Source organism: Diadema antillarum, unplaced genomic scaffold, assembly GCF_040938485.1.
Source record: "Diadema antillarum isolate AM-2024a unplaced genomic scaffold, OU_Dant_1.0 seq00000798_RagTag, whole genome shotgun sequence".
Taxonomy (NCBI): Eukaryota; Metazoa; Echinodermata; class Echinoidea; order Diadematoida; family Diadematidae; genus Diadema; species Diadema antillarum.
The window spans coordinates 3,376,328-3,442,831 of record NW_027271682.1 but is presented as its reverse complement, the minus strand read 5'-3'; the positions used below and the strand labels follow the sequence as shown (position 1 = coordinate 3,442,831).

The 66,504-nt window shown below is 39.4% G+C and overlaps 3 protein-coding genes and 2 pseudogenes across 4 annotated transcripts; all 5 read right to left on the bottom strand.

The window, feature by feature from the left end:
* Positions 1–9,865: 9,865 nt before the first annotated feature.
* On the bottom strand, positions 9,866–12,364 carry LOC139739434 (uncharacterized; annotated as a pseudogene).
* Positions 12,365–16,224: 3,860 nt separating this feature from the next.
* Positions 16,225–17,848, bottom strand: LOC139739432 (uncharacterized; annotated as a pseudogene).
* Positions 17,849–22,837: 4,989 nt separating this feature from the next.
* Positions 22,838–25,237, bottom strand: LOC139739431 (uncharacterized). Of its 2 annotated transcripts, none has more exons than XM_071650045.1 (3): positions 24,888–25,237; positions 24,258–24,483; positions 22,838–23,556 (listed from the first exon to the last, which is right to left on the bottom strand). In XM_071650045.1, exons 2-3 carry the CDS (start codon positions 24,439–24,441, stop codon positions 22,913–22,915), a joined length of 828 nt encoding a protein of 275 aa, XP_071506146.1. In that variant the 5' UTR covers positions 24,442–24,483; positions 24,888–25,237; the 3' UTR covers positions 22,838–22,912. The 2 variants fall into 2 exon arrangements, with proteins under 2 accessions (XP_071506146.1, XP_071506145.1); XM_071650044.1 differs by having other exon boundaries at positions 24,258–24,453.
* A 21,230-nt stretch (positions 25,238–46,467) lies between these two features.
* LOC139739430 (uncharacterized) lies at positions 46,468–56,820 on the bottom strand. The gene is made up of 3 exons (XM_071650043.1): positions 56,610–56,820; positions 54,687–54,905; positions 46,468–46,917 (listed from the first exon to the last, which is right to left on the bottom strand). Exons 1-3 carry the CDS (start codon positions 56,788–56,790, stop codon positions 46,499–46,501), a joined length of 819 nt encoding a protein of 272 aa, XP_071506144.1. The 5' UTR covers positions 56,791–56,820; the 3' UTR covers positions 46,468–46,498.
* LOC139739359 (uncharacterized) lies at positions 48,908–53,386 on the bottom strand. Its single transcript, XM_071649979.1, has one exon. It carries the CDS (start codon positions 53,384–53,386, stop codon positions 48,908–48,910), a length of 4,479 nt encoding a protein of 1,492 aa, XP_071506080.1.
* Positions 56,821–66,504: the final 9,684 nt, after the last annotated feature.

Sequence of the window (66,504 nt, the reverse complement as noted above, 5' to 3'; positions counted from 1 at the left end):
TTAAATTGGCAAAGTCCAACTTTCGCTTTAACTCTTAAAAAAGTACACGAAAATACTCTGATGATTTACCTTGGTTCAAGGGTCGATTTTGTCTCTTATATAGAATGGATTTGTTACAATTACAAATGTATGCAGAAACAACTGATAACATTGAGTCTAACTGGAAAATATGGAAGGGGAATTTAATAGATGCAGCTGAGAAAAATGTACCCAAACGTTAAGTAATGGTTGGTCCTTGTGCACCATGGATTGACAGAGAAATGAAATATAACGCAAAATCCGAAAAGATTCTGGAAAATAAGTTCAAAAAAGACTGAAGCAAAGACAAGTTTATCTTTGGAAGTTAATGGAACTCGTGTAATTGATGACGATTTGATACACGTAGAATGCACAATATGAGGTTGTAATCAATGATTGTTACGTCACCTTATATTCTCGACTGAATTCTTCATTGATAGGGTTCCAGTCATGGAAAATATCGTTTGTATAATAGTGTTCACGATGTACGCTTAATCAGTAAAGAATATTTTTGTAAATAAATTCCAAGGGTCAGATGGCTTGCCAGCCAAAAGAAAAAAAAAGATGAAAGAAGGGAAAGAAGGGGATGAAGAATTAGCAACTCTTTGTGTTTATATTTTTTTGTTCTATAAAATTCTGTTCGTCGGGTGCTATAGCTGCCAGTTGAATGGCGCATAATGCGAACATTAATTTGTCGTTTGTTTAAAAAGGGCTCGAAAAACGGCCCACGTAATTACCGTTTAACTTCAATATAGCCTCAATTATTGTGTGTAAACTGTTTTAAAAGATTGTATGTAGTCGACTTGCTAATCACTTCACAGTGAATGAAATTTTGTGCGATAGCACGGTTGTCGAAAAAAAAAAGTGGTCATGTGAGACGCAATTGATAGAAGCTATTCATGATTGGACTAGTGAAATGGATTCTGGCTCTCAAATGGATTTGGTCTTTTTAGTCTTTTTCGAAACGAAATTGAAACTTTGCGGTATAGTGAACTCCAATTTAAAATGAACTATGCATTTTCTTGAAGAGGGTTGTGCTAAATGGGGAATACGCCGATTGGGTCAACGTGAAATCTGGTGTCCCCCAGGGAACTACTCATGTTTGTACCAATTTTGTTTGTTTTAATGTTTCATATATGTAATTCATATTACTACTTAATCACAACATCGATTCATTATACGTCTTTATGCAAATAACTGTATTTTGTACAGACGTATTACAAAACAGACCTTGATTCTTTGAGTACTGGCCCAGAACATGGCGCCTTTATTATAATGTTAATATATGTATAATAAAGAGAATGTCACCCCCCCCAAAAAAAAAAAAAAAATCCACTCTTTAAGGAAAATCGAACAATCCGTTAAAAGGTCATGAATATCTAAAGGCATTGGGTATACCATTTGCAGATGAAACAAAAACTCAGCTTTAGTGCTTCAAAATAGTTATAAAATGTGAGTTAGGGATGGAAATAACCAATGTAAAAGATTTAATTTTACTATAATCCATGTTAAGCAGGGCTCCACACTAACGGTGGCCCGGTGGCCCGGGGCCACCAAAAATGATAGTCGGGCCACCAAATTTCAAAAAAGGGCAAATTTGGTGGCCCGCCTCGGGCCACCAAAATTTTTTGAAAAGTATTTCAATAAATTCGTAACATTTTGCGCCGGAAATTAGCAGCTAAATTTGTTCAAAGGATGGATGAAAAGGACTAAATGAATGCCTGAGGGTGAGTGTTGCAAGTTTGTTGAAGTTTATTTATGAGTAGATATGTCCAACTTCTAATTCTTACTGTCATAAATCTTAAATATTTGACTCATTAAAAAAAAAAGGACTTTTAATGTTTTTATTGTTTTTTTTGGGACACCAAATTTTTCTCTCGGGCCACCAAAAATTTGAAATTTAGGATTTTGGTGGCCCCATCGGGCCACCAAACAAAAAAGTTAGTGTCGAGCCATGTGTTAAGTATTGTTAGATATAAAAAATGTGAACAATAGTTATTGTTTCTCGACTAAACCGCCTACAGTTATGGTTTAGAAAGAAAAATAGTGATATCTCCTTATATTTTAGGCTTCCTTGCAAAATGTTTATATAAAAATAGGATGTTTTGTGATACAACTGACCTATACACATCGCTTATGCATCAAATGTGATAGCTCAAACATTTTTTTAATCACTGCTACCAATGGTACACAATACCTTTAAAGTCACCATCACTGCATAAGAAGACCACAATATTTCGAGACGCAGAACAACGATATTATATATATATATATATATATATATATATATATATATATATATATTATATATATATATATATATATATATATATATATATATATACATATATATATATGGGCCCTATATATTACATTGCATTGCAGAGATTGTTACAAAATAAAGTTTTTTTCACGGAAAATAAATAGATACATTCCTTAGACTTGTTCGACTGACTCGATGTATGTTAAAGGTAATAATTTGTTCTGAATCAATTGCTTTCCTTTATGCTGGAAAAATGAAAATGCGTTGAATTCTATTGATATTAGTATTTGTGGCGAAAATTACCAATATCAGCATTTTTCAGATTCCACGAAACAGAGCACGACGGGCATATCATTTTCGCTTTTCACAAGCGCAGAAACCACGAGCGAAAGTTTCAAACATGACAGGGCACGTTTTAAGTCAATGTGAAGGTCAAGAAAACCAAGGAAAAAAACCAGAAGATAAAAAAAAAATGAACTTACCTCTGTGTGCTTGTCTGCTCAGTAGCCACTTAAATTAGCAACTGTTCATAGCGTGGTGACCAGTGGTGACCAGAGGCGACCAGGAGTATCGAGACAATAACACCTCTTTGTAGGAACTCGTGTTATAAATGATGGGCCTTCCAAGCAACAGGTGTATGCTATACCGCTTTAATAATCAACCACACATATACTTATGCCCACCTCTTGAATGCAAATATAGTGCAAAATGTTACAATGAAATGCCCTCTCATCTGGAGCTCATTTTTGTGTAAAGGTCACAGATCAACGACAGTGGAGCACCCAGATAACAAAGCAAAGGAAACTACACGTGTGTGAACAGCTAGAGCAAGGCCTGTCTCGTAGTTCGAAGTCCATTGATTATTTTCGCGACCGGTCTACCTCGTGTACTTTTATTTCCTTCATTTCCTTTCATTTCATTTCGTCACGGTATACTGGGTTCAGCCCGAGGGTGTTTTTCGACCAGTCTGTGAATCAAAAACACATGCATAATACACCAACACTCTAATGACATGACTGAAATTCACACACACATGCACACATGGTATAATATATGCACAAAACCTACATGTATTTTATGCTAAATTATCGACTAAGGTAATTTTGATATCTTGAGCTGTGTACAAACTATACGATGGAGTGTTGCGATGTGATGACCTAGCGAACATTTCAATGTCCGCGAAAGCATATGAAATGAAAAAAATCACACGACTTTCTGTTTTGTTTTGTGTGGGGTTTTTTGTGAGAAGTTGATGAAGCGTCAACGATGATTTTAGAAGAAAATGGTGGCAGATGCTAGATTTTTTCCTAAAAACGTGATTGTGCTTATATTTTTGTGTGCAGCTTCCATCATTCTATTATTATCATATCATATCAACACCGTTTCGTCTGTTTGTGCCGAATGCTATATAATACCCAGACGTATTTGACGACGATACCGACTGCGCTGCACGGCCTGTGAAGAGCGCGCAGATGCAGAACGCACGCACGCGACCCTGGCTGAGATCAGGGAGGTGTTACGGAGAAGGAGAGAAAACTACTGTTCTCCTTTGAAGTCATGCGCGGCACCGCCGAGAAGTTATGCGTTCAACTACAGGTGTTACCCATGTGCTTTGACAAAAGAGAGCATCAATAATCGGGACGAGCGCTCTCACATCTACATATACTTGCCCTTACTGGAATTCGCTCTCTCTTTCAATGTGATGGCATCAAGGAATTTGTGTACCTTCAATTGGAGCAGCGAATCAGAATTCAGTGTAAAACTGACAGTTTTAACAGCAAAAATAGTTTAAAAGCACGCTGGAATATGCTAGGAGTACTTTATTTGAAAGATCAAATATACCAGATTTGTAATGATAGAAAACTAACATGCGGAAATGTGCGCATTATAGAAAAATATTAGGTTTTTAAGAGGGCCTAATTTTCATTTCATTTCGATTTGCGCATTACGAAGAAAGTAGAAATACATGTTTATTATATTGAACTCTTTCCTAAACTATTCTAAATCAATTCGAGTATTTCATTTAAAATTTTAGGTTGAAATAAAGCTTGTAATTCAACGAAAGGTGAAATGCGCCCTTCGTCTCCGAACTTCGTCTTACAACTAGAGCGGTGCCGAGCATGACTTCAAAGCGTAGTGGAATGCTAGACATCCAATTGTAACGCCTTGAACCCAAACATGTGTTTGCATGAATTTCGAAGAGTTGCCACTCCATCTCTGTAACACCTCCCTGCTGAGATCAACGGTAGATGGTAAATTTAATGTTTGACTCACCACGCATGCTCACAACCGTCTTTGTGCTGTACTGAAGACGCCACGACGAATACGTGCTACATCTTTTCAAACACTCCTCCGAAATTCTTTATCAATACCAAAAAAAAAACAACAACAACAACAGAAAAACAGAAAAAGAAATATTAGCGTAAACAACTGGTAAAAGAGGAAAGTGATGATAGCAGTGTTGATTCAGTAGGCCTACTCAGTATTCATAATAATATTCATTCTAACATCAGCCATGACGTCGCATCATAGTTTACTCTTCCAATGAATGTGTGACATGATAACTAGCAAAATGTATCCCAGAGTACATGATGTGTACTTTTATGTCATATTTATGATAAATTGGATTTTACTAATAAGATATGATAAGACGATGTGAACGGTAGGCTATTTTTTACCAAAAGCGGAGCTACAATAAGAAAGTTAGAAAAAAAAGAAAATTAAACGTTTCAAAGATTTTAGGCAATAATGATATTGAGAGCAACCACATAAGAAGGAGAATTTCGTGACATTTCCAGAAGGGATTTAATGGGATACGAGGCAGCACAAAATGATGTCTTATTCTGGAAACATTATCATGTATGTATTTGGTTCATCATTAAGCGGAATCAACAGTTTTCACACAGGATGAGGAATGGAAGATGAAACAAGGGACTGAGGGAAAAGAGAACCTGAGATTGTCGCGAAGCAAAAAACAACAACAACAACAACAAACAAACAAACAGTCAAACAAACGAACAAACAAACAAATACTAATCTGACGGTCCCAAACACCGAACTAACCCCGAAAATAAGCGCAGGGCAGTTAAAACTCAGCAGTATATAATAGACAGCTATAAATCTTTATGGGTTAAATTTCCTTCGGGCATGTATTCAGCTGTTTTGAAGTGACGTTGTTTGGAGTTCACATACCACTTTTATCATGCATATCAAATGACATGCAGACTTCCGTTACTTATGACTACTTTGTGCAGAGTGATTACCAGTATTCCTGCAACGGCGGCATGAAATAAGAAGTATAACAATGATTCCTGTCCCCTGGTCATCAGTATGAAATTATACTTTATAGGTCACTTCCATCCGCCATCTGTGCAGTATTGTAGGAATTGTTCTTCTTTAATCTCCGACACTTGCAACAATATGGGCAACTCATTACGGAAATATTCTTGTGACTTCCCTCTGGCGTGAGGTTCGAATGCTTAAAATGAATTCTCCGCATCTAGCAATCTCTCATCATCTTCAATTTCAAGAGGCATCTAAACACTCACTAGTCTTGTTTCACTTATGATCCAATAGTAAAGTGCATTTATACTTTTTATGGAAAATGCACTATATAAATGTATTATTGTTATTATTATCATTATTCTTTCAAAATATACATATCTAAGAATATTCCTATTTTATACACATTGTTTCATCTCAATAAGATATGAAAAGTATCCATTCCCAGAACTTGTTTTTTTATGGCACCGCATACAACAAATGAAACGCGTATTTACGCAGAATGCAAATAGTGGTTTATCATCCTTTACCAACAGACATAACGATCACTACTATTAAAACAAAGAAAATCCCTTATTATACCATTAGCTGGCAAAAAAAAAGGAAAGTAAGATTTTACAACTGGAGGGCAGTCAAAAGGGGCAGCCTTTCTATACAGTATTGTGATCTTAATTGTCTTTATTCTTTCTTCTGTTTCTATTCATTCATTTTTTTTTGCTTTATCTTCCAACTTAACAATGCCTTGCTTGTTTGGTTCATGAATTTCTTAATCACTTACCTTGGTCATTCCATTCAGAGATGACCTTTTCTGCTTCGAAATAATGCATTTTGCATAATAGTGTGGATTGCACATTTCTCACAATTAAGGTAAAGTCCACACACGTTGGTGACGCGATGTACGAACTAACAGGTTTTTTTTTTTCCCTTTTTACCCTGCTGTAATAAGATGTCATGCATGTTGAGTTGTCTGTTATTGTCGTGGATAGTGGGGAAGGGGTTGTGAGGATGTAGTGACAGACCCCAGGACTCAAATAAATGAGTGGACACAGGATTACAATGCTCACTGGATTTATTGGTGTTACCAGGAAATCAAGAAACCAACAAGTCAGATAGCAGCCCGCTCTTTTGAATTACGGACCTTCATTCTCGGACAACATGAGGACACCAGCATTGGAAAGCTGAACATCTCACCAATTTTCCTTGTCCAAGAAAGAAAACTCCGCCGAATGAAATGGTTACTGATAGAACACGGTCAACACAGCCAGAGCTACCAAGTCTCACGCATTCTGCGTGAGACTCGAGCATTTAGGGGCCATCTCACGCATGACACCCATTTTTCTCACGCATCGGGCGAAGTCTGCAACTTGGGCCTATAATAATGAGCATAGCTCAAAAGATTAAAGTGATAGTTGCAATTGAAGGTATATTTCCCTTTTGTCTTTCAAAATAAGTAAAAGATAGTCACTTAAGTATGCACCTGATCGCACCATTAAGAGCTAAGAATTGAAAAAGCTCCCTACCGTGGGAGGTCACAGGGGGGAAAAACCCCTCCCACACCCTCGCTCGCGCGCACATTCGCATGCCGAGATGCCGAGTCATGAAAATCTCACTCATAAATTTTTTTTGAACTTGGCATCCCTGCACAGCCCATTGCTGTGAAAGATGCTTGCACGACACAGTGCCAGAGTGCCATGTCGTTTCATGTACATTACTACCATGCATGGTGTGTACAAATCTCCTGCGGTATGCATACAGCCAGCAGGGTTAAGGGTACATTAAGAGGTTCATTGCCACTTGGTCTACTATCAGATGGTCTACTTTCCAGTTTGTCTAATACCACTACGGCTAAACTCATTTGGTCTACTATCAGTTTCGTCTAATGTCCGTTCGGTACGTCCAATTCTCACTTCGTCTAATGCCCAGTTTGGCTAATTATCGTTTCGTCTAATGACCAGATGGTCTAACTGCAATTTTGTCTCCTTGGATTTTTCCCATTTTGTCTAATAAACTGTGGGTATTAGACGAAATGGGCATAGCCCATATGGAAGTAGACCAACTGGTAATGAGGATAAGTGGCAATTGGACTAAATGGTCATTTGACGAACTGGTTGTAGACGAAATGGGATTAGACCATATAGGGTGAGACTAAATGGATATTAGACGAAGTGGGAGTATACCAAGTGATAGATCACCCATTTAGATGCTACATTTGTAGCTCAGATCACTAACACTGACGTAATATTCATCCGCCTACTTTATATTTCTGTTTACAGCAACATTTCCCAAAGTGATAAAAATCATTCCTATCACTCCTATTTGCATTACATACTAGTATCTAAAGACATCCGTTTAACCTACCATTTTTTTAACAACTAAATTGCATATTTATCAATAATATAAAGGACTTCATCAATTCCAGGTATCAATATCTGATTCTCACATCAGTGACATAATCGTCTCGAATACGAACAAATCCCATTTTTTATTACTCTAATATTACAAGACACATTAAACAAATATTTATAGAATGCTTTGTAACAAAACCTGTTTCACAGAACTCCTTAGCGGTAATAAACTCACAAACAGACTAATAGTTTCAAATTCTTTACTCTGATTACAAGGAACATTTAACAAAAAAAGAAGGCTTTGAAACAATACTGTGATAAGGGTGAATACGTTGGCGCCATCTTTGTTGATTTGCAAAATAGCTTTTGATATGGTTGATCACATGATCCTTCTATCTAAACTGGAAAACATGGGGGTTAATGGCATAGAACTTGAGTGGTTCGAGAGTTATCTCTCGAACCGAAGAATAAGAACGTCAATCAATAATACTCTTTCGGATGAAAGATTATTAACTAGCGGAGTGCCACAAGGATCCTTGTTAGGACCATTGTTGTTTAGTATATTTATCAATGATATCAATTCGGTTTTTTCTGACTGCAGGGCCCATTTATATGCCGATGACACGGTTATTTATTACTCACATAAAAACCCGAAATTTGTAGAAAATGTTTTGCAAAAAGAGTTTGTATGTATGGAATCATGGATGGCTGATAACAATTTAAAAATCAATTTTGATAAAACTGTTTGTATGTTACTTGGTACAAATAATATGTTAAAAAAGCAAGAGTATTTGCATGTCAAACTTAGGGGTAAACAATTACTTCAGGTGAAAAGTTTTAAATACCTGGGAATTTTTGTAGATAACAAGTTATTATGGGATGTTCACATTGAACAACTATGCAACAAGTTAAGTAAAATGATTAGTTATATGGGTCGTCTGAGACAGTTTGTTAATAAGACTGAATTGAAACTGATATATAATTCTATTGTGTTACCTCATTTTGATTATGGTGATGTAGTGTGGCAATCCGCCAACGGTAACTCTCTTTCCCAACTTCAGAAGATGCAAAATAGAGCCGGGAGATTAATTTTGAAAGTAAACCCTTATTCCCATATTACTACCAGTGATGTTCATTATAGCTTAGGGTGGAAAACAGTAATCAATAGACAAAAAAATTCATCTGCTTTCATTTATGTATAAGATTATGAATAACATGGCCCCCGAATATATGAAAGATATTTTTAAGTACAAGACATCACCATACTCTCTCCGTAATCAAAACGATTTACAGTTACCTCGGCCAAAAACTAATTATTGTAAGAGATCTTTTTCATACAGAGGTGCATCAGCGTATAACAACTTACCCAATGATTTGCGTCAAATTTCCTCTTTACCCGTTTTTAAGTTCAATTTAGTTAAAACCGAAATCGTTTCTATTTGAACTTTTTTTGTGCTTCAAACCTTTGAACAATGTGTGATAATATGGTATATATGTAGTAACAATGTAGTAATGTATGTACCGTTCTATTTGTGTTTGTGTATATTTTATTCTATCATCATCAGTCCCTGATTGTATGAAATCTTTGTGTACAGGGCCCCATGGAAGACCAGAAGTGACTGTCATTAGTATATTGTCACTACTGAAAATTGGCTACCCTCCGTATGTATTTTTTTCTTCTTTACTGACCTTTATGTATGAAATGTGTTGATTTTTAGTACGGAAATAAAACAACAACAACAACAACAACAATAGCTGTTTCACACAACTCTTTAAATGTTTTCATTATTTTCTCAATTTCCATTTCCTTTTTCCAATTCGTAATCAACTTCAACTTCCGTCATATCGTGTCGCATTTTATACATATATGTTATAAACATGGATTAAAAACAGTAAAGTTTTCTTTTTCAGAACAATCATCAGCATTTAAGTGTTACAAATCAGTAGCTATACGATATCATGGTTTAATGCGGAGATCATAAAATCTCTGATAGACGGGCATAGCGTACTCGGCATATCCTGCAACAATTTGCGACGGCTTAGATGATTTCGTGGGATCGGGGGCTTTCCCGAAACTCTTGCTTTGCATGGCGTTGGATAAGACCATTGTATTCTTCAGCTCCTCAATGGAGATAGGCCCCACGTCTGTACAATGCCAGTTTAGCTGGCTCGGGTCTACGCTGTCCCACTCGAGCATTTTGGGCGTGAACTCGATCCCCATTGGCCGAATTTTGTTTGGACGTGATTGTAGAAGTCTTCAAGGTCGTGATAGATGGTCTTGAGGTTGTGTATGAAATCTGCCGGCGCACCGGGAATTGATGTTAACATCCGTTCGGAGGAACGAAACATCTTCTCCGGATGGCGAACTAGGAAGGAATGTTTATACTTGGCGTCGACGACGTCGAAATTACCACGAATACCTTCCACCATCCCCTTGACGAAGAGTACCTTAGAGTTTGGGTAATCAGCATTCAGAATCTTGTCGATGTAGCTGTACGTATACTTGTCATTCAGCATGCCTGTATAACGTGGGTCTACCGGAAAATGTACAAATACAGAAAATTCAAATTCAGATTTGTCTGATATACCGCCACCCGATAGAAACGAAATGTGTTTGAAAAAGATATTTATTTACGGTGATACAAAACGGAGTGCAGTCCTCGTAGGCAGGACATTATTTTGCTCATGCTGGACACTTAGTAGCCTTCTGTCAAGGCCCTCTCGCTGTAATGGGCGAGCGAAGCGAGCCCAGCCGCGCGCGACAGCGCAACCCCACTCAGCTGGACTCTCTTCACCATACAGCGAGAGGGCCTTGACAAAAGGCTAGACACTTAGTGACCCTATGCCCGTCGTTAGCTAAAGACTATCCTTTTAATCCCATACAATGCCAGAAACATGAAGAGGCTTGTATGTGCACATAAAAACAAGCACACAGACAAAACAAAAATGGTCTAGATTTCGATGGCCCTTTCTAAATAGTGCAAATATATCTTATCTTAATTTTGCCCTTTTTGTTTAAGAGGTACAAAATTATCAATGAAATTCAATTAGGCCTTACCTCTTTTTTATTAGTATTGGTGTTGTTTTTTTAAAGCGCTGCATTTTCCTTCGATGTTCGTTTGGAAAATTAGAAATTGGAATGAAAGAAATAAGTTAAACTGGTTGTTTACTTGTACTTTTAAAGCCGTAGATCTTATTCTGGTGAACGATGGAAGGTGGACTTATCACAGAGGGCTTCACAGGTGGCTCATAGATTGATTATAATGAGAGTTTTAACAGATGATCCATCTTTCTTATAGAGGCCTGCTAATAAACCTATGATACCTATTTCAACGGCGCTTGAGGAGGCGTTGTATAAACCATCGTTTGTGGTGTACGAATTTTGATTTTTAATCTTAATATCATTTCATAATATAATTTTGATTTTGATATCATTCTTTTGCAATGAGGAATGACGTGTTTACAGCTAGATGTAGCTACTTTCAGGGTCTGCGTTTATTGCTTCCTACGCTTATAACTGACAGATTGGTCACACAGAACTAACATTATCTATTTCTATCATGATTTTTCAATCACGTGCGAATAGAAAAAAAAACCCTAATATCAGTGAATTACAAGTGTCCTGTAACTCCTATGTGCTTCCATGTAATGTGTGCGACAAGTACAATAATGGGCTTAAGTGCTGGTAATTACCGGGAATGATAAATATCTCCCCATCAGTATATCTTTTGGTTCGGACCAAAGGAGTAGCTGGCCAGGTAAGTGTAGGAACAGGGAGGTGGTGTGAAGAGACCCTACTATGCACTCAAAATAGCATGTTGACATCAAGTGAACACTTTTAACAAGTTCTAACAAGAATTACTTGACATCGACGGATAACATTCATCCACTGGCCAAGATCAATCCGTTTGGGACTAGTATAATGTTCACATTATCTGAATTCAATTAAAAATGTATATTCTTGCAATCAGCAACAGCTTCAATGAACTATATAAAAAATAGGTTGGGTTTTTTTCAAAGAACAAAAACGTAAAGCTTCTCATGGGAAAGTATTGTGAATGAGAAAGCATGACTTTCTGGGACCCTGTAAAGCATTGCATTCTGCGGTTCCTTGGCATCGTGCTAAACAATTATACTTCCCCGTACTTTGTTTTCTTTCATGACGGAGTTTAGTCAGGCCAATTTCTCTTATTCAACACTAATAAGTCCAAATCAAAGATGATGAGCTTTATTCAATTTCAAAGGTTCTAATATAGGGTATATTGTGATGCATACCAGGCACACTCTCTACCCAATTTACTTTCCTCTCCGGTCCGCAGTAGTAGCAAGCCAGGTAGGGCTCCCAGAAGACTTCCGTGTCTCCTCGAGCCGACATCGATCTCGCGAACGCGGTCGCGACCGAGCGTGGCGTGCTCCAGATCATGATGCGAGCTTTGTCGTCAGTTGACGATGCCATGGCGGACGAATATTATAATGGAATTCAGATCCTATAAAAAAAAAGGAGCAGATTGAAGATGTTTTTGCTTTGTCACTCCCATAGTACAGACTTTTATATGCCAAGTTCAACTGTATGATGTTAAAAACCGACGTGTGTGCCACATATTAGAATTACAATACATTAATAGGGCTCGACACATATCTTTCTGGTGTGCCGTATGGGTCGCTTAAATTTGTAAATCTTAATTTTGGTGGTCTGAAATTAAAGAAACATTGTAATCCATTTTGAAACTAAGTTGCTCGATCGGGCAACCAAAAGATAAATTTTGATGGTCCAACAACAATTTTTCGTGGCCCCATCGGACCATCGCCATTGTCGAACCCTGCATTTAATTTCATAATTGTACATCTTTATATAAGACTTCGCTTCTCTTTCATTACTCTGATGACATAAAGGGATACGAATGTTGGACTTGAGACATTCTCATCTTTCGCAAATCGTTCGCGTGCCCCATAAAAACAGTGCTTCAATTCAATGGAAAGTCCAAAGCCCCCGTTCCACTATCACGATCTGAACCCCGATCTATCCTGATGTAGCAGATCGGGAGAGAGCAAAAGAGTACTGGGATCGGAAACATCGTAGCAGCAGCGTTTGGAGGACGGGGTTGGAGCGGGCAATTTTTCAAATCGGGAAGAAATTTTGAACCTGTCAAAAATTTTCCGGACAAGATACGCGGGCTTGATGCATGTGGGGATTTTCCTGCACGCAGGACAATATTTGCAGACGGACAAGGATTTGGGCGAGTTTGCATGCGTCTTACCTGCTGACCCGTGCTACTTACGTTCTACTTAATACGTCCATTCCGTTTGACCTGCGTGTAGGCGCATGGGTGGCAAGTGAGGGCTGACAACTCTGTGACGGAATTCCTCTCAAGGAATTTGATATGGCAGATGTCCCACAGAATGTCATGCAGATGACACGCGCTTCCGGCGCAAAAGAATAAATCCACGGGCAACTTATTGGTACTTCAAGCGGGTCAACTGCCTGTGACTTGCGGCAGCTGCGGGCCTCCTACTCGTGTTTTGCGTGGACCTCTGCGGGCGATCCCCGCGACTCACCCGGAAAAAGGTTTGGTCATGCTCAAAACTTGGCTGCGGGTAAATCGGACTTTCGTGCGCACCTCCGGGCAACTACGGGCGAGATACGCGCTAGGTATAATATACTGTCAGGTGCGAGCCAACTGCTGGGAGGTCCGGGTAGCAATTTGTTTCCCCCAGCAAATTAACCCGCAATGCTTTCCCAGACACAGTGTGACAAGGCCTTGAACATGCTCAAAACTTGTTCCGGGTGAGTCGCGGGGGTTTGGCCGCAGAGGTACACGTAGAGCACCAGTAGGAGGCCCTTAGCGGCAGCACCTCGCTGGCAACTCATACGATGGTACTTCGCAGATGTAACGCAGGTACTTCGCAGTCCCAGTATGTCGCTCGTAACTGCAAACGGATCTGTCTAGCAGGTGAGATGCAACGGAACTCGCCAACATCCATGTCCACCCGCAGAAAATAAAAAATCTCGTGCTGGAAAGTCCCTACTCGTAGCAAACCCGCGTAGCTTACCCGGAAAGGTGTGGCAGGACCTTAAAGAATGCGATGAATTAGAAAAGTATCTTGATTCTTTGAGAGATGGTCCAGAATATGGCGCCTTTGTTATCATGTTAGTAAATGTACAACAGGGAAAATGTCAAAGAAAATTACAAGCACCAGCTTTGTGACAAAACAGAGCTTGGCGGTCACATGGGTCGCTTTTCACAAGCGCAGAAACCAACCAGGAAATTTTCAAAAATAATGGCGAGGCACGTCAGTGTCAAAGGTCAAGAAATGCACAAACTCACCTGTGAGTTCGTCTGCTCAGTAGCCACTGTTGATAGGGTGGTGGCCAGGAATATAATAGAGACAATCATACCTATTTGTAAGAACTTGTTTTGAATAGGTCTTCCAACCACCAGGTGTACTGTACCGATTTAATAATTAACCACACATATCTTATGAATCTCTTGATTGCTTGATGTATCTGCAAACAATATAAGATACAATTCCAGGTCATCTATAGATGGCTTATTTTTGTGCAAAGTTCACGATTTACGACAGTATAACAAAACCTACCGATAACAAAGCAGAGGAAATCACAAGTGTATGAAGAACAACAGCGAGGCCTGTCTTGCAGTTCGAAGTCCATAATGTATTCGGCAAATGTTATTCCAGCTCACGTACTCACAACCATTTCATATTATTTCATCATATGCACAACACACGAATTACACAATTGGAATACACACACACGTATGGTATAATACATGCACAAAACTGAAAACCTACATGTATTTTATGCCAAATTTTCGACTAACGTAATTTTGATATCTTGAGCTGTGTATAGAATATACGTTGGCACTGGTTGGAGTGTTGAGATGTGATGACTTACTGTAATTGCCTCTGCTACGTGAGTATGTGTTGGATGCAACCTATATCATTTTCCGCGAAAGCATGCGAAATTTAAAAAAAAAATCACACGACTTTCTAGTTTGTTTGTTGTTGTTGTTTTTTTGTCAGAAGTTGATGATGCTTTAACGATGATTTTAGGGGGAAAGGGCTACAGATGCTATATTTCTTTCTCAAAAAAAAAAAATGTAATTTTGATTATATCTTTGTGTGCAAGCAGCTTCCACCATTTTGTTCGCCTGATTAATTCGTTTTGAATCATGCCAACTTGCTTTATGGTACACAATATGTATGTACACGTAGAAAAATACAAGTATTAATAAATACCCCTGTAATTATGTCATTAAAAGTGTCGGATGTCTCACGATTTTCTTTGGTACAGATTATTGTATGAAATCCTCGTCACTTTGCAGTTATGGTTGTTGGTACCATGAACAATACAATGCGCAAGACTACTGATATTGGAGGCTATTGGCATACAAAGACAACTCTAAGAAAAACAGGTTCAGCGTTGCACCTTTATCAGTACTGTGCAACTTTGCACCTTTCAGACCAGTAAGAACCTTTGAAGGTGTAAAGTTGCGATGTGGGACTTGTCAAGATGTTCACTGGTCTGAATGGTGCAAAGTTGCACTCATAAAGGTGCAGAGTTTAACCTATTTTTGTAAGAGAGCAGCAGCACAAACTATTTTCTTGTAATCTGGATACATCATTATGTGTATCTCCAGTTCATCATAGGCTGAAACAATAGTTGTCGAATATGATGAAGAAGCAAGATAAAAACAGAGAGAGAGATCAAGATTGTTGACAGTTCAAAGTATCCTATTAAATCCGAAAAGAAGGGTAGGAAAATTAAAACTCAGCGGTATATATCAATAGTCAGGTATTTCTTCGTATTAAGTTAAAATTAATTAAAGTGTTGTGTTAAGTTGTTTTGAAGTTATTTTGTTTGGGGTTTATAGACGACTTTCCTCATGCATTCGAGTGTCACTCACACTTCCGTTACAAACGTTCCCCTGACAAGCAGTCACAACTCCAGAACTCACGTGCAACACGTAGAACTCATTCTATCACATGTTTACTTTACTACTGTACCATGTCCTGTAATTGATGATTGATACGATCGTATTTTCACGTTTAATGATGCTATATTAAATGAAATATACTATAATTATGACGTTTGCAACAGTATGTTGCTTGAAAATAAAACAAAAAGGAAATGAAGAAAACATTTACTCTGTCATAATAGGTATGTAATGCCAAAAAAAAAAATGATTAGCGTATTTTCGACTACTCCAGAAAACGCCCTATACATGTATTATATAACCTCTCTGATTTTAGTCTAACTGCAATTATGAACATGTTAATTCATAAGCTTATACAGTTCTACGGTCGTATACGGCGTTCATAGAATCGTTGATAAACTGGCATGGCGTGCTCGGCGAACTCCATGACAATGGGGGATGGTTTATAATGCTCTATGGTTACCAGGTCCGGCGCCTTTCCGAATCCTAGTCCCTGCATGGCGTTCATTAGCACTACAGTATTTTTTGTCTCCGGGTGAGAAATTTCCCTACGTCTGTACAATGCCAGTTGAGTTGGCTCGGATCTACGCTGTCCCACTGGAGCATTTTGGGTGTAAACTCAATCCCCATCACTTCACAGTACTTCGGTAAGATGGTCTCTGGGTAGGAGACGAGATCATCCGCGTCGATAATGGGAGGTGAGGTCTGGCCGAATTTTATCTGCACGTGATTGTAGAAGGCTTCCAGGTCGTGGTAGATATCCTTGAAGTCGTTTATAAATTCCTGCGTTTTGCCGGGTACCTCTCGAGAAAGACGCTCCAAAGAACGAAACATCTTATCTGGTCTTCGTACCAAGAACGAGTGCCTGTACGTCGAGTCAACGACGTCGAATTTTCCACGAATGCCTTCTACCATTCCTTTGACGAAGAGGACCGTCGAGTTCGGATAGTCGGCATTGAGCAGTTTGTCGATGTAGCTGTAAGTGTACTTCGCGTTCATCATTTCTGGAGAAAGTTAGAGACAGTATAAAAGTGTAGAAGAAAAGACAAGTCTTTACAATTCAGCTTTTTACGGTTTTACCTATGTTACCGTAATCATGGTTAAAATTTAGCCAAGATTTAAAATTCTCGCATTTTCCATTCTGAATAAAAGAAAAAACAGAGAGAGATGCCAAAAGTAGAAAGCAATGATTTTTTTTTTTGGTTACGTCACAGCATACTCACAATAATTATTGATTCGCTTTGATGATTACAAACAGTGGTCTCTACACAGAACACGTCGAAGAATTAGCTGAAGATATCAGAAAATAACCATCAATATCACATCTGCACATTTATTGATTGTTAACTTTGTCTCTATGTAAGATTGTATAGTCGTATAACCAGGCCTTTGTGACAATGTAGGAAGCTCTGGCAGAGCGCCACGACATTGTCATTACTCCAGTACATCATGGTTTTAAAGGGACATTCCAGACGATTTTCATAATTTCACATCATGTAGTACATAAATCGACAACTCCATATGTGGAATTTATTATGGTTCTTGAGCAGAGAAACAACACTTTGAAAAATCTTAATCAAATTAGGCCTACACTGAACAAGGATGATGACAAAGGAGGTTCACATATTTCAGAAATGTAGCAGTGTAATTCCATTACAATACCGCTTGCGTACGAGTTCACCTGTGTATAATCTATGCATGCCTTCTTCTTTTGTTCTGGTTCCTTGAGCCCCAACTCATGCATTCTTATTGACATGGCAGCTCTTTGACCGATACCAGAACCTTGATTATGGCGACCACGTACCAGGCATCTTGTCTCCCCAGTGCTTCTTCCTCTCCGGACCGAACGAGTAGCAGGCTAGATAGGGCTCCCAGAAGACCTCGGTGTCGCCGCGAGCCGACATCGATCTCGCGAATGCAGTCGAGATCGAGCGCGGAGTGCTCCAGATCATGATGCGTGCCTGTTTCTCGGTCGCGGTCGTCATGGCGACGTCCGATTGTAAAACCAGGTTCTCTCCTCCTCGGTCAGAATGATATACTGAGGGGTAAAAAGTAAAAGAAAAAACAAACCAAATAAACAACGACCCGCCATAATAACAGAGCAACCTGCCATTTACTTTTTTTCCCCTTATATACCTTTTCTCCTTCTCCATTTACATAACTAGGCCTCTTGGTCCTCGCAGCTAATAAAGATTTAAAGCATTTCGTCATCTTCATTAGTTCTGATGAGAGGCTGAAGGTTGTAATATGAATTTCACATTTCACCCTCAGACCAACGTCGATCATGTTGTTGTATTAATACGGACACCTTTGTCTGTGAAAAGATATGTACAATGACATCAGTGTGACAGTCTATAGCGATCGAGGGCCAGGCTGTCATAAGACGGCAGAAAAGACCGATTTGTTCAACTCGCCTTATGATCTACTGCCCTAATCAAGAACTGTTGTGTATCACAATCATACTCGTGTATAGTGTGCCATGCTTGACGTATGAGCACTCTTTACCAGATTTCATACGAGACTCGGGATAACAAAACGAGAGTTCCAGTTGAGGTCAAGTCTAAACAGCTCACGTTTGTTATGTATAAAGATGCCCCACTACTACACACACTTTGTATTATGATGGTAATCTTGAAAAACTTACCTGTAAGTAAATTCACCAATATGTGTCAATATTCGTGGTGCGGTGGACTTGCTCAACAGTGTTTGAGGACATTACCGACGTTCTCTTACAGAGGCATTCATTCACGACAAACAGTTGCAAACGCGTATGAAAATCTTCCGCCTTCCTTTCCACGTGTCTCTTTCACTCTCTATCTCTTTCTTGCTGCTTTTGGACATTACAAAGCGTTTGCTCTGGAAAGCCATTGCGATGCAAACCATAAACATACAAAAGGGGTTCAAAGTCTTGAGGTCAAGGATCTAAATTATTATTCTGTAACAATCGACTAGATACACATGGAGCCTTGACGTTGACGGACGCACTAATTTGATACAGATAATATGACTAGCATAGAACTCATATGCAACTTTATAGGCTCCAATGCCTTTCAGGCAGTGATATTTGATTCTTAAAGGGATATTTGATTCTCAAAACATTTTTTTTTTCTCATTTCCCAGACTGGAGCAGAAACTCCCCCTCCCTCTCTCTCTCTCTGCCCTTTCGTCCATTACATTACGTATATAATTGCACTCTTTAAACTTAATGATACTATGTGTAACTTGATATTATAGTAGAAGCTCATCTGTATTGGAAATTTGCTCTCATTACGAGATATTTGAAAGAGTTAACAGCTGGAAATTCCTGAGGTAAATATCTTGTATTGAGATCAAAAGTTTGGCACCAATTTCAATTTGTGTTGATGTGTTCACGTCTGTACTTGCGTGGGTGTATGGTTTATCGGTTTCTTGTCGGTGCCTAATGAACACGGTGATTGCAGCACGTAGATACAAGAAACTTGCAAGAAGCTAAACAAACAAACCAGACACGAAATATGAAACCAAGAGTGTATCGTTAAGAAAGCTGGTTAATCATGATTGTGAGGGCTCAAGATAAGAAACTTTAATATAATCAAGGTAAGCCATTGTCTTCAAGTTAATTGCCTACAATGATGGATCGGGTATAATGTCTACAGGACCATCAGAATCTAGAAGGGAAAAGGTTACAGGTCTGTTAAAGGGTGTGTACAGTTCTGGTCGAGGTGAGGATTGAGCTTTTTAAGTTTTGCGAGATATTCAGAAACCACTCTATGAGATGTCAAAGAGCATGCAAATCTAAGGGGTATCAAAAGTTTATTTGATGAAAATCGGTTTTGAAATGGCCGAGATATCAAAAAAAAAAAGAAGGTGAAACAAAGAGATCCTAATGGGCATGCCGTAAACTGGCCGGTCGCCTTTTATGATTATCACTTTTTTGGATATGTCAGCCATTTGAAAACCAATTTTCATCAAATAAATGTTGAATCCTTCTTGAAATTACATGCTCTTTCATATTTCATAAGAGGTTTCTCATTATCTCACTTAGGATTGTTCAAATCGTGAATCCCCACCTAAACCAGTACTGTACAGTCCCTTTAACCTTCCTGAGCCAGTGAGTCAAAGATGACAAAGTGACATGCATAGGGTTAAAAACGTAATTAGTGACCTATCAACATGAAGTGACATAAAAAATAAAACATATACCAGAGAGAATAAGGGAAGAAATGAGAAGAGAACAAGTGAAAGGGCTGTCACAACGTCGCTCAGCGAAATGTAAGATCATAAATGTAAACTTTTATTGGAATATTAATTGAAGGTGATAAAAACGTGGACTGAATTCATTATCACCTAATGAAATAGTCATCATAATCCTTGCACAGCTGTGTGCAACCACCAGCTGTCTGAAGCACCTCTTCAATTCCCTCTTCAGTTTTCCTTGTTCAGCGGTAGGCATTCTCTTTTTTCCTTCAAGTCTTTCGATCCATTCTCTCAAGTCATGACATATAATTGTGTTTCTCCTGTTTTGTTCCGTCTTGTCTTACATTGTATTTGTGCTAAATATTTGCAAATAAGTATTTCATAACATTTTTCTTTGAGTGGTTCACAACATATACAAGCTTGCTTTTTAGTGGACCTCTTTTTTTTAGTGGAATTCTTTTTTTTTCTCAACTGAAGCATAACTGTATTTTTGCCAGTATGCATGCATATATCTTTATCTGTATCATTTATCCTTGCAAAGTCGAATGTATACGTTTATAATATAATTCCTGATTTATTCTGTGTTATGTTTCGTTGGGAAAAGAAGAGTGAAAATAAATGAAATGAATTGAAATGAATTGAATTGAATTGCCGATATAATCCAACAGTATATCATGCGGCCATCAACAATGACTTTGCAATATATGTATATATATATATATATATATATATATATATATATATATATACAGGTATCTGTCTCCTCAGCAAAAAGGAGTATACGTCAAGTATCTCAGCATGTGAACTTGTCGTTAGGACACGACTGAGCCTCTTAACGTTAAATTTCTTTGACAGCAGGAAAAGGGTTGCTCTGTCAAAATCCGCCATTAATGACAGGTTTCTGTTGAGTCTATAACAAATCGAGGGGAATCGCCCTTTCACTTTCCGTTTCGCACTCGTTTAATTGATTAACTACACAAGGAACGTCAAACTTGTGATGTGCCATATTTTGAGGCCGATTCCGTGATAAGAATAATAATGTATGATAACTTTCACCTGTCCTGGAGATTAAGTGGCTTGATCCCATCAGACCTCTCTTGTTCTTCTTTCTTGTTCTTCTTTCTTGTTCTTCTGTCCATCCTAGCTCCCTTCTCTTTGACCTCTATCGTGTTGTAAAGTCTTTATGGTCCTTCTTTCTTTCTTCCTTCCTACCTCTTTTCTGAGTTATCAACTGTCTGTGTTTGTTTTGTTTGTTTTTTATTGTCGCTACATTATTTTTGTTGACATTGCTCAAGAAATAGTGTCTGTGCCGCATCATTTATTTCATTTTTGTATGTCCTCTAAAGACACTTTAAAATACTTCAAAATAAGTATTATGTATGATAGGTTTTACGGTTGTTTGTTTGTTTTTGGATAACTTGTAACATATCACACTTATCTTAAAATGCTCCATGAATATATACATTTAGGTATATAACATAAGATTGGGGAATTTTGTCTTTCGAGTGATCTCCGCTTTACAAACTCCACTTTTCAGTAGATCACTCTTTTCCATCCATATCATGATTTACTTTTTGTTACAACTGCAAAGTATGCAATGTTCATATTCCTTCGTTCATATATATATATTATACACGTATATATACATATATATACACACACTATATATATATATACATATATATATATGTATATATATATATATATATATATATATATATATTATATATGCCTATTGTATAAACATTATATGATATGCATTGCGTATATAGATTGGTTACAATATAGCCTATGATTTATTGATGTATACCTTGTATTAAATCTGTTTATGTTTCTGTTCGATGGGAGTAAAAGCTTTATTGAATTGAACTGAATTTAAGTGAATTGAATTGAATAAGTAAGTACATGTGTACTTCCTTGATAAACGATTATGACATGCCCGTGGAATTAAAAGAAAGGACAATAGAAAAGAAAAGAACAAAACATTTAGGAACGGAAAATCTCTCATACCCCCCCCCCCCCCCCCCACACACACACACACTCATACCATCATCAGGGAGGTGGGAAGAGACTCTAACCACCTCCATGACATCATAATTATGTATATATACATGAATACATAATGTACACAAACACACATGTATACACGCCACACTGAATCTTTAAGTTAGGAATAAGGTCTAGAAGCTCATCTGTCAAGAAATATAAAGTACATACCTGCAGTGTTTGTTTTAATTGTACAACGCATAATACATTACCTGAGCGCAAGAATACCCTTATATCTGACTTGTCTCTTACATATCATTCCTTATTCAACATTTTCGGTAAGTTCTCAATTCTTCATAATGATTGCAATAATAATGAGAAATATTATTACCATCTTCATTGCTATCATTTTTACTATTTTAGTGTCCCAACCATTATGATCACTTTTTAACCATTGATGTTATCATATTCATTGTTATCCACACCATTATTGGTGATGTCAGCAAGTAAAGCAATGTATTTTCCCGCCTATCGTGTCCAGCGTTTCAAGGTGACTGAATGATTTGTATCCATGACATTTATAAAGCTTTGCAACAGCTCATATGTGCATACTGAATTTCCACAGAAGATTCCGAATTGAAAGAAGTCGTGAATTGAATCGCTATACATAGAATTCACTTTGATGGAAATGACTCTTTCAGGAACAAACAAACAAACAAATACCCCCCCCCCCCCCATTCATGTTCTCATTTCTTGCTGGAAGTTATCCTTCGATGTATATCTAAATATAATAAAGCAAGTGTGTTCCTGCATTTACACGGAATGATTATGTGCATAATATCGACAATTTATGATATTTATGAGTTGAAAATTAATGTTGAAGCAATTTAAGGCTTTATGCGGAGTTCATAAAATCTCTCGTAAACTGGCATCGCGTGTTCTGTATATTCCTCAACTAAAGAAGAAAGCGTTGAGTCTGTGTAATGAGCTAACTTCGGTGCCTCACCAAACCCTCGACCATGCATGGCGTTTGACAACACGATAGTGTTTCGGGTTGCCTCGTGGAATATGTCCCCTACGTCGGCAAAGTGCCACCTGAGTTCACGGGCGTCTACGCTGTCCCACTCGAGCATCTTGGGTGTGAACTCGATCCCCATTGCCTCGCAGTACTTCGGCAGGATGGTCTCTGGGTGGGCGACGAGATCATCCGCGTCGATAATTGGAGGTGAGGGTTGGCTGAGTTTCGTCTGGACGTGGTTGTAGAAGTCTTCGAGGTCGTGGTAGATGTTCTTGAAAGCGGTGATCAAGTCATGCGGTTTTCCAGGGACCACCTTAGACATGTGATCGAGAGATTTGTAGGTCTTCTCGGGTCGGCGCACGAGAAAAGAGTGTTTGTATTTTGGGTTGACGATGTCGAAGTCGCCGCGAATTCCTTCGATCATCCCTTTGACGAAGAGCACTTTGGAGTCGGGGTAGTCAGCGTCGAGTAATTTGTCGACGTAGCTGTATGTGTAGTTATCGTTCAACATCTCTGTGACAGATTGGACAGAATAAGACAAAAGGCAAACATGTTTTCTTTCCCTCTCTCTCCTTTTTTGTGTGAATGTGTCGTATCTTAACTGCTGTATCACAGGAGCACAAAAATATTAATGACAAGAAACAAATTCATGACAGAGATTATCAAAAGTGTACTAAATGCATGTTAACATCAAATGAACACACGTTTTGACATGTATTAGTTGACATATAGACGGATAACATTATATACTAGTCAAGAGATTTCAAACCAACAAAACCAATATAATGTACAATATTGCTGAATACAAATAAAGATGTATCGTACCTAGGCGTCAACAGCTTTAATGAACTATATGTTCAAAGTAATATGTATACATATCTATACATATATGAATTATATACATGTATATATATATATATATATATAGGCATATATATATATATATACACACACGTATATATAATTATATATATATATAAATATAGGCATACACACACACACACACACATATATATATATATATATATATATATATATATATGTATTATATATATATATATGTATTATATAAAACTTGATGCTTTTAGGAAACTATACTACCCCGTTCTTTGTTTTCTTAAATGACGGAGTTTCTCTTCTCTCAAATCAAAGTTGTTGAACGTTATTCAGTTTTTAAAAGTTCTGATATAGAGCCTATATTCAGTGATACATACCAGGCGCACTTTCAGCCCAATTCACTTTCCTCTCTGGTCCGTAGTAGTAGCAGGCCAGGTAGGGCTCCCAGAACACCTCCGTGTCCCCTCGAGCCGACATCGATCTCGCGAACGCGGTCGAGACCGAGCGCGGTGGGCTCCAGATCATGATGCGAGCTACCTGGTCGGTCGATGACGTTGCCATGGCTAGATGAGACTGGACAGGTAGGACGATCTTGGATCAATTCTGGATAAGTAATCGAAACTGGTTCCTGATATTCGCTTATTACCCGGGACCTATTCCCTTAAAACGAGTTTGCTCAACAAAGTACATGTAAGCAATTGTGACTAGGTTTATCAGTTATTTTTGCTGATGTGTAATCACTGAGATTTGTGGCATCAGAACTGAAAGGAAACTTAAAAAAATACTACTGGCATGAACCTCATTCCACAAAATAAGCAGACAAATAATCAAAGAAGCAACGCAACGATGTGAAAAGGAAGAAAACAGACATTTTGGTATCACCCTGTCAGTGGAAGCTGAATGTCAAAATATCCATCGCAATTGAATGCAATCAGAACCACCCTCTGTAACAAAAAAGTAAGCTACAGTACTCTTCATTATGAAACGCACATTCACATCACACTTACTTCAGCTGCGTCCGCAAGATCATGAAACACCGGTTACGTGATGTAAATATTGTCTTATGGGGTTCAATGCAGCGTGTAATTCAACATTGGTCATTCCTCTCCCATGACACCGACAAAAGGAAGTGATCTACAACGTGTGTGCTTCAGCGTCCATGTTGTCCTCCAGCCGGTGAACATGCTATCAACGCGGAAACATAACAATTAAATGGGTCCGGTGCTGCGTTCTGCCGTACTGAAGTAGGCTGCTTATCATCCAAAATGTCCACTTCTGGTTTTGTGTTTAACTTTGCATTTTATTGCATTTGCGTTGTCACTTTGAAGTTGACTGTATAGAATTCTTCACAGCAGTTCCTTTTTTTTTCTAAGAATATTGTTTCCCACCTTCAAAAACTTGGCGTTTTCGCTTTCTACGTATCAAAGCGCTCAACCAGAAGGGATTGAACGGGTTTAGTTAATTGAAGCAAGTATAATAAATCACTGTTTGTTCACCGGCCTGACATTCGGAGTTCTTCCTTTTGGGGAAAATGAACTCTGATCTACCTTGTAGCGCAACTGCGTGAACAATGCCATGTTTGATCTTTGTACCATGCAATATCCAACACCGTCTGCAACATTCTCCCAATGTATAGTAGTAGCAAACAATTTTTCAGCGCGCGGGAACTTAACAGACCTATGGGATGAGGTGTTAGTTCACGGTGCATAGCTCTCATTATCATTCAAAAGTTTGTTTTTTGCCCCCTCGTGTGGTCACCCGAGTATGCAAAGCAGGTCACCCGAGTATGCAAAGCAATGAAGCTTTCACGACAAATTCTTACTTTCTCGTCAGACAATTTTAATCTCAATAAGTTATGTAAGAAAGCGTGGGACTTTCGCAGCCAAACTGGATAGGACCTACTCTTGTTGCTGCACCTATAGATACATGCAATTTGATGGAGGAGATTAAATGCAATTATAATGTTTCCAGTGATGTTAAATATCAGTCATATAAGTTGCAACAATGTGGTAAATTTGGTAGAGGTGGTGATGTCATAATTTCATAAGTCTTCCAATATAAGCGAATCTTCGAATCTTTACTATTTTTAACTGAAATGAACAAAAATACTCTACGAGACTTTGGGCGTCATGATAGGTATAATTTAGGTATAATGAGCACTTGTAAAATCAAAGCAACTACGACTTTTACAGAAATCCACGTTGTGGCTCCGGCCACATGCATCATTGAAGTAACAAAATACCGTTTTTGTCTTTGTTTGTTTTTTTAGTTGTGTGTGTGTTTTGTTGTCGTTGTTCCTTTTTTTTGGGGGGGGGGGGTTTCTTTGTTTGTTTTTGTTTTGTTTTGTTTTTTGGTATGTACAAATCAAGGGAAGAATAGTGTTGTGATTCCATCAACCCTTCTTCCTATCTGTGTGTAAGGCCTTGACCAAAAAAAAAGTGAATCTTTGCAAGTCCCATTGTTTGGAATTCCCATTTGAATTTCCAATTATTTGGAAGACGAGATATATTCGTGCACAAACTTCAAACTGTATACGGTTATTGAAAAAAATATATATCTCGTTCTCTCTTGCTTGAATACTGACCGTCTAATGTTTTCACTATCTCCTCCATAACCGTGTGATATGATGTGAGTTCTGCATTATTGCGCATGTGTTAATGTAATTTGTTGCTCATGTTGCTTGTGCCTTTATTATGCTGTTTAGAGGACTTTTCCCCCTCGAGGTCTCTGAGCCTTTTTGTCACTTTCTCTGTTTATTTCACATTTCACAACGTTTTGATTTCAGATTGCAAGAAAGAGATGATTTAGTGTAATGTAGGCACTGTATATGTTGCATATTTTTGTTTGAAATGGAAATGAACAAAATAAAGAATGGAACGCATTGAATTGGAATAACGAACCTTATTTCATTTTCGGATGAACGAATCTTTGGGAAAAAAAGAACATCACTCCGTGTTTAACATAGTAAGCTTTCTGATCAGTTATTAGTTTATAAAGAAATGCCATTAAAGATTTATGACTTCCTTGTCGTGTTGAATACATAGAAAAAAGAATCATGAATGGACTCTCGATACTGTTCCGCAAGTTAAAATTATCCCTGCCCGATTTGCACATTAATCCAGACCACAATCGAAATTCCCGGTAGAACATCTCTCTGAAAATTTACAGAAAGCATTCAGGGTGGCCATCGAAACTTTATTTATGTGAAATAAAGCAAAGTATCAGGAAATTTCCAGACCTATTGTATTGTCTCAGATATTTACACCGCGCCCTTGGATAAGCATTAATGGAGATAATGTGGATATTGTGGATAAGACCTTTTGTGATATCAATATAATTATAAACCAGAGAACTTTACCATGCCTTTATTACCTGTGCTACATAAAACCTTAAACCTAAGATCATATCCCCCCCCCCCCCCCCCACTTGATAAAATTTATGTCACGGCGGACTGTTATTACGCTAAGCGCTCTCATCCCCTTTCTATTCGTTCGTAGTGTGTGTGTGTGTGTGTGTGTGTGTGTGTGTGTGTGTGTGTGTGTGTGTGTGTGTGGCAGGTCTGTGGGCGCTATGCACATCAATTAATGTGCACCACTGTCATTTACTTAATGAAATATACGATTACACCAATATCCTTGAGTGATCCCTGAGGTCACTCCAAAATTAATGAAGATGAACATTTTCACTCGTTTTTTTTTTCGTCTGTTTAGAGAGTCATGCATAGTGTGTGTGTGTGTGTGTAGGAGTGTGTGCACTTATTCTTCAAATGCTTTCTGTACAGTCCCAGAATTTCATATACAGTGATTGAAATGGTAACTTTATTTCTTACGAAATCAATGCCCAGACCTTTCTCTCATACCCACGCTCGTAAACGTAAAGTTTATATCATTTCATCTCAACACATCACTGCTCGCAATTTAGACCAAGATTCAAGCCCACAAACACTATTAAGTTGTTCAAACGTGGCCATTTTCTCTTTGCGAAAATATTTCGCTTTTATTGCCAAAGCCCTCTGCTAAAATATCCTTATTCAGGACGAAGGAAGGATAGGAGCCTCATGGATATCATTGCCCCCACCCCTTACTTCTCTTTCTTCACTCTTCCCTCCCTATAAGTGCGCCAAAAGATGCTCAACAGACCAAGAAAGTGTTCTGGGCCTTCGCGTATAAAAGGTGCAAAATTTCAGAGTTCGTTCGCTGTGAGCTCTCGCAGTTGATAGACTAATTTTTATCATCCTAAAATCCAGACATCCTGCACATACCCACAAAAGCGTGCGCAGATTTATAATAATCTATGTAATATTTCACATGTAGCAATAATGTACTGTGTATATGTACATTCGTCAGCCATCGGGCATCCATGTAAACAAACGCCAATGTACGCATTCCAGTGCAAGGGGCTTCTATATGATATGTGTCATCAAATCAAGCAAGAGATAATACAAAAATACAAATAGAGGATGATGTACTGAACAGTTAAACAGAGTGATCCACTGCAAGGATCAGTCAACGATCTTTCAACCTGTCCTAGGGAAGATGGAAAAGAATATCATAAAACTTTGTTAATAATGTCTTATCTCTTCAGACGAAATTGCAAGAAGGTGATGATCGCCATATGACGTGTACACTGACATTTTAGTCAAACTTCTAATTAACAGATCACTTTTGTGAAATATGCATGGACAGCTTAAGATATTGACTTGCGAAGGACAAGAATGTATGATATAAACATTATGGATGTACATAATATTCATGAACTTCAATTACCTATACCACATGAAAATATTTATCCACTTTATTACCAATGTCTGCATATTTCCACCAAACATACGTATATGTTTGCATTTTATAAATCAGACTATATATCACACACAAAAATATATATCACAATATTTTGTGTCTCAGTGTATGTCCCTTACATATCTGGCAACCAAATTTTGGACGCTTTTCTCTCACGACGCATTCAAAGACACAATAATATATCTCTTCGAGACACCTTCAATCGACTGACAAAAGGTTATTACTTTTACTGAGTTTTGAGAATAGTAGGTAATCTGCGCAAATTATATCCAATTTACAAAATTGGCTAGTGCGAGAACTTTCAGCAACGCTACTCACAAAATACTTCTGTATCATTAAGTACTGTTGATAATATGCGTATATCATGATACATGAGAAATACTTTATTCAACATAGATAACTCTTGTACTCCAAAAGGTCAGTTGCTGTTGTTGTTGGTTTTTTTTTGTTTTGTTTTTTTGCTTTTTAGTGGATCACCCTTGTCCATCGCTTTATGTACTTCTAAATGTCATTCCTACAAAGTATGCAGTGTTTTTTTATATATTATTATACCTAGATATTTATTCTTATATACATTTTGCTATATTTCATAGCCTGCACTACTCAGCTTCTTTGCTTGCATGCTTTATTATATATTGCCTTTTGTTTGATGGAAATAAATCAATTGAATTGCATATCATCATCATCATCATCATCCATCATCATAACAAGAGCATTAAATGTTCCGATCAACGATAATTTCTCACGCGAATAAGATTATCCTAGTCAGCAAGTATGTTTTCATTGAAACGTTATTTCCTGCATCAATTGTTATGCTTTCACTGAGCTGAATGAAAATCTTCATCTCCCTCTAAATCAGGTTTCAAAACCAGGCACCTAAGTGCTCGCTTACATTGAACAAACTATTTTCATAAAGCCACTGAATGCGTTGAACCCTTGAACAATGCTTTCAAAACTACCTTGTGACTATAGCTAACATTCCCTCGGATAACACATCAAAGGTGAAAATCGCTTGTTAGCATACACATACACCTCCTGTTTTTAGGAATTTGATATCAAATTAATACTTACCTATCATGTTCATATTTGCATCTACTAGAACTTGTGAGAACGTGTCATCTCATTAAACAAGGGGCAATATCATTATATACCCCATTCATGTGTTCATATCACAATAATTTCTTTGCTTCCTTTTTTCAAGCCATAATCTGAGATATTCAATTCAATTCAAATCATTTATTTTCATTCTTTTTTTTTCTTTCAACAAAAACATAACACAAGATAAATTAGGTATTACATCATAAACAAAAACATTTGCCTTTGCAATAAACAAATGATATCGATAAACATAAGAGCGCATACTGGCAAATAAAATAATAATACAAAGTCATGCTTCAGTTGAAAAAAAGGGAAGAAAGAATAGAGAGGTCCACTAAAAAGCAAAGCTTGTAGATTGTGAACCACTCACAAAACTTATGAATTACTACAAACACTTGTGACAAAATATGATATACGACAGGACGGGACAAAACAGAAGAAACACAACAACATGACACAACTTGCCAGAATAGATGAAAAGTATGGAAGGAAAGAAAGAATGAGAGAATGCCTACACGCTGAACAAGGGAAATGGAACAGGGGATGGTAGAGAATGTGCTTCGTAGAGTTGGTGCTGCATGCAGCTGAGCAAGGATTGTAATGGCTACTTCTTTACGTAATAATGAATTCGGTGATTGAATGATTGGTGGGTAGATGATGAACCCTGAGGTTGACGAAACCTATAGCTAAGGGGAAAAAAAACATATCAGAGAGGATTTAATAGAAAAGATTTCAATTTGCGCTTAAAAGAATACAAAGATGAGGGATTTTTTTTTTTCACAGCTCAGTGAGTTCCAAAATCTAGGACCGGTGTAAATGTATTCTGGGCCAATAAAGTTCTCAGGAGGGGTAAATGAAACTCATTAGATTGTCTAGTGGGATAATCATGAAAAGACTGGTTCCGTGGGAACATTGAATTGAAAATACTGGGAGGTGCATTTACATTGTAATTAAACATAAACTGACCAAGTTGAAAAAAATACAAATCTTTAATTTTCAAAATCTTATATTTAGTGAATAATGGCTCTGTATAGGAACGTGGCAGGACGCCACAAATAATACGAATAACCTTTTTTTTTTTGTAATAAAAGTAATTTATCTAGTAAGTTTTGATGGGCACTACCCCACGCTAGGAGTCCGTAATTAAGATAAGGTAAAATTAAAGAAAAATACAACGTCAACAAAGAGGACAATGGAATATGAAACTTGAGTCTATTAATAATACCAATATTGCGTGAAATTATTGTACTAATGTTTGTAATATGCGGCCTCCACGAAAGTTTATCGTCCACTGTGATACCACGGAATTTTATATGAGAAGCTCGTTCTAACAAAGTGTCATCAAAAGCAATACCTGTGCCTAAATCTTCTAAAGAATTACTAAAAAGCATATACTTAGTTTTCTGAAGATTAAGAGATAATCTATTAGCTCTTATCCACTGAGTTACTTTTTTCAATTCGGAATTAACGATGCGTACAAGAGTATCTGGATTTTGGTGAGAAAAGAAAATATTTGAATCGTCAGCAAAAAGTATAAATGAGAGTATGTCAGATGATCTGCAAAAGTCATTGATATAAATGATAAAAAGTAAAGGTCCTAATAAACTACCCTGTGGGACGCCACATTTAATGAATTCTAAACGCGAGCTGTACTCGTTCAGAGATACATATTGTTTTCGGTTTTTTAGGTAACTCCTGAACCACTCCAAGGCCTTCCCGCGTATTCCATAATGAGACAGTTTATAAAGTAATATTTCATGATTAATTGTATCGAAGGCCTTGGCGAAGTCCAGGAAGATACCAATAAGATGAGAATGATTATCTGTAGTGTGCGCAGCGTGGTCAATAAACTTTAAAAGAGCATGAATGGTGCTATGTTTCTGACGAAACCCAAATTGAGAATTTGTAAAAACATTATGCAAATTCGGAAAATTTATTGTTCTTGTAAATATCAATTTTTCCAATATTTTAGATAAAGATGAAAGCAAAGAAATAGGTCTATAATTACATATATCAGAATCATCTCCTTTTTTGAATAAAGGGAAAACCTTAGCTATTTTCATAAAATCAGGAAAAACACCACTTGATAAGGATTCATTGAAGATATATGAAAGTGGTTCAGCAATTGAAGACATAATTCCCTTTAAAATGAAATTACTGATATCATCATAACCGGCACTTCGCTTGTTATTCATTGCGGTAACAATATCTATAATTTCATATTTTGTTGTTGGAACAAAAAAGATAGAACTGGAATTGGATTGACCTAAGAATTTAGAAAAATGTATATTTGACTGCGGTATTTTTTCTGCCAAATTCTCTCCAATCATTAAAAAATAAGAGTTAAATATATTAACTATATCATGCAATCGGCCTATCCAATATTTGACAAAATATTTCTAACAATTTGTTTCAAATTTCGAGGAGGTCTTGCACAGTACAGGCCTACTTGATAAAATGTTACCAAACGTGCAAGTATTCATTGACGCTGCCTTTCATGGAAAAGGGGCATTGGCATGGTATTCAAAAAGGTAAAACAATTGACGTTTACACGTTGATCATATAATGTGCACAATGTATCAATAATTTATACAAATGTAATTCGTACACATAAATCTTCATACAAAAAGATGTACATATAGGCTATTTATGGTCTTATTGCAATCCATCTAAAATCGTCTATCTGAACTTTATCGTGTGTGTAATTTTTAAGCAACATCTGGCACACTGAACATTTCTTTTAAAAATCATTCTTCCCTTTCATATTTAGAAACGAATGCAATTACACAAACACACACACATACTTATTTGTATATGTGCTCATATATATATATATATATATATATGTGTGTGTGTGTATGTGTGTGTGTGTGCATCCATATATTTCATATTTCTCTATATCTTTTTTCATACATAATGTTATATACAGATATGCTCCTTTCTTCCACTTTTGAAAAGCGGTCTTTCTTTTCGACGTATATTCACAGTGCAATACAATATTTCTTTAAACTTTACATCAGTTTTTTTTTTACTTCATATAGCTACCCGTCTGTAGGACTTGTCAGACTGCTGACTTTGTTCATACAAACCATGAACAAAAGCGACATTTAGATGATACAAGAAAAAAAAACCTGTTATTTGCACATTTCATGTTTCTAAAGATAATACAGTGCATGTGTATATAAACAAGTACTCCAAATTTAGAGGGTTATCATTTCATAATTATCAGCTATGGAGAGTACAATGTTGGTTGTGAGGAAAGAAGAACTCTTCTTCTTTCTATTGGAACCTAATCATGTCGATAATGTCATGCATGACGGAGCACATGAACTTTGAAGACAACAATGACAAATTGCACCTTTTCCAAATTTTGCGTGTTATCGTGAAAAACAATGCACGTCTCACTGTGTGGATGAGATCTGTCAATAGGCGTTTTCACATCAGCCCGATGTTTCGAAATAGCGCGCTATTTTCTGACTTGGGAAATTGGAAAATATCTCGAGCTTGGATTTTTATCAGGCTGATGTGAAAACGCCTAATGAAAGTGGCCTAATAGGCCAGCCTTTACGAATGCAGGTTTGTGTTAAGGGTTTACGTCTAGGGTTTCTTCTAATATTTTATGGTTCATAACCGTTAGCATGGCCAACTGTTCGATATCTTGGTCACTCCCAGGGAGGCCAACCAACACAGTCTATTTTCTCTGTTCTTATTCAATACATATCTCGCAGCGACAAACCATGTCTTGAATATGAAGAGAGAAAATGGATAATGGTTTTAAAAGCATTTATGGGAAGGACCAAGTTACCGACAACGTGGCCATGTTGAAGGTTATGAACCATAAAAGGTAAGAAGAAACCCTATACACGAACCTGCAATCGTGCAGTCTGGCTTGATGATTTGACCACTTTCATTGATAGACTCATCCATGCAGTGAAACATGCATTGTTCCTTCACAATAACACGCAACTTGGAAAAAGTGCAATTTGTCATTGTTGTCTTGAAAGTTCATGTACTCAGTCATGCATGATGTTTGTCAACATAATTAGGTATCAATGGAAAATTCAACGTTCAACGTTCCTCGCAGCCAACATTGCGCTCTCCATAGCTGACAATGAAAGTAGCGCTCTAAAGTTATTACCTTTGTTTGATACGCAGTGTATAAATCATTACAAACATTTCTGGACTGGTCGTTCAAACATCGTGACAGCATTAGCAAGTGCTTTGTTTTTTGTGACGAGAATATACATTTTCACTTCTTAAAATTTAACAGTTGATAGTCGGAATTCAAGAGCTGCGAGGGGTCGTCTACTTTGTGATTTTCAATATTGGGACGCTTGAGAACGTCGTAGTTTGAAGCGTCGGCGTCGGCGTCGGTTTCTGCACTGATGGTGCTAGCTGCTGGGACGCCAATACTGTTGTAGTCGTCCGATGATAAGCTGTCTGCAGAGGCTTGTTTGGTTGATGAGATGTCCTTTCCCTCCCAAGTGGTATCTCGGGAGAGAGGATTTAACAGCCAAGGAATAGCATAGACATCTGTGTTTTGATTTGATTCATGGAGTGACGAGATATCCGGCTTGGGTGAACTGCATGTTTCACCTTGATGTGCTTGCTTTGCATCCACGCGGATGTTGAAGTGTTCCTGACAATTCTGTACCGGCGTTGGGTGGCATGCTCCATTGCAGCAGTCGCTTCTCGCTGAAACTGATGAAGAGCGACCACCGCTATATTCCTGCCGAACCCTGCGGTGAAGATCACTCGTTGTCACTCTCCTAGATGGTGCACGCGCCCCGCGATACAATCGAGTCACTTTCGTCTTATCGGTCAAACCGAGATCCATGTTGGTTTGCATATTGTCAAATTCAACCGCGTTACAAGAGAAACATTCTTCATTTGTATTGTGTTTCATCTTGGATTGTTCTTTGCATGGCTCATTGATGTGGGTACGCAAAACATTTGTTTCCCCAACTGAAAGAGAAGTAAGTGAGCGTGCTGTCAGTCTTCGTGCATTCGTTTTTTTAAACTCCTCGTATAGATCAGAGGAACTCTTGCTCTCATTTGTTGGGTGGAAATTGAGTATGTCTTCAGCGCTCCTATGAAACAAATGAGTTGAGTCTAACGGTCTCAACGAGTTCTCAGCTATTCTAGGGCCTCTGTAGTCGTTGTGACAACAAGGATGTACACGGCCCTCGGAAGAGAAGGACAAATGTCCATGTTGACGATGAGCCGGTAAACGTTTCTGGTTGGCAAGGTCGACATCAGTGAAGACTTCAGAAACGCCGCGATGCTTGTCGTCAGTCGAATTCACTGAGCAGTAAACGGACTCGGCGTCCATTGATGTTTTGCTGTCGCTCGGGCAAGCCCCAAGATACGCGCTGTTCAGGATTGGATAGCTCTGTGAGGCACTCCTCAAAGGAACTGGTGCAAAATTACTACCGCTATGTTCTCGCTGTACTTTCTGGTGTTGCTCACTCGAAGAAGTCCTCTCTTTTCTTGGCGGTAAACGTGGCCCTTGTCGACCCCCTTCACAAGGATCGCGTCCAGCGTTTCTCTCTTCGCTAGGCAGAGTGGAGCGGCGATCAGTCGCACTCGGGAACATGTCCATCTCAACAGCGGTATTCGAGACTCGAGATCTCGATGCTCTCAATTGACTCGTCTGTCTTGTCTTGTTTCGACGATCCCTTCGGATGAAACACCTGCAACACACGATGAAGAAAGTGGCTGCGTTGAGCAAAAACGCGAGGGGTGATATCACAAATATCAGAATGAATATCAAAGTGTCCTCTAAGGTGTCAGTAGACCAAATTCCGATGGCTGCACAAAGAGTACATGACTCCGTCACTCCCACAGACATTGAAGTCGTTGTGTCTGAGCAGGAGGGCTGAGGGAGCGATGATATGTGAAATTTAATCAACACGCATTCTTTTCCACCAAATGAACTGTGATTCTGCCATTTCTTGATAATGTAATTAAAATCCCCAGCATTATTGTAAGAAGTGGACAGTTCACTTCTATTTCCATCAAATTCATAATCGCAAATTAATATTTCCGTGTCTAAATCTTCGAATCTCAGAGTCACGTTGCTCACGTTGAGTTCCTGTAAGGGTGCTTCATTGCTACTTACATAGACCCTCAAAGCCTCCTTTATTTCTTTTTCTGGTTGACGAGTTGTCACCTCAGTTCCCATTCCTGGGAAGGAGATGTTAAAAGAGCAGTTGGATATTAGGCCATTGGAGGATACGACACAGAAAAGCTTGTGATCAGATGAATAGAGCTCATCTGTTTTGTTGAATCCTACCATCAGTTTGGACAGGCAACGTTCCTGAGGACCACACGAAGACAAAACTTTATCGTCAGTACGAATGCCATCAAAAACCATTGTTATGTTTGCCTTATCGTCATCATCATCATCCGCATGCTGACGCCACTCACAAGTTAGCTCACCAGTGCCGTTATCTTTAGAGTGTGATGAACACTTTTCTCCAATTGGGATTATGAGAGTATGGATTAGACAACAGGGCCGCTCAATGTCAGAAATGATACAGTAGTATATTCCTGGAGGTGTCTGTTTCTGAACGGTTATCTTGTACTTACCGTCATCAGTAAAGTTAAAATCAATTGTGGGACATCCTTGGCAACTCGAGTCACTATTCCCTTGACCAGGGTAACAGCGTGTGTCCACGCAAACCTTTTCCTTCTCACATATTACATTGTAATTTTTGTCACTGAAAGAAGTGTTAATAAAGATACCGTCGTCTGTCCAAGCGTCATTCCAGATAACCTCCTTATGCTCTGAACAGTCGCGTGCATTTGTAGTGGCAAACACGAGGGATATATCCAAGAGGCATAGCATAAGCGATATCACTATTTGATGTCTTGATGAGTAACTCGTCATGTTGAAGAACCGTTTTGTTGCTGACAAGATGAGACACTACAGCTCTTCGGTGGGTGTCTCCTCCTTGAAGTTTGACGAAGAACTGATGTGGTTTTCCAGACATCAGCCTGTATACTCAAGTAACAAATGAGAATAGCTGTATTCGAGTGAGATAGGAAAGGCGTTACTGAGGCGTGGCTTCAACCAGGGATGTTTCGTCTCACCTCTCCGCTGAAACATTACAGCGATGAATAGTTTACCGCGATGGACGATATGCAGCAATCTCCCACCCACACAGAAGTGTAACTGTTAATGTGTGCGGATTTCCTGATCGGTTCGTGCATATAAAAACTTTACTTTCACCACGGCTGAGAGAAGAGGTTGACAGGAGGCGCGTAAGACTGTGGAGACCGTGGTTCAAAGGAGAAACGCGCAAGACCGAGTTCCGTATACAGTTGCGTAGCACCGAGCAGCTGACAGGGAATTGTTGCCGTGATTTCCTTGTCTCACAGCAGCGATGAAATGTCTCTCCTTGTGGCGCTTTGTGATTAAGTTCACTGGATGCATAACACTACATTTTATGTAATGATATAACAAACACGTTTGACAAATTCGAAAGACAAATGTCTCTGTTGACTTGCTCGAGTACCAAAGAAGGGAAGCTGTCTAACTGATATAATGTGTAGGCCCTATACGTTTGATAAACCGTCCACGAAAGTTGTCGATCATGATTTTTCAAGGCGTGGCTTAAAATTGAGTGCATTAATGACTTTCAGTAATGATTGATTTACCACAGTGTCTTCAAAAGACAGACCCGGAGGACAGACCTAAACTTCATTCATGTTTGAGAGTTTCGCTTTTGTGCACCCTCATTAGTTTACGTGGCTCAGAGACAGATGATCGATGAGGGCTTCAGGGGATTGGAAACTACAACGTCGTGGTTCCAAGAAGAACCTCATGGTTGGGATCTCAGGTTTGGGCTGGATTGATGGGAGAGGTTGGCGTGATATTGCTCTTGTCATAGCAACACGTGTAAGAAGATAACAGGGGCGGATCTAGGAATTCCTTGAAGGGGGGGGGGGGTCTTTCCAAAATGAAAGGGGTGCACACGTCCCCCACCCCCATTTTTTATTGTTTATATTTTTCACAAAATCAAAGGCGGAAGCGCGCCCAATGGGCTCTTCCTGGATCCGTCACTGGATTAAAAAAAGCAACAACAACAACAACAATTACTATCGAACATAATAAATGTGCCAACTCAAAGTTTTTTTTTTTTTTTTGGGGGGGGGGGGTGGGGCATTCGTAAAAATCTGAAACTTTTCAAATAGACCTGTTGATAATGTGTGCGTGGAGGTATAAATACTGGACAACTGGCAAGGATAGACATTCGCTCATCCCGAATTGAATATGACTTCCAATGACTTTGTGTAATTTCGGTCGAATGCAGGCTGGCATTTTGAAGGTAGAAGTTATATACATTTGGCTATGATAAATTAGCGGGGGTGGTCTATTTCGTAAGTTAGCCTGTCAAAATGATACTCATTACATTGCGATCATACTGAATGATACTTTGTCCATACTCTTCTGAATTGCCCTTCAAATTATTTTCGATCTGTCGAACTGTATTCATGTCAATCAAATCTGAAATGTTGGCATTAAAATTCGCAGAAAGTTACATGTGCTATACTTGCGTAAAGTGGTCATCTAAGGCAGAGATGGGAAAGCGATTGCACATTGCCGCTTTTCCGGCATTCAAATTCGCTTGAATCGTCCGCTATTGGTTATATTATATTATCATACGACGGTAGCCATATTATCATGGTTAGAATGCACACTGGCACTGCCTATTCGAATGGCAAGTCAAGTAAATAATAGTTTCAAGGGTGTGTCATTAGTACAATGCAACGGAATTATAAACTACATGTCTGAAGCTATACATCTGTGCCCTTTAGGTCATGTTTGTTGTATAGTTAAGTGACATTAGTCGTCATGATCTAGTTGAAATTAGAAATGCTATTTGAAAGGGTTACCAGGGCCCCGTTGCTTAAAAGTTACGATCAAACGCAAGTCCCAAATGCTCCATTCTGATTGGTTGAAAATCAAGTTGCGTATGATTTTCTTGACTTGCGTTTGATCATGATTTTTACGCAACAGGGCCCAGATTAACAAAGCACCTTCTTTACACTTTGACGGACTTGCACCAATTTTGATTAGATTCTATTTTTGTTTCAGTTTCTGCTTGACCATAAAAAAAATTGTATGACAAAGTAAAAAATATTTACAAATCCTGAAAATATGAACAAGAGTTATCATTACAAATATGTAGTCATGTGAAAATAGTGGAAAATTGGGCAAAGAAAATGTTTGTTACATGTGAATAATACGTACATAATTATATTTCATATCTTTAAGTATATAGGCGGGGGAGACCGTTATCGATAATCAAATCGCTCGACTTAGACAAAGGTCTCTGACATTATTGACTTGTAACAATTTCATCTTTTTTAGCTAAAAGAACAGGACACATATACAAATGAAAGAAACAACGTAAAATTTTGAAGTATTTTCAATGTCATTTTGACCAAAAAGAACAACTTACACAAGGCGGATGTAACGGGAAACAAAACGAGAATATAAGGAACAAGAACATTTTGCTAGGAAATGTTCTTTGCTGTGCATGTATATCGTGCATAAATACTCAAAAGTAAATTCATCCAGACAGAAGAATATAATCGAGGTGTTTTAACTGCGTGAGGGGGAAATTGAGTATAGTATCGCAAAATACATTGAGATTCGTGTTGCAAGGTATGTTACTGAATAATTACACCAGAACATCCTCTAGAGAATCATAACATTCTAAGGATCAACATATAATATATGACTGCTTACCTCGGTTTCAAAATGCTTCAACGTCTCTTTAAATGCTCACTTTATAAATGATTCTTTAATTAGCAATGCATTTTATTACATTTAAGTCACAATGCAGTTCCTCATGCTCTTTCATGTACATACTTTTTGGTTGACACATGAGCTTTCCGACTGTGTGTAGATTCAATGCATTTAACCAATTTCAGCCAATATTCTGCAATAAATTATGTATAAAAGGGATGGTACAGTTTCGGTTGAGATGGGGCTTCAGAATTTCAACTTTTTTTAATGAGGATTTTTTTTTTTTAGATACTGAGAAACCTATTAAGAAATATGAAAAAGCATATAATTCTAAGAGGAATTCAAAGTTTATGTGATGAAAATTGGTTTTTAAATGGCTGACATATGTAAAACAAGGAGGTCATGAAAAAGAAAAAGACCCGCCCTTTATTTGGATCGCTTTGTTTTAATTTGTTTTTGGATATCTCAACCATTTCAAAACCGATTTTCATCATATAAACTTGGAATTCCTCTTAGAATTGTATTCTCTTTACCATTTCATAACGGTGGTTTCTAAGTATTTTACACCAAAAAATAAAAAATAAAAAGGTGAATTCTCTCCTGACCAATACTATACCATCCCTTTAAATTCAGAGGGGCCAATTTGATAATGACGAGAGGATGATTGCTCTAGCAAAAGTCCCTAGAACTTGATGGGTTAAATAAAGTAAATATCCTGAGTAACCTAAACTAATGGATGTAGAGTCAAAGAACTCAGTTTTAACACCCAAATCACCCTCTATCACCTTAAAGTTACTTGAGTATCTCCGGAATAGCCCCCCCCCCCCCCCCCCCATACCCAAAAAAAAAAAAAAAATGTGATCGGTATACATATAGCCTATAATGAATACACCTGTAGTGATGTATAGTCCACAAAGATCGGAAATTGCTTGCCTTGATATTTGATGAAAGGTTGATAGAAAAGTGTTTTCACTCGTAGAGACTCATGTAGCAGTAACTAAATTCAAGTGTGCAACCCCCCCCCCCCACACACACACACACAAATATTGTTGTTGTTCCGATGAAGTGTTGAAGCGAAATTCAATTCAATTTTCAATTCAATTCAAACTTTATTTTCACTTTTTCTTTCCAACAGAATGTACAAGAAACAATATCATGAGTTTGACATGGGAGTAACAATATATACATAACCAGACAGGATTAACGACATGTTCATGTCTACATGATCAGTACAAAAAAGATACACACATTCTATATACACTCTGCGAAAAAAAAGTGGAGGTACCCACTCAAAAGACCAGGCTTGTATCATGTGGGTACCTCTGAGGGAAAGGGGAAATAAGGGGGTGAAAAGCTTACAACTACAAAGAGTGCGGGAAACTGGGAAAGTCGGGAATAGAGAGAGAGAAAAAAAAAGCAAAAGTGTGAAAAGAGGGCACAAAAAACAGGAGAAAGAGGGAGAGAGAGAGAAAGGGAGAGAAAGAAAGAAAATCCTAAATAATTTTGATGCAATCACCAAGAGCGAAAGCCCACAGAGACAATCAGCCAAGCGTCTTCGAAAGTGATACATTGTCGAAGTGCTTTCCAGCGGAAGAGTTTGTAACTGTGGGGACGAGAGCACGTATGGAATACAAGCACGCAGTAAAAATTATCTATGCCTCAAGAGAACGCAGCCTATAGTGAAAGAAGAGAAGACAATGACGTGCTTACAAAATTAAATTCATTCGGTTACATTCTAAAACTTCAAAAGAAACATTTTTAACCTCTTTTTAAAAGAATTCAATGAAGGTGCAGTTTTTATATCCATGGGAAGGGAGTTCCAGAATTTAGGACCTACATAAATAAAAGTCTGCTGAGCTAGCAAGGTTCTTAACAGAGGTAAATGAAATTCATTTGACTGTCTAGTTGGATATCTATGGTATGTCCTATTACACATAAACATAGAGTTAAAAATTAACGGGAGACAATTATTATCATAAGTATACATAAATTGCCCCATTTGTAATAAATGTATCTCCGTGACTTACTGTTTTATGTGACTGAATTCTTGTTTGACATACGCAATGGTTATTGTTAATACATGATGTACATGTACTTCCACCATTCTGTTTAGAAGAAATTAACAGTTAGTAGCCATCATCAGTCAATCTTCTCTTTCCTCTTCATTTTTCACGATATTGTTTACATGTTCGTTTGCTTGTTTGTTGTTGTTGATGTTGTTGTTGTTGTTGTTGTTGTTGTTTTGGAGATTCCTCTTACGCTACTTATATAGGTTTGCACTCTTCTTATGATTCTTGCTTCATTCTTTTAACATTCAAATCAAATTTTGTTTCCAATGCACATTGTGATACAAGAATCTACAAACATACACTTATTTTGTTCAGATTCATTGCATCACAGGAAAAGAGAGTCCCACGTAAAAGACAAACTTGTAGAAACCTTGGTCACTCAATAGATTGAATTTCACACACACACACACACACACACACATGCACACTCATACACACACACACACACACACACACACACATACAGACTCTCGGGGAAACAATAACTTGGTCAGAGCAAACAAAAGAAAGATGTGTCACGTAAGTCTCATATTAAGCATTATTCAGGGCACAGTGTTGCCTATAATATACTCAATGGCCCTATTACCCATCTTGATTGCACTGTAATTCAGACCGCAAAATGAAGTGTGACTCACAATACCACCACTAATCATCTTTATGATTACATGTCCTTTATGCATGTGAACGAAAATGAGTTTACACAGTCACCTATATTTTCTCAATGATGGATAAAATTGAATAAGGAAATCCCAAAGTGTGACATGGCATTACAGCGGCTCTGTCTCAACAAATAATTCAACATTTTCTTCATTACCGTTGATTCGACTCCAGATTAAAAGAACAAATCTTTTAATATCACACAATCCTCCAAGTCAGAGATGTGAATGCCACGAACAAGAAAAACTAAAGAAAGTAATGATTTCGATTTCAAGAGAAATACATAACTTACTTGACAGTCACACGGCTAGGCCGTCTTGTCACAAACCTTTGTTAATCATCATTTTATGTTTTAAAGACTCCCTTGTGATCATACTTTCCTTTCTGATAACATTTTTTTCGAATATACTATCCGTATCCTATGCACTAGAAGAGGTTTAGTCAGTGATGATATAAACATTATAACATAATAATTATATAAATAATTGATTTCTACCGGTAATTGCATAAGGCTAGACATTAAGAAATAATTACTGGACCAACATTATTCGCGAAATGATATCTTTTGGTGGCTCATTTGGCCACCAAAATTTTCTTGTGTGCACATTGTTTCATATGCGTTTTTCTCGCCCAGAAAATAACAGGGGAGATAGTTCGCGGTTTTCAGTGCTTGAAAACTTCACGCATAAGCTATAGCTGGGGCGACAAGATTTGTTAGATCGCCGCTAGTGTTCACAGCCAAACTCAGTCTAAATTCAGCCGACCTATTTTCCTCCCTCATGGTCAAATTGCACAGCCAAATTTTACCTACAGTGTATAGCAAAATACAAGGCATACGAGGTTACCCCCTACTCATGCTCTAAGCCAGTTCCTAAGTGTAGATTATCATTATACCTGAGTGATATGCGGGGCGCAACATGCGAGTTTTGGGATGTGAGTCTAACTTCATCATTGCCTAGGCAGGCTGCAGATTTACATTGAAAGAGGGCGCAATAATTATGTACGTTACAAGGCATTTCCATTGGTCCTCTGTGCTCTATGGTCCCTCGGTCAGGTTCTTAGCTGTAACCGTTGTACCATTCGTATCGCCAGTATAAAGCGGTACAATCTTGAAGTGTTACCACATGATCCGTGATCGCAACATTTTCGCAACATTACACTTTCACTGCTTTACAGTTTTATAGCAGTGAATTTTCGAAACAAATCCGGGTCCCCGTTGACTCACATATGATGTGGGACCCCGACTCTTACTGTCGGGAAACCAGCCTGTGTGCGTGATAGCGCCAGCATACGACCACAGTCCAGAAGTTTTCATACAATACAACCACAACTGCATTTTTGGATCTTATCGTTCCATTGAAGTAGATGAGTTGTAAATTCTAACAAACTCCCAACCAAGTGCATGATTATACGTTAACAATTACTACGTGTTGGTTCCCAGATTGCTCCTATACTTAATACTGTCGAAGCTGTCGGTAATTGTGTCAGGATGGCGAGTTAATGTTGACAGATGCTTTGGCTGCACAATTCAACATGGTGGCAAGGGAGCATTAGTTCTGTTACACTGCTGACGAGATTTGTATGTATGTGTGTGTGTGTGTGTGTGTATGTGTGTGTATGTGTGTGTTTGTGTTTACATGTACGTAAAAGGTGTGGGAAACAGTGCTTGACAGCACCTTCTTAAAATGGTGTTTATATAAGCACCCTAAAAAAGTGGGCTTGTGGCCACCTTTTTTTTTCAATGGGTACCCATGAGCATCATAACAAAGGAGCTGTCATTGTGGCAAATGTGGGAAACCTTAAAAGATGCCGAAAACGAGCCGTTTCCTCTGAGTGTGTAGAAGAACTCCCATTTAGGTAACAGGTGTGTCAATCTCCAAACCGACATTTTTAATGTCGTTTCCCAAACCCAGTTAACAAGTCCCTCTGCATTCGGTATTTGTTACTTCCTAAAGCACTGTGGATTTACATGTTGCTGTCCAGTAGAACACAAATCAATCATATAAGTAACGTATAACAACCACTTTATTTCCTGAATCGCGCCCTCTATTGACTGGCAATCAAGTAATGATTTAAGCTACAAATACGTCAGATGCAGCGTCCACTGGAATGGCAAACACACATCTTTTCCGTTATTTTTATTAATTTCATTTAAACCATACAAGAATGAGCACAAAATTCCGGGTAAAAATTAAAAAAAAACGTATGATATGAATACAGTCAAAGACAAATTTGACATAATTTTGCAGTGTTTACTTCGTTAATCTCTCATTTAAACATCAACAATAATAATTAATTAGATCAAACACGTTTTCTATACACACTCACTTTTTCTAAACACATTCACATATCCACGCACACACTTTTTTCAATAACCTTTATTCATTGACATTCAAATCAATACAAATATAATATCAGCTGATGCCGCTGTACAAACAGAAAAATCACACACACACACACACACACACACACACACACACACATATCACACGCACACACGTGCACCACCACGCACGTGCACAGATATCATTCCGACAACGACGATCAGTTCACATTTAGCGATAAGGCGAAGATTCGTCTTTCGTGGTGATCGACAACCTAAAATTGTTATGTTTGATTTTAGACAACTTGCATTTCTTCCTTTCGAATTAAAGCATCATCGAGATTTACTCATGCATACAGAATGATGGCTTAAAACCTGCAAGATAATGTAAATAACGTCTGCAGTAAACACACATTGCTGAAATTCATCTGTGAGAAAAGTGTGTGTACTTTTTACCTTGTTCTCTCATCTTGAGGATTTCATCACATCTGTGTTTGATTTTTTAGTCAGACGACAGGAGAAGAGAAGTAAATCATTGAATGCACGATACGAACTGGATGAAGCATTTCATTATTGACAGCTCTATGTATGTACAGAATTACATGTACGTCATTTGAATTGTATGGAAAGGAATACATTATACATATTCAATGAACTGCTGTCCAAACACGTATCAGCTGATTTCAGATTCACTGCTTCAAATGTTAGTGTATGTCACATTGTTATAACTATCAACTGCATTCAAGTACACAGATATGATAATGTTCAATAAAATTGCATATTTGTGTCATAAAACCTGCCGTGCAGCACTTTTTTTTTGTGAGGGAAAATCGTAAAGTGAGTAGCAGGAACTAAATTGTGTTTTCTTTCTTTCTACTTTAAAGATGGAGCTAGTGGGCGATCTATGCTCTTCTGTCTCCCTGCATGTTGTAAGGCGTGTTTGATGGCTACTTGACTTCTTTGGGACCATGCTTTCCGCGATGCCAGTTTCAAGATAAATGGAACCAGATTTTGTAATTGATGCCTTTGGTCAAGTTGGTTGTAGGGTTTAAAGATTAAAAGACATGTTGGGGGAAAAAATGAATCAAAACACAAGTATTTCATTAAATTGTGCAATCTCTAATGCAAAACGATTTTTCACAGTCCAGAACTGAAGTGATACCGAGGCAAACTAAACTGGCCTTTGGTCTCTGATGGCAATTTGAAACCTGTGCCGGTCAAGGTACGAGATCGAAAACAAAAGTTGATAATCAGACTCTCCTGTGGTCAGCAATCAAAGTTTACGCTGTTATAATTATGTACGGGAAATTCAAATCTTTAACAAGAAACAGACAAGGATACAAGGCGAACTTAAAGGACAAGTCCACCTTTATATACATGTGGATTGAGTGAATGCAGCAATATTAATAGAACACATCAGTGAAAGTTTAGGGGAAATCGGACAATCCGTTCGAAAGTTATGAATTTTTAAAGTATCTGCGTAGTCACTGCTGGATGAGAAGACTACTACAGTGTATGATGTCATATGATACAACCATATAAAGAAAATAAAAAGAGAATTTCACAAACCTTTACTTTTTGAATAAAGTGCACATTTCTTCGACTTGTTACTGACATATGTTAAGGATAATATTATCCCCCCTGCCTTCTGAAAGAGAGAAGTCAAGTGTTCTTTTGTTATGCAAAAAAAGTGAAAATATGTTGAATTTTCTTTATTCTTTCTTTATATCGTTGTACTCGTGTGACATCACAAGCTATAGTAGTCTTCTCATCCAGCCTTGAGTGAGCAGAAACTTCAAAAATTCATAACTTTTGAACGGATTGTCCGATTTTCCTCAAACTCTCAATGATGTGCACTACTAATATTGCTGCATTCACACAACTCACATGCCTATGAAGGTGAACTTGTCCTTTAAGGCTTAATCCGGAGATCATACAATCTCTGATAGACCGGCATAGCGTGCTCGGCATACTCTGCAACAGTGGGCGACGGCTTGGAGGATTTCGTGGGATCGGGGGCTTTCCCGAAACCTTTGCTCTGCATAGCATTTGACAACACCACAGTCTTCTTCATTTCCTCGTTGGCAATGTCGCCCACGTCTGTACAATGCCAGTTGAGCTGACTCGGGTCTACGCTGTCCCACTCGAGCATTTTTGGTGTGAACTCGATCCCCATCGCATCGCAGTACTTCGGTAGGATGGTCTCTGGGTGGGTGACGAGATCATCCGCGTCGATAATTGGAGGTGAGGACTGGCCGAATTTTGTCTGGACGTGGTTGTAGAAGTCTTCGAGGTCATGGAAGATGTTCTTGAAACCGGTCATGAAATCTTCTGGCATACCTGGTGTCACGGAATTTGCCCGATTTCCATCCTTTTATATGGAAATAAACGGAACAAAGAAATTTTCATAACCTCTGAGAACTGCTGGCAGGCTGTAACTCATACAAGACGAAACGGAGGAAACAATGTGCATTCAATTAACTCAAATATTTTAATTATCTATAACTGTGAATCTTGGTTTTACAGCAAATTATAAAAAGAGAAAAAACGAACATAGATTATTCCTGCTCAGTGGCTTTCTGGCTCTTAGGACTTGATTATGTTTAACTCAAATTGGATTCATTTCACCTCGAATGGCTGTCACGGGTGTACGTTGCGTGACGATGGCTTATGACGACGATGTATGACGATGACAATGCAGGTCGATGACGACGTCGGTCGACGACGGGGCCCCGTTACGCTGGTGCTGGGATGGACTGTCGCGTGGTCTGTCGTAGCAACTCTTCGCGATTGCCGTTCGCGTGGTCGCTCTCCCGACGGACGTCTTAGCGGTGTCTCCTCAGCATCCAGGAATGAAGTTCAGTCGACAGTCTATGCTCCCTTACTGCCTCGGAGCTGGTCGACAGTCGACGCCTTTATGAACCTGCCTCTTGCAGTGCCAATGCCAATGGGTCCTTGACCCTTCGGGAAACCCGGAAACCCTTCAAATATTAAAATATTCAGATCACTTACAGCCAGAGCACTTGAGCACATTCATATTATCCTAATCAACGTTCAAATTACCTCATTATAAATATACAAATGTATCTCAGCTCATGCAACCATAAACAAAATTACCATTATATATCCATATCACATGTTAACTGGAACATTTATCACAATTCACTCTCAATTCGGATATCCATTGCACAAACGAATTATGCCAATTGAATACATAAACATTTCAAAATTAGTGCACTTACCACTATCTGTGGGTATCTCTAGTTTATACTGACTGGGGTGGCGGCCCCTGTCACCGTTACCGAGTGGCCATTCTCATACACTGTGTCACGGAGACAGCACCACAGCGTGATGTCCCCTTCAAGGCCTGATGTCATACTGCCGCTCCTTGCCACACATAGCACTACCGTGGCTCTACCGAGAGCGGTCTGGAATGTCTTCCATTGACATGTTAAAAAGTTTGCATCAATTTGCATGCTTAAGTACCTATTTACAAATTCCATGCAAATTGACCTCAGTGGAGGAGAGCGTCTGTCACTCCACTCGTGACAAATAACCCCCCATTTAAGATGACAGTCGCTCTGAAACAATAGCCATTTCTCTAATAAAAATCAAATGTCTGTAGCAGGTAAGTACTTTCTCACCATTACTCTTCTAAATCAAAAGCATTATACTCCTGATAACAATTCACTGCTTCATAACTTCACTCGTCGTGATACATGACAGACTACTGTTCCAAATGTCGGCTGCTGTCCATGGAGACAGTTTATATGTGTATTCTATCGAACCAACAAACTCCACAGTATACTATACAATCTGATTTACTCAGTCAATTAGATAACATATAAACTTCATCATAATTATCTCTTTTAACACTATTGCGTTATTATATCAGCCACAGTTCAATAATAAAATTACCTCTTTTTTGCACCGCACAATACAAAGTTGACACTTTCGGCACAATTTCAACAGACTCTTCTTGTTGGCCAGTATAACATTGGAGAATATTATGATACCTGTGCTAATCGCATATTATGTGCATTAGCTGTTGCTACAAAATAAATGTAATGTGCAAAACCTTCTTATGCACGGTATTTACCGGGGTGTCTGATTCAGAGCAGTCAAATAATTTCAGAGATGTATGAGTCAACTGCGTATCTTACCTCATACTCATCATATATAATTTGTGTAATACTGTAGTTTTACAATATACCTCCTAGCATACAATGTATATAGCAGTAACAATAAATTCATTGCAAAATTACGTTGTGATTAAACTCACATATAGTAGTGATGCCATGGGCTGTTTATACCTCTATTTCTACTCAGTAGGGCATCTGCTGAGGTAATCAGCCCCAACATTCTCTGAGCCCTTGATTACCTGTACACGATACTGGTATGCCTGCAGTGCAAGCGCCCAGCGCATGACTCTTGGGTTTTGCATTCGCGCGTGTGTTAGATGAGCAAGCGGGTAGTGGTCAGTTTGCAGCTGGAATGCTCGGCCATACAAAAAGTAAGAGAACTTTCTGACCGCCCACGCAAGAGCTAGACACTCGCGCTCTACGATTGGGTATACGCGCTCGCGCTGCAGCAGTTTTCGAGAAGCGTAGCTGATGGGGAAGTATTTCCCCTCGCTTTCCTGCATCAGCACAGCGCCGAGTCCCACATCGGATGCATCGGTCCGTAGAACGAACTCCTTGTCGTCATCGGGTAGTCTTAGAATTGGGAAGTCGACTAGTCTGTCTCGTAGTGTACAAAATGCTTGCTCATGGGATTCGTCCCATCTTATCTTGTCAGGCTCATTCTTCTTCGTCGCGTCTGTGAGGGGAGCAGCGATCGTGGACATGTTTGGAATAAACTTCCGATAATATCCCACGAGCCCCAAGAATGCTCTCACCTCCTTCTTGGTTGTCGGTCGCGTTGTCGCCATCACCTTCTGGATCTGTTCTGGGGTAGGTTTCATCTTTCCTTGTCCTACGATGTGTCCTAAGAACTCCACGGACTTACACGCGACATGACACTTTGTCGGTCTCGCTGTAAGGTGAGCCTGTCGTAGTCGGAGGCAGACTTGTCGGATGTCGTTCAGGTGCTCCTCCCATGAGGAACTGTAGATCAGAATGTCGTCGATGTAATGGACGACATGGGGCAGGCCTTCCAGCAGAGCTCTCATCATCCGAGTGAACACTGCTGGGGCATTTACTAGCCCGAATGGTAGTACCTTGAACTCGTACTGGCCGTCTGGCGTGACAAACGCGGTCTTCTTCCGGTCTTCTTCGACCACGGGTATCTGCCAATAGCCTTTGGCCAAATCGATCTTGGTGAAGAACTTTGCATTTCCTATCTCTGCCATCAGTTCTTCGATGTTTGGGATTTGTTCGTTGTCGACAACTGTCTTGGCGTTCAACTTCCTATAGTCGACGCAGAAGCGATTCTTCCCGTCCTTTTTCTTTACAAGGACCACGGGGGATGCGTATGGCGATGTCGACCTTTCGATCACTCCCATCCTCAACATGGTGTTGACCTCCTCTCTGATGGTCTCCTTCAGTGACCGGGGGACTGGGTATGGGCGAGAACGTATCGGCTCGTTCGTTTTCAGTTCGATGGCGTGCTCGATGATGTCGGTCCGTCCTGGGACATCGGTCATGACATCCGAGAACTCCAGCAAGAGGGATCTTACCTCCTTCATCTTCTCCTCGTCTAGCTCGTCACTGCACTTTACGTCATGCACGCTTTCCGACGCTTCGATGGAGGGAAATGAGAGGGGCACCGATCCGTCATCATCTACCTGGTCGTCCACGACACTGACGTAGTTCGCCTCCAGTTGTCCCTGGTTTTCGTTCTCGAGGTCGTCGACTTTCTCGTCTTCTCTCCCAATGTACCGTTTCAGGAGATTGGCGTGGTAGGTCCTTTCCTTACCGTTCACTAGCAATCGGTAATCGTCTCTGGCAATTCGCTGCACGATTTCGAATGGACCTCGCCATTGCATTTGCAGCTTATTCCTCGTCGTCGGTAACAGGAGTAGCACTTTGTCGCCGCACTCGAAGCGTCTCTCCTTCGTCTTCACGTCAAAGTGTTTCTTGTACTTCCTTGATGCTTTGGACAGCTCCTCTTTGGCGAGTTCACACGTCTGTTCGAGTCGGTTTTGGAGATCGATGACGAACTGGTACGTAGTCTTCGTTTCCTCCTCAGGGATCTCCTTAGTCCACAGCTCTTTCAGTACTGTCATGGGTCCTCTCACCACTCTGCCATACATGAGTTCGAAAGGAGAAAAGCCAAGGCTTTCGTGAGGCACCTCTCGGTATGCGAAGAGAAGAGCTGGCAGGAAGCGGTCCCAGTCGCTAGGTCGTTCCTGGCACATTCTCCTCAGCATCTGTTTCAACGTGCCGTTGAATCTCTCGCAGGCGCCGTTCGCCATCGGGTGGTATGGTGTCGTGTGAAATTGCTTCACTCCCAGGAGTTGAGCTGCTTCTTTCATCACACCTGAAACGAATTGAGTGCCGTTATCAGACAGTATCTCATTAGGAATGCCTAACCTCGAGAATACTTCAACTAACGCCTCTGCTACCCGTTCTGCTTCGATTCGTGGTAATGCTACCGCCTCTGGGTATCTAGTAGCAAGATCGATTATCGTCAAGATATATCGATTCCCTCTCTCAGTGATCGGTTCCAGTGGTCCGATCAAATCAACCGCCACTCTACGGAAACATGTATCAATCAAAGGGGGGATGGTCAGGGGTACTTTCCCTATCTTACCCTTCGGCGTAGTGCGTTGACATGAATCGCATGATGCACAGTAGCGCTTGACATCGGCTTGAATCCCTGGCCAATAGAAGTGGGCGAGAATTCGGTCAGCCGTCTTCTTTGTCTGCAAGTGACCTGCTAGAGGGGAGTCGTGAGCTAGTCGGAGTACTTCACTGCGATACGGCTGGGGCACCACTAGCTGCGTGAATGTCTTTCCTCTCTCGACGTAGGGAGACCTGTATTCACGGAAGAGAAGATTGTCACGACAAAAATATCTGACCTCACTTCCTTTCCCTACAGCCTTAGCCTCACCTTTCTCCGCCAACTTCCGAAGTTTCTCCAGTGTGGCATCTCGCGCCTGCTCTCTGATCATCTCCTCCCTGGTTGCAGTGATCGTCGGCTGGTCTGCTGATCCCAGTCTCTTCCACGGCCGTTCCTTCGATTTCCTCATGCCTCTTGTCTCTACTGCTGCACTTTCGTTGGTTGTAGGTAGGGGTGTCGGTGACTGCTTCACCCTCTCGTCAGTGTGGGGACGATCACGACTGTCGGAGGTCGTTGTGATGCCGTTCTGCGTTGTCCCTTTCGAAGACTCTGCTTCCGCGGACTCTGCCTCTGAACCGGAGGTCGTCATCTCCTCAGCTGATGGCTTCTCCCTAGCATCCTCTCCGCTCCATCCGATGTCCTCGTCACCAGGCTGGCTAGCACCACTAACATTACCTATGATTAGATCGTAGATAGGATTCGTCATACATAAAGCATGTGTTGTTCCAACAAAGTATGGTGAGTCGATTTCAACTTTTGCTAGTGGCACTTTTCTCACAGTACCATCTATGAGCACACAAGTTTGAATCTCACCAGTCAGCTGTGATTCCTCTATCAGTTGACGTTTCACCACTACGGTGTTGCAACCAGTGTCTCTCAGCACCTTCACTCTTTTACCATTCAACCTACCATCACCTGTCGGCATGTCTGTGCCTACGTTACACCCAGCGCTAAGAAGGGGTAACTCGTGACCACACATCAGTTTAACAGAAGGTGTGCCACTAACATTCCCTCTCTCGTGAGCATCATGAGTAGGGCATACTCCTACCACACATGTTGCCCCCGTCTGTTTTGACTTTGGCACATACTGCTTGTTAGTTACTTTCGACTGGTCAGTTTTACGGTCTGGACACTTAGAAGCAAAATGTCCTTGCTTACCACAGACAAAGCAACCCTGGTTGTCACGTGACGTAGTGCCCCCTTTCTTTGCTTGGCTTGCTTCGTTGCACTGGTTACGAGACTTATTATCGTCGCGTGCGCGTTTACCGGAGCCGCCATGCCCGTGTGCGTCCCGATACCGATCTGCGATATCTGCCATCTCCTTCACCGATCGTGGGTTTCTCTCACGAATGAATACGGATAATCCACGATCACAACATTCGAGCAACTGTTCACGCACGGCTAGTTCTAGTAGCCCTTCATAGGACTTACCTGTACCCGACATCTCTACCCATCTAGTAGCATATCCAGTTATGCGCGTTGCAAATTGCCCAAATGATTCGCCCATTTTCTGCCGCGCCTCTCGAAAACGTTTGCGAAAGCCTTCTTCAGTTAGCGCAAACTGCCGCAAGAGTGTATCTTTCAGACTCTCATAGTCATCAGCTTCATTTGCCGGTAAGAGAGAATAAACTTCCAAAGCGCGCCCGGTCAAAAGGTTCCCCAATGCAGGAGCCCAGCATTCCTCTGGCCACTGACTTTGTTTTGCATATCTCTCAAAGCGCAACAGATAAGCGTCCAAATCGTCAGAGTCAGCGCGAAACGCCGGCAAGCTTGGTAAGCTATTCCTTACACTATTTGTTCCCTTCACATTGACACTCCTATATTGAGCTATTTCTAACTCAATCCTCTTTTGCTTGGTTATTTCTTCCCTTTGTACCTGTCTTTCATCTCTTTCTAACTTTTCATCTCGTCTCTTTTCTTCGAGATACTTGTCTCTTTCAGTGCGGGCAAACTCCACTAGTTCTGCACCTTGCAGTCCACAATCTTTACCTAACTGTACGTACTTCTCTAATTCCATTGTGATATCTTATACACACAACATGAGGTTACACAAATCACGTCTCAAATTCTTGTATGAATAAACCCTGCCAAGTTCTCTCCAGCGGACGAGCCCCCAATTGTCACGGAATTTGCCCGATTTCCATCCTTTTATATGGAAATAAACGGAACAAAGAAATTTTCATAACCTCTGAGAACTGCTGGCAGGCTGTAACTCATACAAGACGAAACGGAGGAAACAATGTGCATTCAATTAACTCAAATATTTTAATTATCTATAACTGTGAATCTTGGTTTTACAGCAAATTATAAAAAGAGAAAAAACGAACATAGATTATTCCTGCTCAGTGGCTTTCTGGCTCTTAGGACTTGATTATGTTTAACTCAAATTGGATTCATTTCACCTCGAATGGCTGTCACGGGTGTACGTTGCGTGACGATGGCTTATGACGACGATGTATGACGATGACAATGCAGGTCGATGACGACGTCGGTCGACGACGGGGCCCCGTTACGCTGGTGCTGGGATGGACTGTCGCGTGGTCTGTCGTAGCAACTCTTCGCGATTGCCGTTCGCGTGGTCGCTCTCCCGACGGACGTCTTAGCGGTGTCTCCTCAGCATCCAGGAATGAAGTTCAGTCGACAGTCTATGCTCCCTTACTGCCTCGGAGCTGGTCGACAGTCGACGCCTTTATGAACCTGCCTCTTGCAGTGCCAATGCCAATGGGTCCTTGACCCTTCGGGAAACCCGGAAACCCTTCAAATATTAAAATATTCAGATCACTTACAGCCAGAGCACTTGAGCACATTCATATTATCCTAATCAACGTTCAAATTACCTCATTATAAATATACAAATGTATCTCAGCTCATGCAACCATAAACAAAATTACCATTATATATCCATATCACATGTTAACTGGAACATTTATCACAATTCACTCTCAATTCGGATATCCATTGCACAAACGAATTATGCCAATTGAATACATAAACATTTCAAAATTAGTGCACTTACCACTATCTGTGGGTATCTCTAGTTTATACTGACTGGGGTGGCGGCCCCTGTCACCGTTACCGAGTGGCCATTCTCATACACTGTGTCACGGAGACAGCACCACAGCGTGATGTCCCCTTCAAGGCCTGATGTCATACTGCCGCTCCTTGCCACACATAGCACTACCGTGGCTCTACCGAGAGCGGTCTGGAATGTCTTCCATTGACATGTTAAAAAGTTTGCATCAATTTGCATGCTTAAGTACCTATTTACAAATTCCATGCAAATTGACCTCAGTGGAGGAGAGCGTCTGTCACTCCACTCGTGACACCTGGTGTCTCTTTGGTTAGTCGCTCCAGGGAACGAAACACCTTCTCGGGTCGACGAACCAGGAAGGAGTGTTTGTACTTGGAGTCGACGACATCGAAGTTTCCTCTGATTCCCTCAATCATTCCCTTGACGAAGAGAACCTTCGAATTCGGGTAGTCATCATTCAGAATGTGGTCGATGTAGCTGTATGTGTATTTGTCGTTAAGCATACCTACATAGCAAGAACAAAAAAACAAGTGAAATAGTTGTTATTTCGAGATGTAGACAGTAAGCACTAAGAAAGGAAAAAAAAACACTTATCGGTGCAGAGAAGGGGGGTGAAATTAAAGTATAAACAAAATTGAAAGGGGCAGCGAGAGAGAGAGAGAGAGAGAGATGTTTAAAAGTTTATATTGACTTCCTTTAGACACAGTGCTATATGATTTTGAAGAGTGTATACATGTAATAATAATAAGTACAGCATTTGTAATGCGCCTTCGATCTAGTAGCCTATTCTGAGGCGCAGAGGGACAAAAGAATAACATGCATTATAGTCATAGTTGTACATAAGAAGGTTGAAAAGAACAAAGAGATAGATAGAAATAATAATAATAATACACCCGATGAGCAATTCGTTGAAAATTCAATCAAAACAGGATGCAAACATATGTGACTTCAGAAGCTTTTTAAAAGTTTCAATGGTCTCTGCTGATCGGATCCTCAGTGGCGTTCCAGAGAGATGGGGCTGCGGAAACAAAGGCTTTTTCTCCGAGACTCGAGATTGTTCTTTTAACTATTAATTGTTTACTATTACATGAACGGAGATTTCTGCCAGGGACGTATTCTGAAACAAGGTTTTGCAGATATTTTGGAGCTGAAGAATGTACTGCTTTCCATGTATGAAGAAGAATTCTAAACTCTATCCTCTTGGATATGGGTAGCCAGTGAAGATCTTTTAGAACTGGGGTAATGCTGGAGAAGCGAGATGTTCTACTGAGGACCCGAGCAGCAGAGTTCTAAGCACGCTGAAGTTTAGCCAGTTGGTAAGATAAAGCCTTGAACAATAATGCATTTCCATAATCAATACGAGACAAAACATACGAATGAATAACAGAGGCTGCAACTTTGTGTGATAATGATTTCCTGATACTGTGAATATTGCGAAGTTGCATATACAGTATACAGATCGACATGTCTTTGTAATGTGTGTCGCCATTGACATTTCATACTGAAAGTGTACTTCACTTTCAGTATGAATTTGACATGTAATATACTCTAGGAGTATTTCAGTGTAGGCAATGTCTCCCTCAATGTTTGTCTAAGTAGAACGTTTTTTTTTTTCTTTACGTATCGAGCAAACTACGAAACCTTCAAGACCTTAGTAACTTTAGAGTCATGCTGGAAATGATGTTCGTGTTTTCTTTTCCTCAATCAGTGGTTAATAATCAAATTTCGATGTAGATGTTTTCCAGTTCTTACTGTGCAACATTATCTTTTTGGTCTTGTACAAGGTCTTAAAATTAGAAATACTCTCTTTTTTCTATTATCATTGTCATTTGGTATGTATGTTAATTTCCTAAGATAGGACGGGGGAGGTGCAAACCTTTACTCGCAGGAAAAAAAATAAAGACATAAGAAACTGAAAAAAACAAACAAACGGACACGCCAAATACATCGGAACTCTATCGATCACAATTAACTTTTCAAAATCATTCCATGAAAACCAAGACAAGAAACATTGAATAGCAAAGGTGTCTAAAAATCAGTTACAATTTTTTAACGCACTACCATAAACAATGGGGGAAAAAGATGATGAAGAATGTATTTGTTCGAGATTATAATAAATCCGTCATCCGAGATGAATGTTTGCTTTTTAGTGGAGGCATCGCAAAAGGGCGAGAGGATTTTATTGAGAGATCATTATGCCTATACTTACCAGGAATATGGTCTCCCCAGTGTATCTTTCTGTCTGGACCAAAGGAGTAGCAGGCAAGGTAGGGCTCCCAGAAGACTTCCGTGTCACCACGAGCCGACATCGATCTCGCGAACGCGGTCGAGATCGAGCGTGGTGTGCTCCAGATCATGACGCGTGCTTTGCCGTCAGGTGACGATGCCATGGTGGTCGAGTGTTGCGAAGGGTAATCGTTTAGCCTGTCGAAGAAAGCAGACATTATAGTCCTTACCTTTATATACAGCTCATCATCAGCATTATAATCAGAATGGCTCTCAAAAATTGATACGGGTATTTATGTTGATATTTCATCGGTTCCTGTTTTCCATCAGAACCAAATGAATCGATACAAAATGTCACAATTCATTGCCGATACAGGCTTGATTTACAATTAATTAATAACGCACACTTGCTGACAGAAGAAAGGAGGGGGTGGGTTGTAACTTGCGCGTAAGTTTGAAGCACTTGCTTTACGACTTCTGAGAGTAGAATACAAAACGCTACTAGTATCTTAAAGGCCGTGTCACACCAGCCTTGCGTGCGACTTCCGAAGAACATTTTTGCTATCCGGAGGTCCCCGCAGATGACCCGCAGATGACAGTACCTAGCATGTATCTCAAAAGTAGTTACCCGGAGGTGCGCACGCTGGCTCTATTTACCCGCTGCCAAAAAAGGCCCTGTCACACCAGCTAAGCGGGCTTATTGCGTATGGGGATTTTTTCAGCACGCAGAATAATAACCGGACAAGGTTTAGGGCGAGTTTGGCGTGGGTATTACATGATAAACGCGTGATACCTAAGTCCTTCTTGCGTGTATTCCGTTGAACTGCATGTTAGGCGCGTGGGTGTCACGTGATAGCTTCGTGATAGCTTCTTTTATGTCAGTTACGGGCGACATACGGGCTCTGCGAAGTATCTGCGCCACAACTGCGTGTTATCTGCGTACTAGTCGCCTGCGAGGTGAGTGCTAGCCTGAACAATAGGCTGGTTCGAGTGGATGGGCAAACAATCATTTGTCAACTAGCTTTCAAGAAGTGAAGATGCCCCGTAGACGGAAAGTGCACAAGGGCAGAGAACGTCCAGTGGATGGACAGCCACAAAGCCCGGAAGATTAACAGCAAATGCATCAAATTGCTGCTGAAGTCCATTCGGCGGATGAAGTCCTGTCCGAAAGGGACCAGGTAGTCCTCGACGCCACAGAGGACAGAGGACAAAGAAGAGAATGAGCCCACAAATGGCACGCACTCCCTTCACATAGGCATAGATCAGCGGGCAACTTACCTACTTCAAGTGGGTCAAATGCCTGTGAATTGCGGCGGCTACGGCCCTCCTATAACGGGTGTTCTGCGTGGAACTCTTCGGGCAATCCTCGCGACTCATCCGGAAATAGTTTTGGTCATGCTCAAAACTTTGCTGCGGGAAAATTGGACTAGCGTGCGCACCTTCGGACAACTAAGGACGAGATAAGTGCTAGGTACTGTCAAGTTCGGGCCAACTGCGGAGAGCTCCGGGTAGCAAATTTGTTTCCCCGCAAGTCAAGCCGCAAAACTTCCCCAGATACGGTATGACAAGGCCTTGAGCATGCTCAAAACTTGTTCCGGAAGAGTCACGGGAGTTGCCCGTAGAGGTACACTGCAAAAACAGTGGTGTTAGATTTAACACCACTGGTGTTGAATCTAACACCGGCCGAACTTCAATAAAGGACCACACCATCTGGTGTTGAAGTAACACCGTCTCTGGTGTTAAAATATCCAACACCCATGGGTGTTAAAGGGTGTAAAAATATACCAACACCAGCCTCGGTGTTTTTTCAACACTTAAGAGAGTGTCAAGAAGTTGACACCATAATGGTGTTCATTTGACATCCCAACACCAGTTATGGTGTAAGTTCAACACCCGTGGTGTTGAAATATACCAACACCAGCTTTGGTGTTGCTTAGATTATTGATAAGTTGACACCACTTTGGTGTTCTTTTGACACCATTTAACACCAATGACGGTGTAACTTCAACACTATTTGTTGTTAGAATCTATACCCCAACACCTGTCATGGTGTTATTCTAACACTTCAAAGTGTTATAAGTTTGCATTATTTGGTGTTTATTTGACACCACAGAAGTGTTGATTCAACGCTTCAGGGTGAGAAATAAATTCCAAGTGATGCCAACTTATTAACAATTTGAAGTGTCGATACCTCGACATCATTTCACACTCTCCACATTCAATCGCACAAAATAACACAGTAATGTAAGTAGGTGAAAGACAGTCACGTGCTACTAGGTTGATCAAAATATTTAATAAATTCTGTCTGTCACAACAAAACACAATAATTCTATTACATGTAATGAAAGCCTCATCTCTACAATATAAGTATCAAAATGGAATACCTTTGACCCTGTCAGTTGGTTCTTTGATTATCTATGCAAATGAGATACATTATGGCTATTGTAGGCTAAAATATCAAATTTAAATACTCACTCTGAATACCTTTGGCCTTCTTGGCACTATCAAGTTGAATTTTCAAATGAAATTGATACTAGTATTATATCTTCTTGGCTCTATCATTCAAATGTTCAAATTGAATTGCCTACTCAGCTGTGTAATTCAAATATTCAACATAGATCATCCAGTCTGGTTGTAAAATGTTAACATAAAAAAAAGATTATACTCTTTCTTTTGATCAATGCTATTGCAAGTGATGATACAAGCATGTGAAATTCGGATCATTTGAATATTCAAATGACACACATAAGGCCTTCTTGGGCCAATATTTTCAACTCGAACTGGATGTAATTGATACCCCCACCTAAAACTTAGAGAGTTAGCTCAATTCATGATATTCTTGTATGCCTTTTGTTGAAAAAAAAAGTACAATGTAACAAAAGTTGTTACCAAAGCAAGATTACTCAACAGTGAGATCAGTGTGCGACTCATTTTAAGATTACACTGGTTACATGAGCGAAACCTCAAGTCAAATGCTAGAAAACTGAGGGAGCTCACCCAATTCACAGTATTTTTTGTTTGATTTTCATTTTAAAAGATAGTTGCCATTACATTAGCACTCTGTTCAATATTTCAGGCCAGATGCTCAGAAACTGAGGGAGATTGCATAATCAACTGTTGTGTAAGTTTTTAATTTGAAAATGTCACTGCCATGATAACATTTTCTTTGACCGATACAAAAGATGACATTTGCACATTAGCGCACTACAGTGGTCACGTGCCAAATTTCAAGTCAAATGCCTAAAACATGAGGGAGTTATGAGTCAATCACAATATCTTTGATTGCTTTGTATTAAAAAAAAAAAAAAGTTAGCATGGCAACGCATGGTTTAACATTGACGAGAAAAGTGTTTTGCACATCTAGAATTTATCTTGTCACAATATATAGGTGTCATATCTCAAGGTTATTGCTAAAAATTGAGAGAGTAAGCTCAATCCACTTGTAGTTTATACGATTCTCATTACAAAATACCATTAACTTGACAACATACTATTTGACAATGACGAAAAATAAAATTTGCACAGGTACATAATACAGTGGTCACATGTGCCAAATTTAAAGTCAAATGCTCAAAATCTGAGGAAGTTAGCTGAATCCACATCGTATTTGTGGATGATTTGTATGAAGATGCTGTTGCCATGGAAACGGATTTATGACCCCCACAAAAAGTGTCTTGCACGATAACATATTATCATAGTGACCATATGTATCAAATTCAAATTTAAATGCTAAAAAAAAGAAACTAAGAGAGCAGCGTGATCCACACAATTTTGTATGATTTGTTTAAAAACTGCAATTGCCATGGCAACAGATTTCTGGACAATCGAATTTCAGCAGAATTGATTTAAAATTGAGTAGCTTGATCCACATTCTGTATTTGTAATCTTTATGAAAATTTGATGTTACCATGGTAATGCATTACTCCATACTGACACATGTAAACTAGGACATGTAAAAATTACAAGGTCGTTGTTCAATGTCCTCTTGACTAAAGGTAATCACCTCCTCATCAAAAACTGTCATCGACTAATGGAGAGTACTGCTTCATCAACTGTATACAACTTGTATCATCAGTCTCTATCTCGGTTCCTCCATAGAACTGGACTTGGAGTATCTTCACAGTTTCATTGTCACAATGATGATTCTTCAAGTATCTTCTAAAACCATTGAACGAATCAAATTATGTCCGTACACAGGCCCCCTGGGCGAAATTTATTGTTTGTCCATCACTCAGTCCATGTTCGTATGGCAAACAGTGAAAAAAAGCAGTTTCAGTGGGAACTCCTAAAGAATGCATCACTTCATTATCTATTTGAAAGTTTAGATCTCGGTTCACGAACTCGGGGTAATTCCAAATGTCCAAAGGTTGATGAGAGGTTTTGCATACACACATATTTAATGTGCTTTGAACAATGTGTCGAAGGCACTCTGAATGATATCACCAGGGCAGGGTAGTACCAAGTGGTCAACAATGAAGTAATATTGGTACACATGTATGTTATCCTTCTGACGTCCTCTGTCAAGCAAGCTGCATCTTCTGATCTTCAAGCAAGCAAGCTGCATCAAGAGCTGCATCTTCTTCTGCTTTCCCTCTTCAAGTGGTGATCAAAACTAGCATCAGGCTGAAAATGTAAGGAAACAATGAAAAACAAACAGACATTGTATGAATCTATTACAAAGAAAAACTAGACAAATTTGACTGTGACCTTTATTTCGATTCCATAATGCAATTAGATAGACTCAGTCATACATAGGCTTAACACATTTTATTCACATTTATGATTATTTTAACAGATTTCAAGCTATCACACACACGGAGGGATGGACTACTCAAAACCATAACAATTCAGGCACCACTTCTTGGCAGAGGATAATAAATGGATCTTATTCCATTTTACTTAAAGATCACTATAATTTCACAATTAAAACTCACTTATACCTATTTTTTTCTTAAAGAAGCTTTGAAATTTATCACTTTTCTCTTATTCGTGACTGATCAAAAAGCAACTTCAAAATTTCAGCCTACATATGGGGAAGACAATCTTTAAAGTTCAAGGATCGACTTTGAAGCATTCATGAGTAAAGTTCTCGTCAACATCAGGACATAACCCTGACAAAGGAAAGTGCGCAAAAATATTCACAACATCCAAAAAAAAAAAGTTAACCTGTGAAACATGGAAAAGCAAGTGATCTTAATAAATTACATAGTCCAACAACACAAAAAAAAACAGAAAATTTCCCTTGACCTCTAATTTCTTTTCTAATACAAAAACAGATCATAGAAAGTAGAAAATGCAAAATCAATTAAACTCGTAAAAATCAATTTCATTTTCAGAATACCAAAGTACTGTGAGTTCTAATTGCCTGTCCAAAATGACTCATAAAGGCTTGTTCAGATATGAGTCAAACTCCGGCAACATTTTAGTGCACAAATCAATGCGATATGAGATGGTAAAAAACAAATAAACAGATCAAAATGCAACAAAACAAAACAAAAACACTGAGGCAAGAGGAATATATTTTGCCACACAGTGGCAAGAAGTTATGGTGCAATCAAGCTCAAAAGTAAGTGAAGATACAATGTCATGAGTTTATCTTTATCTTATTTTTTTTTTGAGTCATGTGCATTCATAAACATAATGAAAGTGGCGTGGTTCGGCGCACCATATCTGAACACTAAAAATGTCAGGGGGGTTGTCGCATCATATTTGAACAAACCTTATAGTCATGTAGACTTACCTTTTGAAATCGGATAAGGTAGTCTATAGCCAAAGCACAGCAATCTTGCACAATCCTTGCGCCCTGGTTCACAGGTGGAAGCAGATAGAGTACAAGAAGGATTTGCAGGTTACTTACATTCTATGCTGTGTTGTAAGAAATGCATGTTATATACAATATATTCTACGACTCATTAACAAAGTATCCAGGTATCAACAGAAATTATCAGTGAATTGCACTGCATAATCAGGGAGCATTAAGTAAAACATATGATCCTTCAAGTAGGATGAACCCATGGGTTGTTGTGTGACTTCTTTAAAAAAAAACAAGAAAAAAAAAACTCTTCTTTATTTCATCAGCATCTCCAAAATAACAAAATTACATTACATATTGATTTGTGACTGTGAACTTTTATATTACAATTGAGTTTGGTGAAATCCATTCATCTGCCTTTGAAAAATCAAAGTCACAAGATATTTCCTGCATTTTTTTTTTCATAATGAAGGGCTCCTGACCCTTGATTATTGACCTCATGACCCTTATCGACTCCAGGGAAACGTTTGATAAAATGTATTGTCAGATGCAAAGATTTCAGCTACTTATAACAGTTGTCACCAATGACAAGTTTTGTGGAACGCCCCCTGGATTTACATAGCCTTACCAAGTTTCATTCACAGATGATTGTTTTCAACTTGCGGCATGATACACAAGAAACGATATTGGATGGATAGACATCTAGAACATAAAAAAGGGGCTTTCAAAACCTATAGTATTGTGCATACCCTGACTGCTACCAGGTCTGGTGGTACACTATTTGATGATTGCTCCAAGTCTCATGAATCCACATCAGTTTTCCGCATGTGTTCTCCCAGCAATCTCAACAGCTTGACTGTGGTTTCTGAAGGCTTTCCTCTTGCTAGCTTGACAAGACCTTCCACCAAAAACTGGCCACTGCTCAAAAAAGCTTGGCATCGTTGCCTGGGAGAAGGAGTGAGAAGTACTGTTCAACCTGCAAGTGTAAGGACCATGAACATACATAATTATCAAGTGGCTACAAGTCCACAAACTGTCAAACTGGTGCGCAAGGTGTGATGCAATGGCTTAGGACTCAAAGTACTGAACATCCACATAACTGCACTAGTGTATTTACTGTATACAAGTGCATGAAACAGATTTATCTTGTGTGCATGAAAGATTTGATCAGAACTGCAGAAAACAAAGGGTTTTGTTCAGGTGGCTTCAGATTAATTCAGTCGGTGATTCTATTATATATACCTACTTGAGATATGCTCATAATTTCAAGTTCGTTTTAATTAGCCACCAGGGGGGGGGGGGGCAATAATATCCTGCTTCCAGGTATTCATCATCTTTATGCAGTGTACATTTATGCAAATATTATTTGAGGAGAAATGGAAAAATCAAATGCCATTTTGCAATTGATCTACTCTCATTTTCAAGGTTTTTTAGATAGATAATAAAAGGTCTTTTTGCAATTCTGTCATTTGCAAGATTCTCAAGTGCACTATTGCCAATATCATTAAGTGTGGCAATAACATAAGTATGGGGAAGAGGCATATTCCAGAAGGGATTTTTTTTTTCAAGAGATTATTTCAACAAATACTACCATCAAAGTAGACGTATATTCCCTCACCTGAATCATGAAAAAAGCGATGATACATGTATTCCATTTTGACTCATTTGTGAAATTTAGGATCAGTTCTCAGACAGAGAACAACTGCCAGAGATGGGCTGTGATTCTGTTTCTCGCTACCCTTGAACTCGCACCTTACAATTAGATCTAGAGTCTAGAGTCTTAACATGGACTCGGTGGAAATACCGGTTTTACATGCATGTGACGTCATCAACTTTATAAGAGCATATTCTTATATAATGTAAATTTGTAAGCGGTTAGCAAACTCATAAATAGTAGTACTCATATTAGAAACTAGTTAGTAGATTCTAACGTAAGATCCACACGCAAACACTAGCATCCTATATAGGCCCCTACGTTCCTACGTGTACACTGTAGCTACTGAAAACATCACGTAACCTGTTGTGATAAACAAAAATCGGGTCGGGAGAACCCCCCACCCAGCCCCTTTAATCGGGTATTTACGCTCTTTTTAGAGCGATATTTGCTACTAGCCTAGTACCTAGTACTAATTCACACCTAACAGTTTGGACCTAGAACAGTTACAGTAGGCCCTACAAAAAATATAGTAGGCCTAGGGGCCTACCAGCCTACCAGTATACCTACATTGTACGAACATGTACACACAAACATTGTTCGAACTTCGTCTTCGTGCACGTCAGTAGCGGGTAATGATTTGCGCGCTAACAAAGATCCGCACCAGAGCCTCAGAGGTAAGAAAACTACATCAATAACAATACAAAATGCCACGGAACCTTTTATATTTAAAATTTGATGATATTTTTAAAATGCAATTATTGGACAAAGGAACCCTCAGCGAAATTCGGACTCAATGCACCGCTGTGCACAGCGCGTTGGTGTTATGGCCTATTATGTATGGCAAACACTATAGGCTACATGTACTTAGTATGCTGCGCTACATAGTATACTATAGTATTACGTGCGTGCAAAGACAAAGTTGTCTATAATATGCGATGAAATCCGTGAAAATCATGCACATCGTTTATGAAAGAAAATAACTGGTACAGGAAATAATTACCTTAAAAGATACTTATCCCCGTTGACAGACTTAGCAAAGTGACCATCATAGATTTAATGTCATTTTTAGCCCCAGGCGACATCGAAAACCTGACTATCGCGATGACAGACGTTGACGACTCCGCGCCACAGCAACAAATTTCAGGCATTGGCATGTGTAACCAATGAGATCATCGGACTGCGAACACGTGACTTTCTCTGGTGGACAACTAACACCGATACGGTGTTATTAGTGAAAACCCCCTTTTCATGACAAAACTATAACACCACTTGGGTGTCATTTTAACACCGAGAATCTAACACCCAATGAATGAGAGAATGTTGGTGTTAAATTAACACCGAAGGGTGTCAAATTGTGTCAATTTAACACCAAATTCAGAGACTCCAACCCCAAGCACCTTCTGATCTGGAGATTCTCCCGCCTGAAACCCCTGGCAAACGGGAGACTCCAAGTTTATGTGTGCGAAGCGCGAAGTTCCTAGGTTTATAGATGCTCTCTGGTGCTATCTAAGACTTATTTTTGCAACATACGATAGCAATAAGTAAGAAATCCTTTCCAACGTAACGGGAGACATTGAGCCAGGGCGGGAGAAATTAAATCTCCAACGGGAGAACGGGAGATTTTGCACAAATGGGTTTTCGGCGGGAGATCTCCCGTCGAAAACGGGAGAGTTGGAGTCTCTGCAAATTTAACACCCACAGTTTGACACCCGGTTGGTGTTACACTTTTAACACCGCATTTTTTGCAGTGTACGCGCAGAACACAAGTAGGAAACCCTTACCGGTAGCACCTCACAGGCAACTCCAAAGCAGGTACTTCGCAATCCCCGTAAGTCGCTCGTAACAGAATATGGATCGGTTTCAAAGCTCTCACACGGAACGCACGCAAGTATAAGCTAAGTAGCACGCGTCTAGTAAGTAAGAAACAAGTGCGAAAATTGCAAACATTCTTGTCCGCCCGCGAAAAATGCTTTAAACTACCTCCTCGCCACAAGCCCGCGTAGCTTGCCCGGACAGGTGTGACACCGCCTTAAGATTTATCACCGTTGTAGAGAGATGGAGAGAACACGGACTACGTTCTATTTGAGGATGTTGTAGATAGTGAACGGTGTAGAAACACTACTGCATTACAATATGGTGATAGAAAAAAGACGTTGGATCATAAATTAAAACGACAGAGAGTGAGAGAGAGAGAGAGAGAGCTATGAGGGTGGATTGCTGTCTCATTGTGCTTTGGGTATGCATTCATTACTTGGTATAACCATGGAGGTAGCAGACTCTACCTCCATGGTATAACATTACTCTAGATGGCCCGCCAAATGGCCACCAAAAATCTTCAATATCTCAAAACCCTCAAGGTTGCAAGATTTGCACCAACCAGATTCAAATTCAGCACCTTCGAAATAAGGTAAAACCATCATAGTTTGGCCTGTTTTCACCATAAATGGAAATATATAGGAATTTCAACTG

Coding starts and splice junctions, on each gene's coding strand:
- LOC139739431 (XM_071650045.1), bottom strand. CDS start 24,441: ATGGCAACGTCATCGACCGACCAGGTAGCTCGCATCATGATCTGGAGC. Junction 23,557..24,257: donor TTGGGCTGAAAGTGCGCCTG/GTATGTATCACT, acceptor AATCTGTCACAG/AGATGTTGAACGATAACTAC.
- LOC139739359 (XM_071649979.1), bottom strand. CDS start 53,386: ATGGAATTAGAGAAGTACGTACAGTTAGGTAAAGATTGTGGACTGCAA.
- LOC139739430 (XM_071650043.1), bottom strand. CDS start 56,790: ATGGCATCGTCACCTGACGGCAAAGCACGCGTCATGATCTGGAGCACA. Junction 54,906..56,609: donor CTGGGGAGACCATATTCCTG/GTAAGTATAGGC, acceptor CTTGCTATGTAG/GTATGCTTAACGACAAATAC. Junction 46,918..54,686: donor AGAGACACCAGGTGTCACGA/GTGGAGTGACAG, acceptor CAGGTATGCCAG/AAGATTTCATGACCGGTTTC.